The sequence below is a fragment of the Ostrinia furnacalis genome, unplaced genomic scaffold, assembly GCF_004193835.3.
Source record: "Ostrinia furnacalis isolate ACB-3 unplaced genomic scaffold, ASM419383v2 OfSCF1268, whole genome shotgun sequence".
Classification (NCBI taxonomy): domain Eukaryota; kingdom Metazoa; phylum Arthropoda; class Insecta; order Lepidoptera; family Crambidae; genus Ostrinia; species Ostrinia furnacalis.
The window spans coordinates 659553-731641 of NW_021131507.1; the positions used below are offsets into that span (position 1 = coordinate 659553).

Sequence of the window (72089 nt, forward strand, 5' to 3'; positions counted from 1 at the left end):
CTTTTTATTCCATAACTAGGTTATTTTAAATGCATTTTCGCCTTGGAGACAGCGACAGGGACTCTTTTTCTATTGCTCAATAACGGCTGAAATCTGTAAAACCTTCAGTAAAAAAAAAATCAGTAGGTAGGTATTTTAGCAAAGACTATTTACTTTGTTTTGCAGACTGCTATGACAAAATAGGCGTCTACTTGATTTCGATATTCGACGTTTAAATTTTCAAACAGCCAGGCCGAAGCGTAATTCCGGCGACGGCGTAGAGTTGCGGCACGACAGTACTCGAAACGTTCAATTAGCGTTGCCCGTTTCTCGTGAGCTCATCTCGTTCCTTTTTCAAACGATTGGTCTATTTTGTTATTTGAAAATGGAACCAATTTGTCGCGACTGATTCGTGGCGGCGCGGCGGCTTTGATCGGTTTTTGTTCGACGCGATTGGCCGCGCGGTTGCTTGATAGTTGAATTACGCGCTTTTGTGAGGGCGAGGCGGTGCTCTTGCGCATTGGGGCAGAGAATACACTATTTTAAAAGTTCAGGCTAGGTGCGACCTGTGGCCACGTGTTATTAGGTTATAGTTAGCGTAACAACAACGTCATACGAATAAAATAAAATTACTTGTTTCAATATTTAAAATATTTTGTTAAAATTTTCAAAAATAAAACATGTAATTTCTAAAACTTTCTTTTTATAATATTAAAAATAGGTACATTAATTCAATGCATCACATAAGTATGACGCACTGATAGAGAACAGTAAAAATCATTAAGACAATTTTAGAGAATAGCAACACAAATCAATTAAAAATATTAAAATTTAAAGTTTTTTCTTCAACCATCGCTGTCACCTTTTGAAGAAACTTATTGTAGGTAGGTATGGTGATAACTTTACCTTGATTTATTTACATCGTTATCTTCTAGGATTATTATAAAACACGCTTCCGTAGAGTGATAAAATTAACGTTATATATTAAAAAAACACTGTTTGGCTAAAAAAATATTAATGAATCAACATTTTTTGAATTTAGAAACAGATGAGTATCTTATTCGTGTGTCTTTTGTTTGTCGCCGCTTTCCGCCGGTACCGCAAATCATCTAAATACGGGTTGAGCAGCAAAAAGGGCTGAGTTACAATCGAGACCGTTTTATATCAGTCCGTTTCGAATCGATCCATTTCAAATCGGCTTTTGCTGCGGCATGTGGCAGCACCGCGGTCTCGATCTCTTATTATTAATTACCTTCCTTTATACCTATACGTACAATCGATCGGCTTGATTAAAATATCTAAATAATAGAGCATCTTGAATGCCACGTAAGAAGTCGGCTCTGAGTCAGCATCAATTTTAAACGGATTACTAATGTTTGGCCAAAAAACGTTTCCCAAATTATCACATCGCAAACAACGTTTCGCAAATTTTCATTTGGCAAATTCTCATTTGGCAAAGCAACTTATTGCAAACTTTTAATTCGCAAATGTTTTTTTTGGCATATTATTGTTTAGCAAATTATTGTTTGGCAAAGTATGGTTTGCCAAATGTTTCATTAGGCAAAAATATTTCACGATAAACTATTTACAAAATGATTTGATTGGTGCATAGAATGGTATACAAATTAGCTTGTGGTTATTATTTTGTTTAGTGGGTAGTTAATATAAAATTTGTTCTACATTAATTTCCTTATTTCATTCTTTGTATCGAAATTTCCAAATGATTCATTAACAATAGAGGTGATTCTAGCACTCGGCGCGGCCGCTGCCGCGGCACGCTTCGCTCGCCTTCGCGCATTAAGGGTCACTGTTCTAACCTAACCTAACCTACTATTTTCTGCAATACCTACTTTTTGCAACCATACTATTTTCTGCAATGTTTTACATAAAATTATTGTGAAAACCATGATCATGTGCCTTATGCTTTGATTTGTGGGTAACGGTGGGTAAGTATGTGAAGTGTCAATTTGACCAAACAAATTATTTGGGATATAATATTTGGCAACATAAAACATTTGCTATATAAACATTTGCCAAGTAAAATTTGGCCAAATGATAATTTGACCAAATGAATTAGTTGCGAAAAGTACAGTTGCTAAAAGTTCATTTGGGAAATGAAACTTTGGCGATAAGTTGNTCACCGACTCGGAATCGGTTACCACTTTCGTGTAGGTACTGGCCTCTTTTACTTTCAAAGCTACAGTAACAGGAATATAATCAGTCATAATGTTTTCGATTAGCAACGTGATACTCGTACATCTAGTACTGTGTTGCATAATGCATTGGTGAGCATATTCATTCGCCTCCATACTTAGTCTTATGTATTGCACACATAAAATAATATGAACCTTGACTGATGAGCGAAAGTAGCCAAAGGGTAATAATGCTGATACCCAAAGATACAGATACACCTAAGGTAGATAATTAGGTATTATCTTAGAGTAGGGATACTCTATCTGTGGCTCAGCTTTTCGAACTTTTGTAAGTGCTTGATGAGCTCAAGTACCACCCAGGACAGATAATGGTATAGTACATAATTATAATGTAGTATGCTGCTTTAAAACTTTTATAATGGAAAACAACATAAGTACGATCAGGCCAAAGCCAAAGACACGAGGAAGGGGCAGAGTCTAGTTGCACTATAAAATTTACATGTGTACTTCATCAAACCAATTACCGGCAGCATATTAACGTGTATTTATAAACAGTATCAATAATGAGTGCGTAATAACCTTAATTGCCCGTGCCTGCGAGCGCACGCACGGTACGGTGCTCCGACGGTTATAAATTGCTCAATTTGGTCTGGAGCAAATGGCATATTAAATTATTGGTTATCATACGAATGCTGGGCTACCTCAGTACGCTTTCTTTGCATCTCTGCGGGGGTTGGCGCGGCACGCATTCGGCAGACTACTCGTACAGTTGTACAATCAGTCTACAGTTGTTGAGATTGATATTCAGACATAAGTTCAGTATTGAGACTGGAGAGAAGCTTCGAGAAGCTTTCCTTCAGATATTTTCAGCGACATGAAGCATTTTTGAAAACGCAGCCAAACAATGCTGAAAACAATTTACCTACGCTTTATAAGAATAAGTTATAACTCAGTTGTGTAAAGTATTGATTTACCTAATGAATTGACTAAGAAAAGCATAAAGATTAATATGCCAATTCAAATCTTCAAATTGTCAAGTTCTGTAACTTCTGTTTCTCGAGAAAGAATAAGTACATACTTAGGTAGGATGTATTAAAACTAATTCGTAGCAACCAGTCAAAAATAGTTTGCTCTATGACTAATATAATTTACAACAAAACAGATCATTGATCTGATATTTTTTCAATTCGTGCTACCTAACCAACTAAGTATCATTCTATTCAGCTAAACGCTTCAAACTAGACTTTCAATCGCTGAGATTAACTTGATATGGTTCATTACAGCCACAATGCGTCAGTGAAATGATTGGCCGATGACATTGGATTAATCAAGTAAATTGTGCTATTGAAGAGCCGCGGGTGAACTAGGGTCACTCGTGGCGAACCGAATTATCGTGCCGCATTTTCAATTTCACCTAACGATGAGTGGAATATTCAATTTTGAATTGAAATGTTTAGGCATGCTTGGTGGGCAATTTCAGACATGATAATTTTTTTATTGCATGTTAGTTACGAGTAGGCATAATTCTGTAACTAATTACTAAATGACATGGGAGCGTTTAGAAAATGTACCTACTTTACTAAACTATGAGCCTGAAATTTCCATGTTTCCATTCCTAAGGTGGGCCATGAAACTATGGTCTCAGTTGTTACAACCTACCTATGTAGAAAGAAAGAATTATAACTATAGTGTTTAGAGTGTTGTGTTCCTAAATATAAATTAAATTGAATTGCTGCAAATCCTGTATCATCACAGAGCGATGTAAAGTTTGACCGTCTAACCCTAACTTGAACTCGGCGAAAGGTAAAATGTGAAATTATAGATTGATCTTACTCATCAAAAGAACACCAATAATAACAACAACAAACATAATAAATTGTTTTGATGGGAACATTTTCAATTACCTAGGTATTTTGTGAAGTTCGAAAAATCAATCTGTGCCAGGTAAATAAACAGTTGTGCTTTTGGTACCAGTATTGAAATTTAGACCTGAAAATAGATTAGGCCTCCTGAAAATGTCTGAAGAGGTGAAATTATAATTCAAACTCCTTATTAGTATGTAGGCCCTTTCAGGACACTAGTTACGCGTCCAACAAAGTATAGCTTGGTCTAAAAGCACTTGGGACAAAAAGTTGGTAAGAAATAAAGTTTCTTTAGGTAGAGCGCAATCCACGCAGGCGAAGTCGCTGACAGAAGTTTCATAGCAACAGAACAAATATCAGCCAAATTAATTGTCAGTTCCACAAATGCTGTTGCCATCAAACAAATTGCAGGTGACTATTATACATTTTTAAAACGCTTTTTATGTAAATGATCCACGCAGCAGGTAGACTGTCACAAAGGGGCAAGTCCGAATCTAATTTGAGTTGAATCGAGTAAAAAATCGGAATCGGCGTTTCTGGTCCCGATGTCAATAGAAATAGGATTGAAGGGACTTGGGAATTGGTAACGAATGCGAAAATTATAGAGCTAAAAGATTTTAATTAGGATCGATTTTAATTAGAATAGATAATTATTAACAGAATAAGAATAGTTTTAGTCACACTTTTATAACTAGATACATACTTACTCAGTAGAGTTTGTTTCTACTAACTGCACTGGAAAAGTATCATCATCATCATCATTTCAGCCATAGGACGTCCACTGCTCAACATAGACCTCACCAATGCTTTCCATGTTGCCCGGTTGGTAGCGACCTGCGTCCAGCGCCTTCCTGCTACCTTTATGATGTCGTCGGTCCACCTTGGATGTCCCACGCTACGTTTTCCGATACGCGGCCTCCACTTCAGATCCTTGCTCGGCCGTCAGTTCTGCGTACTATGTTCCCTGCCCATTGCCACTAGTCAGCTTGCGAATCCGTCGGGCTATGTCAGCCACTTCAGCTTGCTAATCCTTCGGGCTATGTCAGCAACTTAATTTCGTTTACGGATCTCCTCATTTCTGATTAGATCTCGTAAAGAAACACCGAGAATAGCCCTCTCCATAGCATGCTGTGCAACTTTGAGCTTCTGTATAAGGCCTATAGTACTTATTATTATTCTGTGCCTATAGTGAGAGGCCACGTTTCCGAACCATAATATTTTTTCCGGAGTCTATTGGCGCGGGCTATGTCACTCGATAGTTTACTCCCCGTGGCACTGTTGCCACCCCAGTTACAGCACCAGCAGTAATGTTCAGTTATTTGAACTGGAACACAAAACAAGATGGCTCGCTTTCCACTTGACTGAACACAATTTTCCGCCTTTGGTTCAGTCTAAAAAAAGTGGAAAAAGATTATTGTTAAATTACTGTAATACTCAAAAATTGTCGAAGACGTTGTGATTTATGTTCAACTTTAAAGTGTTGTCGTTGTGGTCTCTCTTTCAGCAAAATTGGATGCTTTTTATAATCTTGCAGATTCAGAGATTTCAAAATCTTAAAAAAAGGATACGTATCGTGTTGAAATGAAATCTAAAAGTTTTAGAAAGTATTATCTAACTTTATTGTTAAATATTAAAAGTGAATGATAATTATAATTAAAGAGTTAGCCCAGTCACTTTTTAAAATCCAAATGTAGAGCTACGATGTTTAAATCCAAAATATTATAATAAGGATGTTTTCTGGGTAAAAAAGCAAGAGTTTGAATTAGTCTGTTGGTTAACTTATTAAAAAATACTCGACACGTATGTTTCACTTATTCAAACTAATGAAAATTTAAAGATATAAAGCGCGCCAAAGTTTTAAAGGGCCCGTTAAGTCAAGGCGTATTTAAAAGTGTAGCACTTTGAGACGTCACGTGGAATTTCATCGCATCATAACTTTGAACTTACATACTTATTTGATTGACAACCTTACGTGTTCAATATTTTTGATAACGTCATTGACGGACTAAAATATTTTTTAGCAAACTAGTCTATTTCATTTCATTCATTTACCTTTTTTTTCTTTTTACCAGAATGTTGTTAAAATTAAAACTGCCTTGTATTGCAACCATTTTAATTTAATATAGTTTGTAGAGGGGCGCCCGCCATCTGTTGATCCGCTTAGGTGCCCCGCGGAGGCATTGTCCGACTCATTTGTAGCTACCATTGCAAACAAATAATGGTATTATAGGAAATTAAATATACCTACAGTCTTTATTATGGGGACTTTGCGAAAATGTTGCTAAGTAATAATAAAAAAGCAAGTTTGAATACAAATCTAAAGTGTGACAAGAGCTTTTTTGAGGCATCTTCTTTATGTTATTTTGTTTATTTTACATAGGTATCTAAAATTTTTAGTGTAATTGACTATTGCTTAACATGAAATTAATGCCTACTTATTCGGATCTCATAGGATCACCTTTGAATATAAAAAATACATATGAGATCAGCGCAAAGACTGGAATACAGCGTAATGTTATTCAAACCAGTACTAAAATCCAATTAGCATTTTTCTTGTAAGAAACGAGCGTATAAAACGATAATTACTTACTTACAAACATTCAACGAACGAGCCTGCGTATCTCATTCAGTCCAGCACGAAAGCTCGCTTACCTAAACCAATAAACTGGAATGTTATTATGGTACATCGCAAAAACGTACATATTGCGTGAGAAAAGCATCTTAGTAAAATATATTAAATTAATCACGCGTTCGTGCGGCGAATGAGAATAAATGTTGAAAAAAGTAAAAAGTTGGAATCGTACTCAGTAGTGCGCGCACCGCCCCCGCTTACGGCCAATGGAACGCGTGCAGGGGGCGTGCACTCAGTACTGCACATGTGGAATGTTCCTTTTTCATAATTACGATCTAGGGCCGGATCATATTAATTATTTCAATTATTCTTGGCGTGGCCACGGTGCGTTTAGAATCTTAATTGGTCACGGGTTACTGAAAGGTATCAGGTATTTCTGGAACTTTACCAGCTCTAGTTGGAAGTTAGGATTGCGTGGCATGCGCTGGATTGTATTGGAGTTACGTGTCAACTCGTGGCTATTACCTAGTTTAAATAATGCCACAGGTTCTTGAGATCAGTGTGCTTACCATGAGTTTACGTTAGGTGTGCTCGCTAGCGACTGCGTAAAAAAATGACATATAAATGTATGACATATTGTGCAGCGCCCCTAGCGGCTACTTTCAAGAAATAAAATCTTCAAAAAATTTTTTGACGTATTCGCTAGCGAGCTCACCTAACGTAAACTCATGGTAAGCACACAAGAAAGAATAACTTCAGATATTGAAATTCAACAAATCACACTATAGCAACAATTATTACAAACAACAAAATTACAATACCAAGTTTATTCACCTAAATTGAAATAAAACGTACAATTTGAACCAGGTAATATGACGTATGATTTTGGCTATGCTCAGTCAAAATTAGTGTCAAAATCTTTTCAATAAAGTAATTAGTGGAATAATAATTGAAAATAAATATAAAATATGATACTTTATGTATCGTAACTATTATCGTGAATATGAATCGTGATTTTATTAATGTATTATTAACTAGCTTTCCGCCCGCGGCTTCGCCCGCGTGGAATTTTGTGTCACAGAAAAACATTATCGCGTGCGTCCCAGTTTCAAAAACCGGGATAAAAACTAATCCTATGTCCTTTCCCGGGACACAAACTATCTCTATGCCAACATCAAAATCAGTTCAGTGGTTTAGACGTGAAAGCAAGACAGACAGACGGACAGACAAAGTTACTTTCGCATTTATAATATTAAGTATATAGAAGTATAGATTAATGTGAACCTATAACACAATTTCATTCGATCTCTATCGGCTCTATTATTGCGGAAACTCCATAGAATTGAGTACCTGCGCCTACGCCAATGTTCAGTTAGTATAAAATATTGACAAGGCTTATACAAATTTAATTTAATACACATTTACTACTCATTCATGAAATTGTTATTAAAATAATATATATTTTATAATAACACGAAGCTTTTACTACAAAAATATGGTAATGCACTTTCAATACTGTTATAATATTCAAATAAGTGTTTTTAACATCACGATTGAGGTTTAATTTTATTAAATTCCTCCATATGTTTTACTCAAATCCACTCAAATTATTATGCAAATTATTCTGTTTTTCTTAGATAGGTTTTAATTTACGTTGCTTGTTTTGAATATTTCAGAGGATCACATACTTAAGTCACAAATTATAGTATTAAAATCTTTAACATTTGCTTTGTTTAAAGCTTATTTTTCAGGAAAACTTTTCCTAATTTTCAGGAATTTAGTCTATGAATGAAAAATCCCAACCAATAGTGACAACTAGAACGAAATCTGCTTCTTCATTCTTGCTGAATCGATAGGTACTAACTTTTTGTATGTATAGCTGTTTTTATTCTTTCGTGATTTGCCTCTTTTTATATGCCACAAGCCCATGTCATCCTATAAATAATTTAGTAACTCAGTTACATAATAAGTTGCATTAAAGAATTGGATAAAATGTACTTTCAAGAAAAAAAGACAAATTAGGCATGGTACTCTATTAACCCTTTTCTTGGCATTGTGCATTTAGAGATACGTTGACCAAAACAAAAATATGGGGGAAAAACCAAAAACTATTTTTAAATGTTTTTTTAATATAACGTTAGCCCAAATACTACAGATTGTGTTACACAATATAGAATCGCTACAGGCTGCACAGATTTAACAGTAATATTCAAAATGTCAGACCGTTGACAGGCGTCTACGCACTGGCTAATAATTTTTATTATTTTCGGTGTTTTTTTTAAAGAATATTGGTGATTATCTGTAGTAATATGTATAGTAAATAAAGGTTTCTTGATGATAGTGCTGTTTTTTCATCCCAAAACTTGTATAAGTAGATATTCTTGTACGATGCGGATTGTCCGAATGTATCTCTAAATGCACACTAGGGATGTTGCGAATATTCGCATCCGCATCCGCATATGCGGAACATTCGCATTGATTTTGACATTCGCATCCGCATCCGCATCCGCATAAATCGACGAGGATCTGATGCGGATGCGGATTTGTAGCAGGTCGCGACAAGAAAGAAAGAGGCAGTCCCGGCGAGTGGCGCGCGTCAACCGAATGTGTTGATTGACCAATAGGAAAGCAATGATTTTTGTTTTTGGACCTCAGTGAATCGGTGACGGTGGCGCGTCTTGCTATTGTTTTGTTGTAATTACTAGTGAGTAGTTATGACAAGTGACAAGAACTGAAGCGTACGTTTGATTTTATTGTGGTTTTTGTTAAGAACTGAACTAACTGTATTGTTTAACGTAATACGTAATACCTTCATTAGTATTACGAACCTTAAATAAAGTTTTATTTACTATTTGGATAAGTGAACTATGCCAACACCTACGCAAAGTGTTTGGACGTATTTCAAACCTGTGGACAACGACCGGGAGAAATCGCAATGTAAAATATGTAACAAAACATATTCGCGAAAGGGCCGAACAACATCGTCATTAATAAATCATTTGAAATCAATGCACGCTGAGGAGTTTGCTTTGTTTGAAAAAGCAAATAACGAAAAGCTACAGAAAATAAAAAATGATGCCGGTAAGTTATATTTTATGCAACATTTTTTTTGTTAAGTCGGGCGTTTAATTGTCTGNTTTCGAACTTGAACATAATATTTTTTTCTCAAAGTTCTACTTTTGCATTTTGAATGCTAATCACACTACATTGTTATGGTACTACTATAAAGCACTATTATAAAAAAAATACAGCAACAGCACTTCAGACTCTATTGAAAAATAGCTCTTAATACAACTACATAAGATGTTACAATACTTAACTTGATGTGAGTCCGAATCTACTCATACATATAAATTACATACACAACTGGCTTTAATCTTATTACATACAGTTTTTTATCATAACATAATTTTGTTTACCATTTAGGTACGCAAGGCTAATAAACAAAATATCGAAAAAGACAAATAATTAACATTAACAAATAAAATAGGTAAGTGGGTAGCTATTACAGTAAATTTTCTATATGGGCAATCGTACAATAGAGCCTCATAGAAAATAACAACCTTCGTAAGCTTTGAGACACGAGAACGCAGCGTGACGCGTATTAAATTAAAAGCGACGACATGTGTTTTCCTTCCCACAGGAAAATACATTAGCCCGACATTTCCCGGGCGCCTGCTGTCCCTCTCGTTTACAAGAAAGAATCGATTGGCCAGAAAAAGAGGTTCGATACGGCGCCCTCCAAGCTAACAGCGAGCTTTCAACGTAAATCTGATAAAGCGAACACATTACGGCACTAACACAAAGAAATTTTCTTCGAGCTTAGTATCAGGCTGTTTCGCTCGTGACCCGGCTGCGTGCGAGTTGGAAAGGGACGGTACGACTTTTAGAAGTTCGTTTTGAAGCCGGCACGATTGGGTGAAAAGATTACGGCGTCCCGCCCTTTTGGCGGCGTGCAGGGCTGCGTTCGCGCCTCCGTACAAAATATTGTTCTAAGAAACAGTATGTCGGTTGTAGCGAGGGGCGGCGACGCGGGAGCCCGCAGTCATGCTGAGAGCCTCAGCGGAGTCACCGCACACACGCCGCGACATCTTACGTTACGAAAAAAAATCGTTCCGTGACAATTTAGCCGAAAAACGCATGTCACACACGATAAATAAACGCATATACGCACGTGAAACAATCACGTTAACGTTATAACGACGCGCCAAACACTGTGATAGTATTGATCTAGTTAGTTGAGGATACTGAAAATTATTTTATACACAGTTTTCATAGTTATGTACGTTCAGTGTAGTGATCATATTTTCCTGTGCGTATAACAACATTAGTGATACTGCCGTTTGGGAAACTAAAGACTGGATTTCTGTTTATTGCAAAGTAAGTGTAATTTTTTATTATTAATTTACAGTGTATTTGTTTACATTTATAATAGGTTCAAGAATTGAAAATAAACATGAATGTAGAGTGACTATTTATTAAATAAACGTTTCAGTGCGTTTTAAAGCAGAGTTTTACTTGCTAAAAGCTTCATTGAACGTAGGAGCTTTTCCAGCACAGCCTAGTATAGGCACTTGCCTCCTTAATTTGTTAAATAGTCCTAAACTAAAAACTACCGAAAACATCGTTTAAACTATGAGACTGTATTGTATATGTATTTTCTTTTCATTATAAAACCAACATTTGACTTAAAGTGACTCATTAGCTACGGCTACGACACTTTTTCAGGCGTAGAGTTAAAATAAACAAAAGTTTTCTGACTTAATAAATGATTTAGTACTACCCTCATTGTGTAAATACTCTTCAAAATGGTTTTCTAAAAGTTTTTTAACTGTGCAAAATGTTTATATAATAATATCATAAGTAGTACCACAGAATACATAATAGTAGCAACAGAAATTGCACTCCTTTGTGTAGGATCAGATGCCGGCATTTTAACGGTAATAATAATAATGCAAAATATCCAACGCACATGGTGCATTCGAAATCGCACCTTACTACTACGCTCACAAGAGCGCTATTTTTTTGTGTTCAGAATTGATCTACCTCACAGCTCAAGCGTCAGGGTTGTATAAGCAAAGTAAAATAAATAAAAACTTAATTTTAAGAAGCATTTATTGTATTTACGATTGGTAAACTTTAATCTAGTGGTGTTTGTATAATCGTACCATCTCTAAAGTACCTGTTAATAAACTTCAGTGTTGCGATAATTCGAAATTGGACAAACAGTTTTAAAAGGTGTAGTGTCGGAAAATAGACACGGTAAAGTAAAAGTTAATGTTTTTATTAGGTAAAATATTTTTTTTGCTACAGTTTTTTGTCATAAGTAGTTCAAAATTATTTAAAAAGTGTAGTTTTTTTAATTATTTAAATCACTACAGTTAATTATTATTTCTAAATAATTATTACGATTTCCATTGAAGAAGAATAACAGTGCTGTTGGAACAATAAACCTTGATTGCAACGATGATCGACCGAGCGTGTATAGAAATACGCGTGTGCGCGTCACGGCGCGTGGCGGTCCTGACTGATTTGCAACTTGAAGTTGTCGCGCGCTGTAGGTAATTATCTCGGCCGGCATAGGCGAGTGACGGAGGCCTGGTAGTACAGTTAGTACAAACTCTACCTACCTAGCTAATTTACAGACATATCATAACTACATCAAGATAACGGTTATTGAGAATTTTATCGTAGAGTAGGTAAATGATAGAACTATAGAAATATAATTAATTGTTACCTAATTACTCGTAGGTAAGGATTTTTTAGATAGGGACTGTGCAAAATAGTAAAATCAGTTCATTTAAGTACTAAGTCTACTTTACTATAACTGTTTATTGTCGGTTATCATTATCATTTACTGTGAAGTCAATTGATACAAACATCAAAACATACTCGTATCTCTACTCAATAACCGATCTATAAGCATTATAAGATGCATTGTCTAACAAGTGATTTCTAAGTCTTTAAATATTTATAAGATTTCCATTAAGTACCTATCAGTCATTTATTTGAACCTTTATTTCAAAAGTTAATATCTCTGGGTTCATTGGTTACTTAAATATATTTAACCAAAAATTCTTATAGCTTAATATTGTCTCCATCTTAGACTTGTTTTTCTGAAAAAATAACGCAAAATTACATACTTACTGAAAAATGGTATTCATTCAATTACACGTATTTAAAACCAGCAGTTTCACACTGAACCGGCCGCATGCCTCTGTTAGAGCTTTTACAAGTGATCCGACTCATGAACTATAAGTTACTTAGTTGTTTGAAATAAAACATTGATATTGACAGGCATAACATTCTAGGGTGTTTTCTTTGTATAATAGGTATGTATTTACAAATAAAGAAGTATTTAAGTATGTTTATATCCGTTATCTAGTACCCATAGTACAAGCGTTGCTTAGTTTGGGACTAGAAGCGCAGTGTAAAAAATGTCCAAGTAGGTATATTTATTTATTATTTATTTCTTCTATGCACTGGACTGACAGACAGTAGGTATAAATAATTAAATAGTTTTCCTAGGTAAGGAAGTTAATCGGATTTAATTAATCGAATAATTTATTACATTCGTTGAAGTGTAGACGGTTTTGTAAAAAACTAAAGTCCGCAAGCGACGGGAAATGTGTTTGTAATTAAACAGTTAAGCAGGGCCGGATCTACCTATGGGCTGATTGGGCTGCAGCCCAGGGCCCCGGGGTTACAAGGGGCCCCCAGATCCCGCTAAAAAGTAGGCCATAATTGAAAAAAAAAATAGTTTTCTGTAGTCGGTTTACGGACGATATTTTTAGGTGACAACGTCATAAGAAGTTTCAGCCCAGGGCCCCACAAATTCACGATCCGGCCCTGCAGTTAAGTGATAAAAAAATAACAATGTTCTCAATTGTATTAAATTGTTAGCTTTTATAGAGATTTATAGAACCTACTTGATGAACCTATACCTATACATTGAACCAGTCTCTTTTTGTCTTGAATTATTTTTACCACTTCTAAAGTTAACTTAGGCCGTGTTTTTTGATTCGTAGTTTTAAAATAACCAATAGTCCAATTTGATAGATGTCAATTGGCAAGTGGTTACTAAATATGAGGAAAAAATGTTTTTCGAACAATGGTTAGCTTGACTTTTAGTACATTTTTTAACTATTTGTTTACATTTTGTTAATATTTAACCATTAGTAGCAAAATTTAACAATTAGTTATTTTAACCAAGAACACACATTTTTTTCTGATATTTAACCACTTGTCATTTGACAAGTGGTTAAATATCAGAAAAAAATGATTTTCGAACAATGGTTAGCTTGACTTTTAGTACATTTTTTAACTATTAGTTAACATTTTGTTAATATTTAACCATTAGTAACAAAATTTAACAATTTGTTATTTTAACTATGAATCAAAAAACTGGGCCTTAGTCTGTTTTGAATATTTGTTGTATAGGTACTTAAAATTAAAATACCCAATAACCTCTTGCCTAATTAATATATGACAGATTTTTGACGTTTGTCAAAGTTAAAATACGATGGTGCGACCAGCCTAAGTACACTTACGAGCAAAAGTATGGAATCACCATCTTGTGTTTTGTTCCCAACGATCTGAAGAACTCAATGACTATTTATGTATCTACTAGCTTTCCGCCCGCGGCTTCGCCCGCGTGGAATTTTGTCTGTCACAGAAAAACTTTATCGCGCGCGTCCCTGTTTCAAAAACCGGGATAAAAAACTATCCTATGTTCTTTCCCGGGACTCAAACTATCTCTATGCCAAATTTCATCAAAATCGGTTGCGAGGTTTAAGCGGGAAAGCGTAACAGACAGACAGACAGACAGACAGACAGACAGACAGACAGAGTTACTTTCGCATTTATAATATTAGTTGGGATGGTATCAAGTTAAAATTTGTAATGTAGCCTTTAAACTGGTACCATTTTTAATTTAATCTTCATAGTCGTTTAGCTACAAAGATTACTCAAAACGAATGGGGTGATTCCATACTTTTGCTCGCGAGTGTAGTTATCTAGAATTTTTTTACTTATCACAAACTTCACCCTTAGACGCAGACCATCGATTTTTCGTCGGCCGATAGTTGGACCCGATTTTAATTTGTATGAAGAATCGGCCAAATCAAATCGGTGTAATGTGCGCACTTCCATACATGCCCATACTGATCAACTGCCCGACTAAACTATCGGCCGACAAAAAATCGATGGTCTGCGCCTAGGCTTAGATATTATGTAGTTTCAAAGCTGCCAACTATAAAAATAACTTTTAAAATAGGTACCTACCTAAGTAGAAGAATAAGGTAATAGAAATCATCAACTTTTGTAGCGTCTGATACTTTCTTTAATTGCGTTTCCAAACTTTGTTAATGATCATCTTCGTACTGATTAATTAATGATATACCTAATTTAATAATTCATAGTAGGTATTATTAATTATACCGAAATAAACATACCTAACAAATGATATTCTTGTATTTCTGGCGCGAAAGCTATTCTGTCTAATTTGTGTCAGTTGACTTACATTAACCATAATTTGTTATTAATAATTAGCGTGGTAAATTGATACTTATCTCGGGAGATTTCGTCGTCATACTTTAGTCGGATTAATGAGAAGATGAAAATCTTAACGTTGCTTTTAATTAGATTAAAATTTAACAAAAGTAATTAAGTACGTTCACTGAACGGTTTTAAGGCATCGTGTGCAACCCGCGTAAAGATACGAAGATAATCTGCTCATCGCTAATAGTATTATGACTAATTCCGTAAAACTGAATTCTATAGCAGCTGTTTAACGACAAAGTTACATTTGCCGTTGGAAAAGAAGTTTAACGATACAAATGGTAACGATTCCCGTTGGGAATGTATCGGAAACAGCAACGTTTGGACAGAAATGACACATTTTAATTCTATTGCCCGATGCCTGCCTGTAGATATCTGTCAACCCGTTGCTTTGTGATGGAGCGGCCACGCTGCGGGGAGTCGCAAGATAATGTAAAGATTAGATGGAAATCTGAAAGGTACGACATTGTTTAACGGGCCAGGTAGGCCCGCAGAGCGCCCTCTATGCAGCGTTGAAGTGTTTTAAACAATACATAAACAACATTATTTTGTAGTAACGCGATTATTGCCAACAAAAAATAAACAGTTGCCTTGATTGACAGCTCGAGATGTTTGTTGGGGGCGGTGATGGGATTTTGGAGTTGTCAAAGGATTCGTGTTCATCTCGGCCGTCAGGCTAATTCCTTTTTTGCGATTGCAAAAACTTAAGCTGTACTTAATTGAAAATGTTTTAAAATAGAGTTACTCACACCTTATTTGGGTTTTAAATAAACATGAGTTAAGCAATCTTCGATATCGATCTTGTTTACTCATGATTACTTTTCTATTGTTAAAATTAAAACTTTAGGTGGAATTATTTTTTCTAAAATCGAGCTACGAGTATTTAATAGGATCGTTAAAATGCAATTATAAATAGAACAAACAAATTACCACAAAACGACTAAAATAAAATAAAATATATTATTTTATTTTAGTCCTTTTGTGATTACCTACTTACTTTACTTACCTGTAACGCCCCTGGGTCTGCGGGTGTCTATAGGCGACGGTAATCACTTACCATCAGGTGATCCGTCTGCTCGTTTGCCTCCTGTCACATAAAAAAAAAACTTTACCTACTGAATTTTATAAACCTACGTGCGTACCTATCTAACGCAACACCCTTTATTAATGTTATCATTGTTAAAAGTTTTTATTTAACAGTTCGTTTATTGAAAGTAAAGAGATGCATACTGGTAAATTAGTATGCCTTTAACAATGGTATTTTTGATACCTTTGCTGTATTGATCCACACCTTCTCGATTATAGCCCTTACAATCTTGATTATTTAGCGATTCATTTGTTGTATTTTTTCGTTAATACCGAATTTGGTATTTATATAATTTTGTGATTAGTGCCATCGTCCCTATCGTACTTTCTTTCTTAATCTATTAAAGTAAAAAAAAAATCCTTAGGCAGAGATATCAATCTCCTTTCCTTGGTAATTTTAAAATATGTACCTGTTAATATTCAATCTTGGATTGTGCCGGCCTGACACCATACGTTGAAAATGTAGAGTCGCACAATACAAGAAAGTAAAGAACTATAAAAAACCTTAACTAGGTAGAAAATGCACGTTTTTGCTGTTTTAGTATGTAATAATTATATCTAAAAAGGACGAGGTATAATAAAGTGCAGGTCGTTGCAGGCTCGCCGCAGCAAAACTGGTTTTTATCATTCATAAAACTATTTTAATAAACTATCGATGCTAAACCACGACCATAAAAGCGATTGGAGCCAACCTAACAAATAAAGTAAAATTAAATATACACGAACACAATCGAAATTTTTGTCTCAGGCATATAAAAATGTCCTATAAATTTACCCACAGTTTAATTTAATGTCCAAAAGTACCTGCCTCACATTTTTTATTATAAATAAACGCTCGTCGCCGGTTATGGGTGCACGAATGTGTGTTATTATTTTGAGAAATGGTTTTGAATTTGTCTCGGAAGGTTATGATCACCATAAGGTTAGGAACGTTTTATGCATCGGCGAGGGCGTTTAAATTCCGTATAATGACGATGCGGTGTCTAACGTTATCTCTTTATTTTTAACAGGGTGTCGCGAGCAGGAGAGGAGAGTTATGGTAACGAGGGCGCTATCGAGGACGTGACGAGTTCTGCGGGCGAAGAGAGAGTGAGATTCGCAGCGCCGGCGACAGCGGGGCGCTCCCGCCGCGTGGATGGTGGCGGGCGAGTGGGGCTATGCGCCGGCGTCGGCCGCCCCCGCCATGAACGCCTTCCTCGAGACCAACCACGCGCACCTCGCGTCCTACGGCCTGAAGATGTCGCCGCAGCCCGGGTGCGGCGTGGGCCAGCACCGCGCCGCCGCGCCGCACGCGCCGGCGCACCACCCGCCGCACTACCAGCCCTACCCGCTGCACTCCTACCAGCCCGGGTACCTGCGCGAGTACGGCGGCTGCGGCGAGCTGTTCCCGCAGCAGCCGCTGGAGCAGAGCTGGGACTGGCGCGGCGACGTGCACTACCAGGGGGGCGCGCCGCCGCTGGTGCCGCATGCGCACGCCCACGCGCCGCACGCGTTCCTCCGCTACGTGCGCGCGCCGCCGCGCCGCGACATGCGCTGCCAGTGGCTCGACCCCGAGCAGCCTCCTCCGCGCAAGCTGTGCAACAAACTGTTCTCGAGCATGCACGAGATCGTGACGCATCTCACCGTGGAACACGTCGGCGGACCCGAGTGCACGACCCATGCTTGCTTCTGGCAGGGCTGCTCGCGGAACGGAAGGCCGTTCAAGGCGAAATACAAACTAGTGAATCATATACGCGTGCATACAGGAGAAAAACCGTTTCCCTGCCCGTTCCCTGGATGCGGCAAGGTGTTTGCGAGATCAGAAAACCTCAAAATCCACAAGAGAACGCATACCGGTGAGTACTGAACATCTCATATCCTTACGCATGCCCATGTAGTATTTTTTTGCTGATAAAGAAACTAGTAGAATTGATTCGTCACGTTAAGGAGTCAAGGCCAAAACGCCGCCCGCATCCGGCGTAGTGAGATATCGAAATCGTTGGACCGAAAGAGCGTTGATCTGCCGAAACAATTCGATTCTCATTAATGCATAATGATCCGCCCCCCACGCTGACCGCAGCTGGTTCGCCGCTCACCTCTGCCATTCGAGCACGCCTCAATAATAACCAAACGGACACAATCAAACACAGACTGTCAAAGAGCATCCTTGTAACGCGATCCCCAACACAAACAAAGCTCCAGGCGTCTTGGCCGTGTCCTCCGTCGACTTGTGAAGTCCGTTTCTGGGTATGAACAAAAACCGTTCGACTCACAACTCCATTTTTCAATTCATTACAAAAGTAGAAAGATTCATCTGAACTGTGTAATGTTAGATGAAAAAAATATCATAAATTAAAACGTCCAGTTCCGTCGCCCGGTTCCTTGCTCGTCTCTCGCACGGGCCATTGTTGCGCTGTAAAGTATTGGTACTTAACTTTAAATGTCGATTTTAAAGGAACCATCCTGGAATTCGTATGACGCCGTAGGCAGATGTTTTTATTTTTTCGGTTGTCACTGTTTGGTGTTGCGTTCAGACTTTTGTCCTGTGCCCCCGTCCTATTATCTCATACGGGCTTTTGAATAGGCGACCTTTTTGTGGGGAGGTTGGGAGAATTGTTTTATGGGCGCTATAAATTAGCGTTCGGAGGCTGCGTGAAGGCGGTGGACAGAGCCTACTGTCATTATTGTGTTGATTAGCCGGGTCAGTCTGAGCTACTAAATTATTGTCATTTTTTAAGGGTCAGACACAATTATGGCTTAATTTTTATTTTATTAGCTATGTCTACGATTTCGTGCTACGCCCTAAAAAGTTTTCCAGCGAATACGATAGTAGAGTCTTTTATATTACATTATTTTCCAATCAACGAAGACCTTATTGTGGGATTTCTTGCAGTAAACAGGACGTGTAAGATATTACATTTTCCACTATCAATCGAAAAAGGAAAATGTATCGTTTAAAGTTAGGTGTAATGCCATCCATTCGAGAGTTTTGGGTGCATTTATAAGTAACGTTACAAAATTAACTTAATTTTATTAGGGTAGAGAACATTTTCTTAATAATTTAGTACCATTTTGATGTTTTATAATATGCGTTGTGTCATTTTTTACCAAAACCTATTGTCACTCATACTTTCAAATTGTGACCACCTTTACAGCCCCATAACAATGACCATAAAACCATGGTGACAACACTAAAGTTCTCGATAATGCAACTACAATTCCCGCTGACCGGTCTTTGTTTTAAATTGCTAGTCATAAACTCTACTTTCTTTTCATTTTCATAACTATCGCCCTTATTCACAAACATTACTATGAGGTCTCACAGTGCGCGTGGACGCACAGGGTCACACACGAACCAACACAGAGCTTTATTCAACGCTGTGAGTTCGAATTGCTGCTTCACTTAAGCAAGCATCGTTTGTGAATACGGGCGTGTATGCAATAAGATGGGTATGACACGATGGTATCACGTACGTGAGCGCTGGGCATGAAAACGATATTTTTATTGCAGCCTGTAAGGTGATACTTAAAATATCGGTAGCTATTGCTTTGGTATGAGTCAATTTCTGTATAAAATATCGATGCAGGTGGAATTGTTTGAAAGTTTGACAAAATGGCCTGGATATAAAAATATAAGTGGCACTTAAGCTTAGTGAAAAAGATAAGGATGATTACAAAAGTTATCACTAAAGAGTAAAGGTACTCCTCTCACCGGGAGTATTCGCGTGTAATGTAACATCACAGATTCGATCGATTCTGTAATGTAATGTCATTACCCGCGAATCATGCGCGAATGCTCTCGGTAAGAGAGCACTTTTAAACTAATTTAACTAGATACTTGCACGAAAACTGAAATTAATAAAAACTCAGGGAAAAATATGAAACTACATATTTCTGTACTTAGGCTCTACAAGTAGAACTAAAATTTTACCTAAAATACCATACTAACTTTTCCTGACATTAAACTAAATTGAGTAACTAATAAACACATATGAAACAAATAACTCTCAAATGAACTTAGCGATGTTATCGCGGCTAATAAAGTTTGTCAGAATCGGGGCTAATAAAGCGCTGATGTGAGAACTGAGGAGCGACGCGCGCGCAGCCTCGGGCGGGGCGGGTTTGGTGGCTCTACTTGACTACACAGCGTCAAGTAGAGCCGCCAGTGTGCTTTTTAAAACGCAAAAATTTCATTTTTACTAAAACAGTTAAAATTGACACTCTGTGAGCTTTCATGATAATTAGTAAGATACATAATATTTAAAAAAGAGAATATCCTGCATAAGTTAGCATTGTTGTGTTGTTGTAATTTAATATAATATTAGCTAAGCCTAACCTAATAGTCGTCCTCTGATGAAGATTCTGCTTTCAAAATAAAATATGTTAAAACTACTTCACTAGTAAAACTTGATTTGATTCAAGAAGAATTAAAAATGGAGAAAAATAATATACTTAACCCAACTATATTTTTTATAATCATCATTACCTATAACGAAAAACATTCCTTCAGAAAACTGAAATGAAAAATTGACATCTTATAATACCTACTTATTATTTTGAAAGAAAGAAGATATGTTTATTCAGTATCATCGACAATACACTTAACTTACAACAACAATACTTAAAAAACATTTAACGAGTAGGTAATTACAATGATACGGAAAAGGTATCCTTACTAACCATAGAGTTATATGTTACTAACCATTATCATAAACTTTTAAAAAGAATGAAACGAATGTGTTATAGGAAGGTAATATTGTCCGAAAGTGCTTTTGAAAGCCGACTTGCAAAAAAAATTGGCTTTATGAGTGTTTTTAGGTATTAAATAGACCGCGCAACCAAATTTCAGGATTGGTTTAGTATCTAAATTGAATTGTTTAAAATACAGTGTGAGTCACGTTAAAGTGTACATATGAAAATAGATGAAACTAGACCTATTTTTATCGACAAAAAAGAGGTCAAAAAAATTTTGAGATTTTTTTTAATTTTTTATAGATTTTTTTTTCTTTCAATTACTTATTATAAAGAAAACGTAATAACTTTTAAACTAAGCGGTATATCCTGATAAAATAAAAACTGTAATAATGCTAAATAACAGGCAATACTAAAAAAATACATACAATGCACAAAAAATGCCAACAAGTAATTAAAATGATACTTTTTGAAAAAAATCTGCTTAAAAATTCATGTTTTTTTGGTTATTTGATAAATTTCTCCAAAAAATGCCCCTATAACAGGTGGTTTTCATTGGTGTGTATTATTCTCTATCGTATTACCTTTGTAAAACCAAAAAATGCATGTCTCTATCCCTATCACAACATTTGCTATGATAGTTTGAACAAAGGCTTACCACAACATTATTCTCCTCTACAGGTAGGACAATTTTAATTTTAACTTAAATGCTTATTTTACTTCGAAATCTTTTGTTTTTATTTGAAATCTAACTTGTCTTTATCAAAATTACAAATCAAGAGCCATTTTCAGTTTCGTTGTTAACGAAGCGTTGAATGGCGCGCCCGGAGAGGCTTAGTTCAAACGATCATAGCAAATGTTGTGATAGGGATAGAGACATGAAATTTTTAGTTTTACAAAGGTGATACAATAGAGAATAATACAAAACAATAAAAACCACCTATTATAGGGGCATTTTTCGGAGAAATTTATCAAATAACCAAAAAAACACGAATTTTTAAGTAGATTTTTTTCAAAAAGTATCATTTTTTATTATTTGTTGGCATTTTTTGTGAATTGTATGTATTTTTTTAGTATCGCCTGCTATTTAGCATTATTACTGTTTTTATTTTATCAGGATATACTGCTTAGTTTAAAAGTTATTACGTTTCCTTTACAATAAGTAATTGGAAGTAAAAAAAATCTATAAAAAATAAAAAAAAAATCTCAAAATTTTTTTGACCACTTTTTTGTCGATAAAAATAGGTCTAGTTTCATCCATTTTCATATGTACACTTTAACGTGACTCACACTGTATAATAAACTTCCTACAAGAACAAAAATGTTATCCAGATTTGAGACCAAAATGAGTCCGTATCCATTGTATCGGTAACAACAACCGCCTACGGGCGGACGATTACTTTATTTCCACTCAAATCGTACGATAAATAACACTTTAAGTCACTTAACAATGGATATGAATTGTTATTCAGAGATTTTGGAGTATAGAAACTGCTTATGCTTAAGATCCCCGATGACTCGGCTTAATAAACTAACCCTATCGTCACAGAATGTGAGTAAACACCATAAAGAAGGCTTATAAGGTCTTGTTATACGGTTGATATAATTTTAACATTGATGAAAATTTATCAGGCAATAATGTAAAGAATTTCATGCAATCATTACTTATGAACGGAACGGTGACTTTGTTTTGAAAATGTTTGTTTATTACAAAATGTAGAGATCACGTCTATATCATGAAAGAATTTTAATAAATCAAATCCAAATATTAGATCAATTTCGATTAGAACATACCTACTTAAGCTCTACTTAAAATGTAAAATGACAAATGATCTAACCAGATACATGTGAATTTATAAAACTTATTATTTTACAAATGCTCTTGCTCAACAAGCTAACATTTGCCACAGTGAGATTGGAAGCAGTCGCTGAAAACAAATAAGAAAAACAATTGAAACCTAGCAATAACGTACTAAATATTATTAGTTTTTTTTTTATATTTTTGCAACGATGCTCTAACGCGAGCACTAAATACGATCGGGTAATCGATAACTTTTTTAAAACGTTATAGATTTATTAGATTCTTTATGAGTACTTCAACGGCAACGCGGTAGGGTGAGCACAATGCGTAATGATGATATGATTGGACCGGTGAAGACGTCCCCCAACTATCAAAAGCAGTGCCTAATACGCCGTATAAAATGACGCTTTCAAAATATTTTGCAAACAATACCGAACCCTCTCACCCCTGTGGATGCGAACCAATGTAATGCAGACGAAGTTTCTTATGTATGTTGTCATAAGAGTGAAAATTAAATGGCGAATGCAAAGTAGGTGGTCGGACAGACCCGTCGCCTGCAGTCCGCGGTTATGACTGAACAAGCAGAGCGGTTAATGTGGACCAGTCAATAATTTTCAACGTCAGCATGAGCTCGTTGGTATGAATAGGAAATGTACACACCTTCACGATTCGCTTCGCGTCTATTTTATGAAGTTCTGATGACTGCAAGTGACCACAACACAACTGAATGGTATAGTTAACTGGTAGAAGATGCTTATAGCAAATGTCAATATGATCATTAAAATAAGTTAAAAGTTGAAGTGATTTAAGTTTCAATGAAATTTTAAATATTTTTTTGCCAACTGCCGGAACAATACTGTTTTAACATTGTTGTTATGGGTACAGACTTAGGTAAGATGGTGGTAGCTAGCCAGGCGGACTAGAATAAGCCCTATGGCCCTATCACGAACCAAACCGAACAGAAAAACTACCCACTGGGAATCGAACCCGGGACCCCTGGGTCTGAAGCAGCTGGTCATACCACTAGAGCTAGACCATAGAGGCGATAAATGCAATCTTCTTAAACTAATGTGAATTTTAAAACCTTTTAATTGCATGAAAGCAAAGATGCTTCAAAGCTCTTGTATTAGATAACTTTTAACGGGATATCAGCCTAAACGTGTTTTTTCCCAAAACGAGTCCTAATTCCCTGATGAAGTCGTTCGGCCATTTTATCCGCGTATGATAATGTAACCCTACAATAGTCGGGTGCGTTTTAAAGGTGTTTATGTGAGCCGGGACCATCTGCCGGGATTGATAAATTGTATAAAAATATTGCTGGCACAATAAAACGCGCGTGTGTGAGTTCGAGGGGACTTTACGGGGAAACTCCTGGGTGTTGTGCTGTCATCGTTACATTGTCAGTCTGTTCGAATATTCCGTTTTCAGTATTATGCCGAACAACAGACGCTATTTAGGGAACTATTTTATTACAACAAAAACTATAGGCACGTACTAAATTAAACGTCTGCTGTTAAGAGGAATGCGTTCTTGGAAGTTCATATTTAATTTTGATCATCCTTCATTAAATAATTTCAATAATGAGTTTTTATTACCTTAGTATTCTACTGACATGTCATTGTTCAAACTTAATTAAACGCAATTACGACATGGTTTACGCGGGATATTCGTGTAAAAACAAACGATTATTGGTTGGGCGTGGCCGACCCATCAGCCGTCGGTAGCAACATTACAACCCTCTTCACACACCCAAATGTATCGACCAGATCATGCTCACATGCGTAGGGTGTGCACACGAGGAAAAGAAATCACTTGCACCCCAAACGCACACAGGCGCATAGCGTATAATCGCTTACAGAAACAATGAGAGCGTTAAGCGCTTTACTTTTTTGTCTCTTTTGTAGCGACACCCCTGACGGATCAGTGAGGTGACGAGTCCCTGCACATACATCCCATATATACGGATTTGTCGACGGCTATTTAAATAACAAAGTGAGCGACTTGAATAAATTACCCTTCGTTGAAACGGACGCCGATCGCTGAAAAAACTCACAGCTCCAAGGAGGCGAATATACGTTCTCGAACAGCGTGGACATTCCTAAGGGCAGGACGTGAAAATCGTTTTTATTTGCGCAAGAATTTTGCTAAACGTCAAAGAGATGGTGCGAACAGCGCTCAGGAGTGCGCACAAAAACAGCGCCGTGACACGTCTCTACGCATCGGATTTCATGTATTCAGAGCTCGTTTCTATCGGACACGATCGCATGCCTAAAAGATACGAATCTGGCATTAGTAATGGGAACAGCAATTAGCTAATTACAAAACGGTCCGACAAAAAAGCTGCAATTTAATAAAAAAAACTTACATTCTAGATGGCTTATGCATATGATAAATTAAGCTCACATCAACATCTCATTAATCCAAAATGCATCCCGTATCCCATTAAAAATTAACTAGTATGTATTTAATGCATCAGTTAGTGAGCTGGTTAAACAAGTTACTAGGTAATTTATTGGTAATCCATATTACTATCTTCCATAGTAGTTCTAAAGTCGCCACACGCATCGATACGCTTTAATGAATAAATTTATTTTGCTAATCATCCGCTTCTTCCATACTGTATCCTTCATTTAGTTTGCTGATAAAATTATTCATATTATAAGTTATTTTGTTCGATGACGAGATCATCAAAGGAACAATCAATCATTTTACGAACTTAAACACCGTATAACAAGGATGAGATCGGCTCTATTATTGACTTTATTATTAATATCCGCTCGAAACACCTTTACGTTTTCTTATTCGATTATTTATTAGTAGAAAAATTATATTCTTTTTGGTATTCGTTTTACAAGTTTTTTTATGTCCTAATACCTACCTACTAATAATTAAGGCTCAAAAGCTTCTAAATCTATTATTTAGTTACTCGTACCTTATGAACTCTTACCATCTACTCGCATTAAAACTTCTTTTAACAATATTTTATATTATCTTAGTCATAACAATCAATAAATTAAGTTCAGTTTAAATCTCATTGCAGAATTTAATAGCTTACAAGCGCGTTTTGTAACGTGAAAATCAAAGCATTTCACGTTACAAAACGCGCCAGTGTTCCTAAGGTGATATAAATTGCAGTGGTTGCATGCGACGCACAATGGCTGCGGGTGGATGCTCCTCGGCCTACGCCCTTCCTATCTTATTACCATCATTTCTTATGACACTTTACTATCTGCGCTTGTAGTTTATAATGACAGCACTTTTTGTCTGTCGCGATCGCAAGGTGTACCTACTAGACACGTAGTTGTAGGTAGCTCGTAGATACCCTGGCTAACAGTGACGTGGTAAAAACTGGACATAATGTGTGGACAGATCTTATTATTGTCAGATTAAAGGCATCTGACCTTCAATAAATGTTTAAAATACGATCCTAGCTGAAAAAGAATGGAAAAGTTCCTTGCTCTACATTTTCTTTTTACGAGTTTATAGCGAAACAGTATTGCCTATTTCGCTATAAACTCAGACTGTAAATTTTTGTTGATAAATAGGTAACATCTGTTACAGCTACCTAAGATACATTTAAAACAATATTTACATACTAAAAGTAATATAAAAAATAAATAGGCAACTAATTCACCCCATACTACACAAAAAAAAACATTTTTCAGTTAAAAAGTACGTACGTTTGCCTAGAAAACTAAACGTAGGTACAGCGTTTAGCGTCTCTTAAAAGATCTAATGTATAATATGTACCTCACAGTTCTAGTGCTTGCAATACGAGTAAATTAATAGTCTGATTTATATGGTATTTTGTACGGAATACGAAAGCACGAATTCGCTGTAAACACGTCACTCCATATTAGAGAACTAATAGATAATTCTGTAGTTTATTAACCGTATCAAACACAAATAGTGGGCTCATTAAATTAAATGAGCTATCAGGCGTTTTCAATGGCTAAGAAAAACTTTAGGTTAGGGCTTAACTGTGCGAAATTCTTTCGGTTTGTAGACTGCCCGGCGGTCTCGCTGCATGATTCATGTGTTTTTTGTCCACACCTTGTCCCTATCAATATGTATGGGCGTGTGTGATATCACCGCGGGCGCGCTTGACCCAACCTGTCTACGTCATTACGAAATGCCGTATTGGCAGGTTAATGGGGCGGATAATGCTGGATGGTACAAAAAGTGAGGAACAGTAGTCTGATAATTAAAATCAACCTAACATAGATAAGACAGTCCAAAAAACGTTTAAATAAATCCGGTCACCCAAGTTTATCGAACCCTTGTACTTACAATAATGTATTGTTATCATTAGGTCCAAAAAAATTAAAATACATAGTAACCCTATTTTAGAGAGTTAAGAGTTTATTCTTAAAATTACAGGGAGTTTGACCTCCACAAAAGACACTCACATCGCATGTCATAGATAGAATAACTTAAATAGGAATGCAAGTTGATACCTGCCTCGGTTAATTTGTCTTAAATAAAATTCCACTTCTACTTTTGTGACTTCAAATTTCATTCGATACACATATCGATGTCAGTTCACAGTAGAATTTGGAAACTATTGACGCTGAAAAAATTTACACGGACAGGCTATTGTGCGAAGGGCACAAAAATGCAAGCCATTTACACGCTCAGCCAAAAACAGCTTGGAAGCCGTGCAAGCCGGCTGGATAACAATCGAAATGTTTACACGACAAAAGAACGATATTTTAATTCGTTTAACATTGTTTCTTAAGCATTTCACAGATCAACTTTTTGACTCTCTATTTTAGGGTGTCCATCAAATATGCCCAACACATTAACACCAATTTATAAGGCGTTTGCCACAACCAAACTAGATTTTGCAGTTGAATCTTAACTATTAAATTAACCTACATATTCCGCAAATAGACAAAATGTTACATCTCATTTAGTTCTCAAAACCCATTCTGTATACAAAACCAGAGATAACTTTATCCATTATAATAACACTTAATAATTAATTAAATGCCCATACTAGATCGGTATTAAATGATAATTATGGGGCATTTAAAATGCCAAACGTTTAAAGAATGCGTGGCCTGTACGTTATGCGCCCACGTCTCGTGGGGCATAAGATTGAAGACTAAGAAAAAAACAAAACAAGCTATTAATATTCGTTAGAAATATTGGTTTGTCCCAAAAATGTGCCCGGGGGCTGGCACGGGCGTAGGCGTCGAGTGGACAAGCCGGACCGATTCAAAACATTAGTTAAACAATTTATTGGTCAAGTTTTGCGTATCAATGCTGCGGAATTATGAGATTTTTGATTTGTTAGGTCGTTTCCTAATTTCAATCTCATTTAAAAACTGTCCTAATTAGTTGTCTTGCTTAATTTTTTGCAAATGCATTTTGATGAGCTTCATAATAATGAAAATTTTGAGACATTATCAAAGTCTGACAGAACGTAGTCAATATAATATTTTCCCTATTTAATTTTTAACTAATCCTAATTTTGAAAGGGTAAATTCTTTCGTGTACATCGGCCTATAAGTTGAACCCTGAGTAACTTGATACGGTTCTGTGTTAGTACAAATTAATAAAACGATTTCGGTGCTCTACCTCCGAGTATCTTCATTTTAGTTGATTCATGTTAGTTGATTTAATTAAACACTTATGCAGGTATTTAAATCATCCATACATGGATCTTTTGGGAATACGAGTAGTACTGACAAAAAATAACTTTAAACTGTTAATTATTTGCCTGTATATTATAGAGAATACATAACTGTAGAACATAAAACATATTTAATAGAGTCCACAACGCTCTATTTTCTTTAGGTAATTCTTATATTGTTTTGTTCCAAATCTGGCTATTCCCACCTTTCGTTCCCACCGCTGCAATTCCTGTGTAGCCTGATACTGATCTACAATCAAAATCTGGCTATGTGAAGGTCTTGAGATACCTATGTACCTATGTATTTTAATTCAATAATATGCCACGTCAAAATTGATCAAGCGTTACTAATTAAAAATTTGTTCCAATTAAGTACAGTATCCAAACTGAAGATTACTTTTAATTATAATCCCGTATCTTCGTAACTAATCTATTAAAAACTAGGCCTGTCAACTGGAGTAAAGTCTCTGAGCGTGTTCCCACAACTTGTTGATAAACAATAAAGTACAAGGCACCTGCTTGTACTGAAATAAGTACAAAAAGGTACCAAAACGAAGGCACGCTCGTCAATGTCGACGTCAGGTTTTGACAGACCTAACCGGCATCACGGCTGGACGAAAAAAATAACCGAAAATACCGTCTTGATTTCGGAAAATATAAAGAATTGTGCAGGTATCCATTTAAGTTTTAACTGTCGTCCTATAAATAACACTCTTGACACGACATTAAAATAAGACGCGACAAGACAATTTTGGTTTACTTAATCGATTAATTTCATTTTTTATACAATCCAATGTTTACAAATACTTTTTGTGTTCTTTTACACGATAAATTTTAAAAATATGTTAGGAAATAATTTATCAAAAAAAGCTAGATGGGCATGGCACAAAAATTAGATTTCATTTTCCAAAGTGGTTAAAGTTGTGCTGAAATGCGAAACAACGCTAACAATCAATATCGAATCGATACATCAAGAGCTCGAGACCATGAAAATGAATGTTTGTATTGAATTATTGTCAAGGATGATCATTGACAAAACAGCACACGAATCAAACCATATGTCCTATAGCAAACTCGAGACCAAAGGGCAAAGGCGGCGTCAGGAACGCACGTTGCTCGTGTTGCGAGATACACACACACTACACAGTGCCCGTTTATCGCTCCGAAGGATCTTCTGAACCGAACAATGTCTTTAAAAGTCGTTGTTATGATTTTTCGTTGTTTTATTTAGGTGTCTCATATCAAAATGACGACGTTCTAAACGTTTCCTCTGAATTTAATAAAAAATCCAAACGTTTTTCTCAAACAGCAAAAACAATATCTGACAAAGCCATAAACGTTAAAAAAGCAATTATGACGCAGAAAGTAGCGGAAAACTTCTTGTCTACTTTTCTATTTGTACCAAAATATATTACGGATCAGATTGTCTCATTCCCGCACTCCCAGCAGATACTTATCAGAGCAAGACGGATGATGTTTTCACGGCTTCAGCCAGAACAATAGAAGGCGAGCTTTAATTCACTCGTATACGGCGAGACGGGACAAATGCGCTATTATTTTCAACGTGAAAGAATTAAAATGTTCGCCAGGATGTTTTTAGCTGGCTTTATTCCATTTTTAACTTTAATTAACAACAAGAGCTGATGTAGATCTAATTACTGCTGTTTCACCTTTTCTGCAAATTGTACGCACTTCATTTTTTTCTTTGGTATTGCAAATCCAGTTACCTACAACATTTTGATATCCTTGTCATTTTTAATAGAGGGGGATATTTAAATGTTTATGATCATGTAAGTATTGACGGTAATGAAAGCAACCAACGGGCATCTGTTTCTGCTTGGCCGTATAAGCTGTGAATCAGTGTCGATGGACAGAGGCCCACGACAAAAAAGGCTACAGCGAACCCAGTGCATGTTCAGTTTTCCACCAAGCCATCGCCAACATGTTGAATGTTGTATCAGTTTTAATTTGTTTTCGTCCGGTACACACGGTCCTTCCTCTCATGCAGCACGTTTTCTTTTTAATTTATATTTATCAGCGAGATATGACTGTGCAGTTTGTGGCTTGTTTTGTTGCTACATTTACTATTATATTTTTATTGGGATGCTTTTGTATGAGTTGGCAGATATTTATCGGGTATCGGAACATTATTCGGTCCGCTCATTATCGTCCGCATAAAGCACCTTGTCACACGGTCGTTGGGCGCCGAATGCGCTCGCCCGACCCCGCATATTCTTTTTGTGCCCGGACAAGGGCCGTATTCTCTGAGAAGTGGAAAAAATGAAGATATTAATATATCTTTCTAATTCGAAATACGTTTCGGATAAAAGGAGGATCATAAATCATTATGCGCTGTACGAAATTCCTTTTGAATATGCGAGAGAAAATTTCCGAGAAGTGTCGTCAATCAGCTATTATTGTGACAGCTCTGAGAGGTTCTTTGAGTGTTTGTCTAGTTTGCTAATAGGAAGTAGTATTTCACTTTGACTTCAATATCTTGGTAGTGCCTAGCTAACTTGGTTAACAATGGTCATTCCATTGGTTATTAAATAGGTGGTGGTGGTCCTTGAACGTAGCGATTACCGCATTAGGTCGATCTCGATATGGTTGTAAGCATGTCAGCTGGACGGGTGTGTCAATAAAAGACCAGTCATCGGCCGTTCATTAGCTGCCTGTCTATTGGAGATTGAATTAACTTCGATATGCGTTTAATAATCGAAACAATGCAATGCCGCGAACACTTAAGATATTAAATTGATAGAGTCCGTTTATTCTGTTTTCATTAACATTTTTAATGTGGTTGTAATCATTTAAGTTCTCAGGATTGATAAATTCTTTATGCATTTGTAATTTTCTTCTGTTAGTCGCAGTCTTTATAGAAACTTTGCCCAATTTGGTATTAATTTGAATAGCGCTTACCATTCTCTTACATAACCAGACTTATTACGTGACACCATTGTGAACCAGTTGACATTTGCACTTAAAAATTGAATAGCAGACAAAGTCTGGTATGATACCGTCTCCTCAACAGGTGTGCGGATATCAAATTACGCCAATTACATTATTATTCAAGGTGATGACATGCCACGCAGTAGTCCGAGTAGTCCAATTCATGATAATCGTTCAAGAGTCGTAATAAATAGCGTTTTATATGTGGTTCCGGAACCTGATATCTGGTGACGGTCGATTGTTTTTTCTCCAAACACACCCGAAGCCATTTACCACAATTTGGGTGCAAAGGCCGCGCTCTCGGGTTTCACCAACTCGTGCTATTTCTAAAAAGCTGTTTTCTCAGCAGAGCGCACTTAAGTAGCGTTTTGAAACTTGATTCCTGAGTGTAATTCGGTCTAGGCGGTGTGCCAACCGGTTGGACGTTCAGCACAGAACATCTCAATGTTTATTATTACAAGTTGATTAATTTTCCCTTGATGATATAATTAACATTGAATTTGGCTACTGAATATTTTAATTTAGGTACTCCAAGTTTCAAAATAAATATTTAAATAAAATAGCTTTCTCATAATCAAATCAAACCGTAACGTAAATTGAAACCTACAACCGTGTGCCAGTGATCCGCTACTGAAGAAGCAGACTACCTTGATTGTATGTCACAAGCGATCTACACACAAATCCTCTCAAAGGTTTAAGCCGTCAAATACATTTTGGGCGAACAAGCTCAAGATAAAGTTTCACATCGATAATAACACAAAAAAGTGTCTCCCGTGGGTGATACAGCCGTTTAAGATAAACATCTGACCCTAGCCCGTGTCCCGGCGCGGCATCCGACGAATTCACGACGCGCATTCCCGACTGATGTTCTTTCTCTTTTTGTTTTGTACCAAATATATTTCCTCGAGTATTAAAATGTTTGCGTCTGGAGCCTTACCTGTAAACGCGCCTAATAAAATATTTGATAAGCCTATAAATTAAACCGGACTCCAAAGCTAATCCCTATTAATAGCCTCTTAAAGTCACAATAGTAAAATAATAAATGACGCATCTCCACATTTAATTAATAATTAGCATCGATCAGTGTCAGGACGTAATCTAGATCAGGATAAAATCTTGTTAACATTCTGATCTGATTTCGTTGTAAATTGTTAAGTAATCAACATTCTTGTTGTCTAATGAGTGTAATAATGATGTTGATGTCCAATTATGGAAGTCTAATTTTCTAGTAATGTAAATAAGACGTTTATCGCGGAGTGTACCGCCGGCGCGTGCGCAGATAACGTATCTGAAGTCTAATAGTGTTTGTCGCTGCTCTTTTTTGTGGGATCAAGATCAAACCTCCGATTAGTAATTAGACGGGCGACACATCCTTTTAGATCTTTTATATTGTATTTTAGCTCATTAGGATTTGGGTCCGAGCCTTTTTGTTATTGGAATGACATGATCTCTGGTTTTATTGTGTCCTCGACTTGATTGGTTGTGCTGTAAAATTAGGTCGGAAATTAAATTCTTTAGTTGTTACCAAGATAAAATTAAAATTTTATCAAGTCGGAAGTTTCCATCACAAAATGCATTCTTAGGCCTTAGAGGCCTTATTCTGCAAACGAAAGATATACCTAGTAGAATTCTTCTTTTTCTTCAAGTAGTTTTCATAAATGTAGAGTCATATTCAACAAAAAGCTATTGACATAGTTTCTATTCTAGCATGGCTAGTTGTGAACTAGCCATGTTAAATTAAACCTTTGGGTACTTTTGAACATTATTAATCCTTTAAGATCCGCGAATCTAGACACAATAGATAAATCAATTGTTATGACATTAATTAATGCCGTCTGGGACTCAAGCGGTTAAACCCTGACAGATTTCTAGCGCTTCGTCAGCTAAACTATAAGGATTCCTTGTGGTTTTGCTACCAATACCAAATGATGAATGAATTTTTACGATTTCTTTAAAGCATGACACAAATACGATGCATTCCAATATGGCCAATTGTGTGTTTCCAATCCGCCATGAAAAATATTTGCTAAATACGTTAATACGCACTGTGGATTGAGGTGAATAAGGCGCATGAAAGGAAGTAACAGCCCATCGAATATAGCTGATGAATGCGTGATTCATTCAGAACATCGACACTACAAACGCTGCGGTGAGGGATCGTGTAAAAAGCCCTATTCTTGCCACGTTAACAGACACTTGAGATTAGCATCTGTGCTTCGTACCGATCCTCAAGTTTCAAACACAATGCAGGGGATTACACCAGAGAGGTTTATTTGTAAACATGACAATAAAAAGCTCATTGTGAACGCGGTCACACCAGAACCTACTTGTAACATGTTATTGAATGTTACTCACACGATTCGGTGAACTCTCGAAGAATGTATCAATGGCGCGGGAAGCTGTCGATATGCGGAAAAAATGTATAGAAAAAATGGGGTCGATATCGAATATTACCTACTTGGCCTTGCTCTACATAGAATTATGTTTTTGCGAGAATGTCCACCTGCTTGTATGATTTATTTATCACAAACTGAAATAATTATAGTTAACTATATTCTACATATTCGGTTATTGGCAGATTTATACTAGAAGATTTTAACAACAATTAACTCTATAAGCCAACAATGTTAACAAAAATGCATTTAAAGAATTAGTAGTAATGGGGATGTTGCCTGGGTCAAAAAGCAAGAGTTTTAATTAGTCCGTCAGTTAACTTATCAAAAAATACTCTACACGTATTTTTCACTTTTTCAAACTAATGAAAATTTAAAGAGATAAAGCGCCCCAAAGTTCATAAGAAGAGGCCCGTGACGTCAACGCTTGCTTAAAAATGCCGCACGTTGTGACGTCGTGCGCAACTTCAACGCACCATAACTATGTAATTATTTGTTAGATTGACAAATAAAAATATACGTGTCCAATATTTTTTGATATTAAACATTACGGACTAAAAAAATTTTTTTAGGCAACTAGCCTATTGTACTACGTCGTATACGAATTACAAAATATCTTATCGGCTCTAAATTATCGTAAGGCAATGTGCCTTTCAACGTTCATAGTTTGCAGTTCACACTACTTATTTTACTTGACAGATTTAGCTTGATTGTCACCCCAATCCTGCGCCGGTCAATGTGAAGCCTTCTTTTTAGCGTAAACTACAAAATCTCTTCATCCAATACCTCCAAATATAATATGTCTTCATCCCAAACGCCTAAAGCTTAATCTCGTTTGCCACAACAACGGCTTTGTTACAGCTCTGTGACAAAGTCTTCTTATAAATATGATTTATAGCCGTGTTAAGTATCCCGTGCAATTGTTGTGAATATATTTATTTGTACTCGTAAACTATAAACAACGAGCAAATCTGGTTATTTATGGCGTGATTGGACATTCGCGTTTGGCGCTCGATCGTTTTATTCTTAGATTGAAAGGGGAAAGAAGCGAATCGGTCTACTGGGATGATATACATTTGGGATCCGATTGAAATGTGATGGCTGGGGAGATAAATAAATACGATATTCAGACGCTTTAAAAATATATTGAACCTTTACATTGGTCCCGGAAAATATTGTCACAAAAACCTTTTCAATTGTGATTTATCTCAATCGTTATTAATATCACAGAATAATAATAAGTATGTTAATATCTTAATTAATGAAATCGTTTCCTTCTTTACAGGTGAAAAGCCGTTCAAGTGTGAATACGCCGGCTGCGATCGAAGATTCGCGAACTCGTCGGATAGGAAGAAACACTCGCATGTGCACACCTCCGACAAACCTTACAACTGCCGCGTGCACGGCTGCGACAAGTCGTATACGCACCCGTCCTCGCTGCGCAAGCACATGAAGGTGCACGGCGCCGCGGGCGACGCCTCACCGCGATACGACAGTGACGGCGACGATTCCTCTTCTGCAGGCAGCGTCAGCGTCACCGCCGGCGCCGCCAGCCCACTCGCGCCCCTCCCTCCTCCACCCCCGGCCCCCGCACCCCCTCACCCACATCACCCGCACCACCACCCCACCATCACAGACAAACTAGAAAGCCTCAACGACAAATACCTCAACCCCCACGACCAAAAACCTTACGAAAGACCACCAGCCCCCCCTCATCAACACCATCAACCGCATCTCACCAATATCGGGGGCAACGGTGTCATGGACAATAAACTAGGTTTCGGTGGCCACTGGACGCAGTTCCAGCAACCGGCCCCGACCGTGCCCCACGGAGTGCCTGACTGGTGGTGTCCCACGCAGGAGTCCTACCACCACCATCATTTGATGCACCACTCTGGTGCAGCTGCTGCGTACTGACCGCATCGCGCTTAGGGAACTCTTCATTCGACGGCTAGACACCGAACGCTTCTATGTAGCTAAAATAGAAAAATCTAATAAATTACTTATTATTTTTCAATGTTTCTGTAAGAAATAAAATCTGGTTAAAATAGAAGATCTCACGTTGCCGACGTGGAATGAAAAGTTCGCTAAAGCGCATCCAGTGTTTAGTGCTACTGAAAGTGCATACGCTTATTTATGAATACTAAATAGTCCGTACAAATCCGACCATTCTAAAGTTCCAGACAACAACCGTCCTAAAGTTTTAATTAATGTGTCCCAGACTCTATCTCTAAATAAATTATTTGGAAGTTGTAACAATGTAGTCGTGACAATAGATGGTCGTACTGTTGTTTGCGCTAAGACAACGAGATTAGAGACAATGACCACTAGTTGAATGTTTTACAGCGTGTTGTATATTTCCGTAAACAAAGTCTCGCAAGATGCCCCTTAATTTGGTGAGTTTCTGGGTATTGTCCGTTAGGATCTTGGGAGCCTTTGTGATGGAACACGCTACAATGTACAGCGTAGATTTTTGTCAACAGTTTTGTTGACAGTGATTTATTGCAGCCTTTATTTAGAGTAAGCAGTGATGTACAAACAATATTATTATAAAAAAACTATCGAGAAAACAAAATAAGTGGAGGCAACAAAAGAATCATATTTAATTTATACATCAAAACACGTATAATAAACTCTACATTGTCTTCGCTTAATAACTAGCAAAATATTTGAAACGAAGCCTTGTCTTGTAACATAAATTTATTAATGATCAGCATGGCCAAAGCACCGAAGTCTAATAAAACTACGATTTATAGGTTGTAAAATTGTGTAAAGTAACTTTAAGATAGGTAACGTCTCGTGTAAAAATAATAAATTATAAATACCCAGTGATAATAGAATAAGGGATTGATTTTATTGTAAATTACTCGCGTAGTTGCTATATTATTGTGCTACTATTCCTGAACTATATGAATATGTATGTATTTCATAGTATACTATTTTTTCACGGACCGACATTTTAGATAAATAAATAAAGTTGAACCTATGTCTATAATATTATAAATAAATGACTGAAAGAGCGCGATGTATTTTAAGTTATTTTAAGAAGAAATTGTTGTCTTTTCTACAGCCCTGTAAATAGCGAGAAATAAAGAAAAAAACATATTTCAATTTCAAAAGCATGTTTTTCCTTTTCTCCGATCATTACCTACATTCCATATTTAGTAAGTTATAAAATATCAAATAAAATTAATTAATAGTAAATTTTTAGACAATGATTATGATACAGCATGGCATAGATAGAGTCAATGATCTCTCCGCTTTATTCCAATCATTAAAAAGAAGCTTTCATAAAGGCCGACATAATTCGGTGATTTGAATTCGCATAACAATGCATAATTTTTTCCTGACCTCGATCGTAAACAAGAGTCACTCGATCGAGCGCCGCAAGATTGATCGCTCGATGCACGAAATCTAAAATGGAAATCCAATTCTCGCGATCATTTCGATCGGATTCCGATCAAAAAACCTACTCCGTGACGATACCCACAATAAAACACCACAATAACAAAACGAGGAACAATCATATTCCAAAAGAGAATTGAATTTATCATTGAGAAGGAACGAGAGGCAGAAATGATAAATGATCTAAACGGCGTCCGAGGCGACGAGTGCGAGGGAGACGGCGATCGTATTCGATTCGACTTCACTGTCCGCGGGGATGATTTATCGTTTCTCAACAGGGATTGGCCGATGCAGTACTTAAAGATTTATAGATCCTTATGGTGCATGCGCGGTAGGAGCGTTTTCTTATTATAAATCTCACTCCTGCGCATGCACTCGCGATTGCCTCTTTAGCTGTCTGGGAGAGAAATTAAAAAATATGTTAACATATTGCTGGTAGAGGAGCGGGCGAGGGCCGACGTGGAACATTGGAGGTAATTGGTTGACTAAGTTAGTGAGCCGGCGCACGAAACCCGTGCTCTGTTATACAGCTCGGACTTACTGCCCGATTAATTGATTGTGACGCGGACATTATTGTCGTTTACTGAGAACGCTTCGCAATCGCCTCTACATTGTTTTGCTTCGGTTACTGCAATGAGCTTATGGCCTGTGCGTACTTACAGCTTAGTAATGCAGTAGGCGAGTGATTAAATGAACCAGTATTGCAGATATTTCGAATTTGAAAAGGTAATAAGTGTTTTGTTCTAATATGGAGATCTACTTTCCATGATGTCTATATATAGACATAAAGACAACTATCCCGTATGTATAGGTAATTAGGGAAAATGTGAAATGTTAATTTTAAGGACGAAAGATTCCTTTTAAATTATTTTAAGATTCGAGTTGTCCGTGTAATTTTGATGATATTTAGTACATAACTGACGTATGACATTAAGCTCGCCTTTTTGTACAGAACATTGTTGTGTGTGCAATAAAGTCTTTAAATAAATAAATAAATAACTCTACAGTCTACACAATACCGAAAATTCACAAAAAAATTGGCGACGTCCTCGAAAATATAAAAATGTTTTGCCTAACACAATATGTAATAAAATATTTGTCTTTGACATTTACTGTAATAACAAAACACAAACACTAATTATACTTTCAATTTTCGTCAAGCGACGCGACGCCGGCGCGACGCGACGGGCGGGCGGCATCGCCAAGATAAGATCTGCATGCGACTGACACCTGGCCCCGCCCAGAGCAACCCTAGCTAGGGGCTTTTTGTATTACATACATTACAGGCCCGTCCACGCAACTATTTATAGGAAGAACTTGCAACCGTTGCAAGTTAAATTTATCCCCGAAAATTCATGACAATAAAAAACTAGAAACCTAAACCGATGTAAAAACATTATTAGCAACATAATTTATCGTAAAAAAACAATGACGTAAGGTGTGAAATAAACCACATTCAAGAAAAAATCCACAACATCACGTTGTATCTGCTACGAACGAACTATCTTCTACGGTCTACGGTGGAGCAGCTACGTACACGTAGTGACGTAGCAGCTACTACGTCATTCATGCCACGTAGCACCACCACTCAATTAACAAAAGCATCTTTGGAATGTGATTGCGATACGATGCGATTCAAATTCGATTTTTTAGCAAAAGAGCCGTAGCCCTGGCCTCTGAAACTCGCAAAATATTTAGTAAGCATCAGATAGGAAGCAATCAACGTTACGCAAAAACCTTCACGATATCGAATAAGCGAAATTGCAAATATATTCTGGTGAGGTGCAAAAAAGTATGTATAATAAAATACAATAGAGTCGGGATTCTAATGCATTCAGTCCGGGCGGTCGTTTTTAGACACGCCAGTCTGTAAGGACTGAAATCTTTATTTATTAGAATCGGCAAATTATAAAACTCGAGTGTTTTATGTCCCTCGTATTGTTATTGACAGATCGCAAAAACCATCTGGGGACAACTAGACGCCAGTCTCAATATAAAATTCGTATGAAATGCTAAATAACTAATGAAAAAGTAAATTCACCTTATTTTTTTTAAATTAATATTGAAAAAATTACTTACACCCACCTCAGACAAAGTTTACCTATAGTAACATTTTAAAATTGTTGTAATTAACTATATTTATTCGATTAATAATAATATTGTGTCCGCCAAAACAATGGGAAAGAAAAAAGAATTGCTAACACTATACATTATTTCATATTTGACATCTTAGACCAATAATTTCAAAATACAACTTGCCAAAAACAACACATATTTCTAGTGCTAAAAAACTAAATTAGTTTTCAATTAGCTGTAAAATATGATTTTAGATAAATTAGTCAAATGATTTGGCAATAAAGTGACGTCATTTCTTGTTGGAGAGGAACGCTTTGTGACAGCTCCAAAAAGTATGTCAATTGACTATTAGTGTGTGTCATCTACCCTACTTATCGTTCTCACTTCCAAACTTCCGAATTTGAATTTCAAAATATGAACGTGGTGTGAATCCGAATCAAGGAGTGCGGAAGTGATATGGAACTGGCACAAAAGAATGCTGCGGTTGGATAATTTCAGTCCAAAGAAGGTGTGCGATAGTGTTATGTGCGTACAAAAATAAACTTTGTCACATTGCCATAAAGTCCTTAGGGCAAGTGCTATGGCAGACCATAGCGCGTGTTTTCGTAGTGACACTAGTCACGTAGCAAAGGCGTCAAAACCGAACACGAAAACGCATTTAGAAGCTCTACTTATTTGCATATCAGTCACATCGATTGAGACGTTGCCTTTTAAATGTCACATTTGTCTTTACAAGGTCTGTAAAAAGTGTAGGTAAGCCTAGGAGTAAATACAACACAAAAGTTAATGATATAGACAAGAAAAAAGGCATTCCTAATAGCCGTAAATGTAGCATTTGTGTAGAATTCATGGCGAAGCATGTCGTCATAAGCTAAGAAGCACCTAAGAAGATTAAATCTACATCCAAAAAAGTAACCAAAGTCCCATCAAGCAATAATCAAGGCCATTGTCAAGTAACCATTGCGTCCTCAGCATCGGTTTAGTTTTTCGCGCCCCTTTCTCGGGGGTACACTCTCAAATCCGCTCGTTTCTTTGTGTTAGCCGGGGGAATCCCCGCGGCGCGTTGATGATGAGTTACCGAGCGGAACTCGGAAGTACTCGCGCCCGGCCCGCCTCGCATCCGACGATCATTGGGCTACCCCAAAAGCAGTATTTCATAATTTATTGGCGACGAAGCTCGTTCTGCGAAAGAAAAACACATTGGAATTCATCTCAAATCGGGGGCACAACCAAGAGTCGACAAGTCGAGAAAACCCACAGAAAAGTTTAAAGGTAAGTGCACAGTTTATTTTAAAAGTTGAGTCTGAACTACAGCAGGAAAATTCGATTTTTCAGTTTCAGTCAAAGCTCTTTCGGTTTAGGTACTTTTCTTTCATACAAACATTGTCCTGAAACTGCAAATAAAATAATTCAGAACAATTTAATCGCTCGTTGCTCCCTGCATGTGTGCTAACATTATGAAAATCAATTACCTACCCATTACCTTATTTGAGCTACAATAATATAAGATCAATTTAAATGAAGAATACTTTTTCAAAATTACCGAATAAGTACCATTCCCGTATTGTCGTCTAGCTATCTAATAATGAAATGAGCTTATAGAGATTTTAGTAGAATGAACCTCATTGTTGTAAAAGATAGGGGATATTAAAATCAATAACCAACCCAACAACCTCGGCAGTTAAACAGATTCAAAAGTGTTCTAAGTGCATGTTATCCATCGGATATACGCCACGCGTCGCCGATCCACTTGGCGGCCGAAACAATATTCATAAATAAATCGCGTCATAACGCCACGACGCGACACGCGCCGGCGCGTGCCACGTGACACGCCACATCTAATTATTCGCAGATGCAGTACCCGCCAAAATTTTTTTTTTAATCACTCAAAGCTGTATAGGCGTAATTCCTTTGCTCGGTTTTTAATTCAGTTAAAACTAGAACTAGACTGAAGAAAGTACAGCCCTGTAGTACTACATTACATACAAGTGTTCATTGTAGTAATACAATGAAATTAAACCATGTTTCTAGAGTACAAGATGAGCTTTTGAGATATAACAATTAGGGCCGTAGCACTGGTAGCACGAGCTAAACACCGTGACTTGTGCCGTGACAAAGTGACAACAACAACAGTTGTGTGGTCCTCCTAGTTTTCTACAAATCCATCATACTTTTTGTAAAACTAAAATCAATCAAAAACCACGAACTTCTATTTTTTTTTAAATACCTATACGAGTAAGTAAGTAGTTTATTGTTGTCCTTTTTAACACACATTGGTTACCCATTTCATTTTTATTTAACAGACCCTGTATGTCTCTTACACCATGAACTGTACTAATATGGTAACTTTGCAGAAAACTAGCAACTTTGTGTTTTTCAACTGTCCAATTAACCAAGATCTCTAATTTATATGAAACAGCAGTTAAGAGATCAAGCTAAATTGCAATATCTAAGCATTGTATGGCTTGATAACTGTGTACAGTCAGCGTCAAACAGTTCGTGACACCGTTGACTGTACAATCTAGGTCAAACATAATAAAAGCGTACTTAGCAGTTTTCGTTAAAGGAAAATATTTTTATTAATTTTACGACAATGTGCTAAAGCAAGCAAAGCAAAGTTAAGCAATAAGCTCAAACTAAGCCATGTATCATCGGCATCTTAACTAACCTACAAACTATAACTTAACTACCTACTACGTGACCTAATTAGCTAGTTAAGCAGAAGCGAAACAAATTCCATGATACATTAAATCTGGGGGCACGGCAGTGCCCCCACCAAGTCGAGCAAAAAAGCGGCACGGCCGTACCATCCTTTTCTCGAAGCAATTCAGGCCATTTTCGACCGCCTGTAACTTCGTTGTGGATAAAACTAGAAGGCTGAATTTTCATTAGCTATGCAGGCATTGTAAAGACACGGTATATTTAAAATTTCATTCAATTTGTACCAGTAGTTTAAGAATTATAACGGGTCAAAGTTACTTAATTTTGTCACTCACTGACTCACTGACTCACTGACTCACCGATCATCAAAACTCTAAGGCACTTCTAGCAGACCTAGAAGCTTCAAATTTGGAATATAAGTAGTGTTTGGTGTATGAATCAAGGAAAAACTAAAATATTTGGGGGCACGGTAGTGCAACCGCCAAGTCGAGTAAAATTTTTCAATTTCGGTCCAGTTTTCTAGATACATAACTGCTGTCTACAAAATACAAAAAGAAATCAGATCCCATCAAAAACAATACTTGTCAAAAAAACCAAGTCTCGCAACTCAGTTGTTCTACGGTAAAAAGTTGTGAGATCCATGTAATACCAAGTCCAGGCCAGGAAATCTTTAACGTTTTACATAAATATATTTATTAAAATATAAATTAAATTATTTAGTGCGATGGCCAAGTTATTGACTTGGCCATCGCACTAAATAATTTAATTTACACGTGTTTTCATGCGATGGCCAAGTCAATATATTTATGTAAAACGTTAAAGATTTCCTGGCCTGGACTTGGTATTACATGGATCTCACAACTTTTTACCGTAGAACAACTGAGTTGCGAGACTTGGTTTTTTTGACAAGTATTGTTTTTGATGGGATAAGTAATTCCTAAATCTAAATCATTGGAATTTCTTAGAAATAGAACGTGATCTTTTTGTGTGTAAAAAAAACATAATTTACATTAAAATATAAAAACCTGTTAACTAATATCAACCATGTATTTATTTAAATCAATCACAATCAGAACCTAATTTAATTAAAATAACAATACGAATTACAAAAAATCCGACGAGGATGGGATTCGAACCCACGCGTGCAGAGCACATTGGATTAGCAGTCCAACGCCTTAACCACTCGGCCACCTCGTCATGTCTAGCGGCCTCGAAATTATAAACTACTTTCCTAGGGAGCATCTGCCGCTCTCTTTATGGCTGTTTTTTTAAACATGATTATTAAATTGCTTTCATTCGTTTCTGATGACGTCAGTAACGCTTTATCGGGCATAGACCTCCCATACCCATGCGCATACGATAAAAAATGTGTTTGTTTCGCTAATGTTTAGTGTTTTACATAAGATTTAAGTGTAATATTACAATAATATAGCCTTTCCCGCGGCTTTGCACACGTAGTATGTGCGTTTATATCAAACACATCAGCGATTTTTTAGGGAAACTGAAAACGAGATAAAAGTTACATAATACTCCGATCATAACATATTGTTTAGTTAGCAGATCTACATTAGCAGATTATATCTACCTTATAAGCTAAATAAATAACTTTTTTTTTAAATAATGAGAATTTCATTAAAATCGGTATATGCAAATAGCATAAAAATTGCTACCGCGGAAGTAAATAAATACGTTCAGCGCCATCTATTACATTTATTAATACACTAATGCAAACCGGATACGGGCTTCCAGTAACGATACAATGTATATAGACGGATGCTGATAATCCTCAGAAACATAATAAGTAGGATACATACAAGAAACAATAACTGTCTGTCAGTCCTTTATGTTTTCACACCTTAACTCTTGAAGATTTAATGAATTTTGAAAATGGAGTCAGAAAGTTACAACATAGGAACCTGCCTGTTGTCACCAAAACAAGAGTACGATTTTGTATGGAACAACCCATTATTGTTATAGATAAATACCTTATGAAAACTAATTTTCATGATAGTGTTGCTTGCTACATGCACTTTGTAGAATTTCAGTGCTATCTTAAAGACCAAAATCTACTCTGGTAAAGTCACGGACAGAAACTAGTGTTTCTATACGTACCTACTTAGGTACTTAATCATAAAGGTAAATTTGTTCCATCGGCCGCGTGAGTAGGTAATTGATCGACAACGACAACGCATTTATGTAAAGAAAACTCATTTTCATGCTTATAAATAATGTTGCTCAAGCGCGATAAGTATGTAGACTTTTAGTGCCATCTAAGACCGAAAACTACGCTAGCAAAATCACGTGCAGAAACTAGTGTTTCTATAATAAAAGTGAGTTTTCCCTCGCCTAGAAGTACCTAGATACTTTATGAAAACTCAATTTAAATAGGGTTGCTACGCGTACATGGTCGATATTATGTAGAATTTCAACGCCAAAGTCACAGGCAGATACCAGTGTTTCTGTGTTTCTATATTCATAAAAGTGAGTTTGTTCCCTCGCCATGAGTAATGATCGACAACGCATTTGTAATGGCCCGAACCTCATTTATCCTCCGGCCCGTTTTGTCCAACAGCCCAATACGTCACATTAATGTTGCTTTAAAAATTAAAAACACGGGATTATCCGATGAAATGGTTTTTGGACTGCATTTTTGTTTCATAAATCGTGTATTTTATCGTAAGTTTCATGTTTGTTTCATGAGTGTTGCAGTTAGGTATGAGTGGATAGTAATAGGATTTCAATAAAAAGACTAGATTAGATACGCTGGCAGAATTTTAGATTGTGAGACTTAAAGAATTTTCAGTAATGTAGAGATCACTAATTATCCAATTCTTGACGCCTATTCCTTCCTATAAGATCAGTTAGCTTTACCAACTTTAACAATATCTAATACGAAACAAGCCTATAGGTAAAGACAGACTACAAGTCACATCAGCGCCCAATAAACGATGTTCTCAGGCGCCAGTCCCGAGTTATACAGTCTCCTGAATATGACAAATAACATTAAAAATGAAACTACACGAATACTAACATAAAATAAAAATGTCAAAAATTTAAATTAAGGATTAAAATATTTAAATTTAGTGCGGGTGAGTCCCGGCACTCCGGCGCACGGTGCCCGGCGCAGGCTGCGTTGTGTGGAGTCGGACTCTACTTTTATGACAAGAATTGACAGCAGAAGAGAGGTTCGAAAAAGAAGTCTGTGGTAAATTCCAATTTTAAGAATATTAATTAACCCAAACTATCCGTCAGAAAATAAAAAAAATAATTGAAGAATTGTAGCTCATAATTATTTATTTCACGAAATAATAGGAACAATGTTTTAACGTGTTAATAAGTTGTTCTACACATTGAAATGATTTCTGAGATAGCAAACAAAGAGATACCAAAAAAAAGTTTGATAATAAGTTTGAGATTCTTGCAATCTGACAACCTTATAAAATTTAATCCCTACATTATTTTAATATTCCTCTCTTTAATGTCTGAAACATTGAAGCCCCTTCCATAGTTGCCGTCGCTCTCGAATACTATAAATTAATGGACTGGATTGTGCCAGAGAATTTTAAATATTTGAAAGCTCAGTTTAGGAAAAATCAAAATCCCCACCACAACATAATATATTACGTAAAATAAATAATACAATCATAAAGTAGTTACAAATGTAGTGTTTATAAAACGTAATCGTGGTTTTATGGTCCATATATTTCGGATGGAAGGCCGTCAGTTGGGATCCCGGGACTAAATAATAGTCCCGAACGGATCGAGAGAGCCTATTTGTATTAATTAGTAAAAATGAGATACGCCGATGTGTGTTTACAAAAAACGCGGCTGATCAACTCTGTTTGTTTACATAATTATAAGTTGTTCACAATGAAACCACCTATGGTGATTGTAAATGTGGAAGAGCTAACTACGTTGTTTATGTTCATTAAGGTTTTCTTTCTAATTTTGAGAAAGTGGACAGTAAGTAGTTTGTAAAATGTAGAGTTTATTTCTTAGGTAGTTTCCAAACAGACTTTTACGACTACTACAATGCAGGAAATAGAAGACTTCCATCACTACAATCACATTTTGTGTCTTCAGAAAGAACCTATAAAAGTGAAAGATGAAATTCTCTTCGGATCCGAATTTGTTAAGTTAGTTAGAACCACAGATAATATGAAATACTAGTTAAGAAATAATTTTCAGTACATTTTAATCATAATTTTTCAAGATCTACTAAAAGAAAAATGCAATTTATTGTAAACTGCCTCTTGCAAACATCACTGTCCCATAACAAAACTCGTTTAATTTTCCTACATTATCTCAATCTTATAATCCAACCAACAACAATAATAAAGATCAAATACCAAACGCAGATGCGAAAACGCTTTGTTTCTCATTTACGTTCTTTGTAGATGCCTAACGCGGTCATTACCGGCAGAAACATCTAAATTAGAGTCAGGTACAACGAGACGTGGCCTGCAGCTGACAGCTCATAATTCCCGCCCCTCCCCCGGGATGCTTGTGACAAGCAACCTTTGTGCACTAATAGTAGGCAGTGTGTCGACACAACCTGTCTCAAACACTGCCCCCACAAAAATGAGAAGGGAAACGCAATTTCTTTTTGACAGCGACATTAAAGACTTGACAGATTGGGTATTTCGACTCCTTGTGTATTCTGTGGTAGATGCAACGATATTCATTATGTTATAATCTGCACCCGGATTATTAAACTTGTTACTCATACTGTATTTATATTGTGATAGCGCCTACCATGTTTATGAAGGCAACAAAATTCATCAAAACATTTCCTTTCCTAAAGACTGACACACGAGACTAAGTGACCGTCAAATGTGATGACACGAATGAATGGAATGGAAAGAAATATTCCATTACTTTACCTACTACGAATTGGAAGTCCACCTGCATTTGAGCACTTAGATAGTAAAGAAACCAAGAAGCTTAAGCCCAGAATGTCTTGCGTGAGTACCTATGTATGTAACTACTATTTTGTGTTGTGATCTTAATTAATAAATAAATACCAACCAACATACCACTGAATTATACCGTCTACTGGACATAAAAAATATATTACGTTTTACAAACGCACCCCTAAAGTTTTCATTTTATAATTCAAATGAAACAAACCTATGACGTCAGTATCCGCCCTCTTAAAAAGCGCGCCCTCCGGACTTCCGAACTGTCTACGATTCGGAAAATAATTTTCGCGACTGTACCTTGAGAACATTTGAGAGTAGGGTCACCATCCTTTAGGTTTGATCTTTGACTGGGTTCAAAGTCTCGTATTATTTAATGATTTGCATAGAGTTGGAGCGTTAAAGTGTGGAGGTTGAAGGTGATTTCTTATTATGTTCACGAATCATCTCTTCAGACTTCATCTTTGTTCCATAATAATAAGTAATTAAGTATGTATTAGTCACAGAGCATGGAATCCATGCTCTGTGGTATTAGTAAACCTACAACTAAATCGCTGAGATGGTAGGTAAACTGGATGCTACAGCGTTATGCGGAATGCTGTCCAAGAGGCATAAACTGACACAGTTTCCCATAGTGTTTGTTTGCACACAACTACATATAGAAAACTGCATCAGCTATTCGAGCTAAGTTAAACTAAATTGAATTAAATCTTGGTCTGCAGCCGGCATTAAGCTTAGAGAGTCGTCGTCACAATATTGTAACAACCTAATGATGTTGTATCTTCACAATTATTATTGTTCTGGTTGAATCTCGAATCGATGCCGACATGTCGCCTCCAATTGAACTTCATAGAGAAGCTTGAAGGATTTTCTTGGGACTTTCCTCAGATGGTGACCCATGGTGACCCTAGCTTGAAAGGAAAAGGGCTATCACGTGAGGACAGGAGGTGACTGGGGTGGTATCGATTGCCACGCCCACCCGCGGCGCGTTGCCTAGCAACCGCCGGTGACGCGCGCTGTCTAGGATCATGCTCCTGATATTTTTCAGGATCTGTGTCTTTACTCTGTGGTCGTCTGACGTGAAGTTTGAATGTTTTGGAATTTGATATAAAAAAAATTGTGTGTTCTAAATTCAAATAAGCGTGGTTAGCGTAGCGTATAAGAGTAGGCGCACACCGTTGATTTTTAGTTGGCCGATAGTTGTGCCCGATTTTAATTTGTATGAAGAATCGGCGTAGTGTGCGCACTCCCATACATGCCCATACTGATCAACTGCTCGACTAAACTATCGGCCGATGAAAAATCAACGGTGTGCGCCTACTCTAAGAGGGAAGTATAGCTATTTACTTACCGCGTTTGTTGACCACCTTCACGACCACCTTTAAAACATGCTGGTCAAGAAAATGATAATTATCTTGTTAACTGAAGATTTTAGTCTCCCTCAATAAAATATCTATTTAATCCGTTATAGTATTGACGAAACCTATTTAATAAAATATGCTCTTTTGTGAATTGTGATGGTGATAAAAGGTATACCGAACATCCGTTTAAGTTTTATCTAGACATTCTAAAAATAAAATTTTAAAGAATTTGCTGTGTAAGAATGAATTAAAGGTGAGCTACTATTTGAAATAATATTATATTATATTGAAATAATTAATATTATATATAACTCTGAGTTATATAAACTTTAGTCTGTGATTTTCCTAAAATTATTTCAAACTTTATAACCGCAAAAACACAAGCCGACCTCAACCATAAATCCCATAGAGTCCCAAAATTAAATCATGGCAAATAAAGTTCGCCCAAACAAGTTGGTAAAAGAAGCTTAGGGTGCGGAACTTAATTTAGACTGCTGTAATGAATTCTAAGGAAGATTTAATAAACGCGGCCCCTCATACATTACATACCCTATCATGCTTTAGTTTTATGCGACGTTGTTTTTGAACGGTTGCTTTGTAAAAAGTAATAAAGAGGGATATGTCAGTGTTGTAATAATGGGGAATGCGTTGTGTAAGCCGATCACTTTTTATTAGAGTAAATAATAAAATATTTCTTAATCAGACTTTATTGTTTATTTACAGGAATTCATCAAATTAGGTATGAATTGAGTACGTGAGCTTTTCTCGCCAAAATGAAAGGTTAAAGTTAAAGTATGTCATACTGAAAACCTGAAGTCTGAATATTTTCATGTAAATTCTATGAATGAATCATTAGCATTAATTGCTAGTAAAGTACTAAAGTAAATTAGTAATTCTACATATTTATACATTTCTCATGTTTACCTGCTCAAAACTGCACCTAATCCTTATTTTACGACAAAAACGTTTATGTTAAACGTGCCCACAAATAAATGAATTTTATTTCGTTCTCTGATTAATGAGGCACGGATCGGGAACGCGTTTAACATTAACTCTAACATGCCGAAGCCTGGATCTATGTGTTATTTATTGTGCCTTATCTCGAGGCAATCTCGGGGCGATCTCGTCTTTGTCCCCAACCGGCATTTTTTCAGCCAAAAACACGGCCTTCGTGATTGCCCGACGTTTAGCGGCGCTTTGTAGATCGGATCTTTATTGCTTGTCTATGCTCTGATAGCGAACTGCGTTGGCGATTGTTTTTTGTTTATGTATTAAACACACATTGACGTTTTATGTAGGACACTGTGTGCGAGCTTAGTATTTTATTACAAGCCATAAATATACTAACTGACTCTACATACTCGTAAGTATACTTACTACACAAACTTGTTCAATACTTACTTATTAATTCATAGTTAATAAATCTTACGATATGAATATTAAAGTAAGTAAATAGAGGCACAAAATATCTCATTAAGTAAGCATAATATACCTTACTTTAAATTTTGAAAATCTATGAAAATTTGGTACAGATTTATTGTTTGTGGTGTGGTGTACTTACAGCACACACAGAACAGACTTTCCCGACAATTTTCATTTGGTACCTAAAGGATGAATCTTAATGATCCTACGAGTATGTTTATTCAAAAGGTTAAACTTTAACTGCAAAATAAATAAACCCAGGATACTAAACAAATTAACAGAATAAAGTAAACAGTTAAAAAGATAAGCATCTCTAAAAGTAACCCAAAAGAAATATATTACACACCTATCATATTAAAATTATAACCTATAATTTAATTTTCAAAATGGCGTACAAAAACTAGCCATGGGTGTTGTCAGGTGAAAAAAACCGGTCGCACATTCGTTTGTTTCTTTTTTTCACGTGTTAACCCGCTTTTTAGTTTAGTGGGCCGGAATAGAAAGATGGGATGTGTTCTAAGAAGCCATGCCGTATCTCAAACCGAAGTGTTGTTGCACTTTAATATCACTTAATTATGATAAATATATTCAATTAATACCTGAACGTCGATCGAATGATATAAACTTGAGATAGGAATTTATTATTAAAATTGCTTCGAAGATTAAATGTTTATGTGGTGCGCAATAATTTATTCATTGGTAAATGCAAGTTTACATTTCACCGATCAAAACAGTTATGTAACTATCCGTGATTACGCATTTTAAAATGAGTACCTACTTATTGAAAAGCTCCTTCATATACCTATTCAGAATTTTGTTTGAATTAAATATTATTCTGTAAGGTATTTATTATCATCGCTTGGATAGTACCAATTAATTTTGAATGTCTTTCACGATACATTATTTCAATAAAACCATGACATCGATATTTATTAAGTTACAAATCAAACAATAAGCTTTTATTAAGCTCACTGAGACAGAAGTTTAATAAAACAACCGAAGGAATTACGGCTTGAAACTTGAAAGCAAGCTTTTGAAAGTTGCTTTCCTACATTAAAAAGTAAACGCACTACTTAATTACTAACTCGCGCTGGTCTTTCAGGAAAAGTTAAATAATTAGTCAACAAAGAAAATCAAAATAGCTCTACCAGCAAAACTTTTAATTCCGGCTTAGCCAGAATAGCTGGATTTATACTCGAGAAAATTATACTTATCACAAATCTCAAATCATGGCAACTGAAAATCGCTTTAATTTCGATTACCTAAGGAAATTCTTTCGCTCAACCAGACAAAATACGAGCTTAGGAGGTTTAGAGCCATGAATTGAAGGTTTCCAATAGATCTCATATGGTAAGATTTGAAATTTCAGGAGGACTCTTGAAATTTTAATTAGTAGCACTTTCATATCATCGTTAAGGAAGCTCTGCATGTCTCGTGATTTTTGCACTACTTACCACAGCCCTTCAATACAAGCTTTTGGCAAATTAACGTAACTTTAAGGTGCTGATGACCCATGGGTGGCCCATCGGTGCGTCACCAAACAAGTGTACCTATTGTCTTGTTTTGTACATCACAGGTTAACTTTTAACTTTTTATGTCAGAGGAAGGTAGGTATAGCCCGTTTCCCACGCACGGAGAGGCGCCTGCGCCGTGACGGATCGCCGCTACGACAGGACACGTCATCCGTCATAATCCGCCGCGATCGATTGTGCCGACTCGATTGTTTCTCGGTATCGAGCTGAGTAAACCGAGTTACCTGAAACAATATTCGGATTAAGTATACCTGTTTTAAAATAAGGAAAGAACAATTTATTCCGAATGTTGTAAAAATACTGAATAACGTGTTATTGTATTGATGTCGGTCCTGTATTCTAAATCTACCTACTTTTATAACTAAGTTTTTAAATAAACCTATTATTTAATTAAATAATCCAACCGATTTAATGAAATCAAACAAACTCTACAGTTATAAATTATTGTGTAAAATCTAAGTTCCTGCTGAAAACCTGAAACTGAAAAGGTGGCCTATAATTTTCTATCAGGCACGTATTCACATTTAAAAATGTAGAAATATTCTTTGAATATTGTGTTAAAAGTGAAGTACCTACCTATTACTTAATTACGTTTCAGACTTTGATTGTTAAGGAGATTTTACAATTGAAAAGTAACAGGGACTTCAAGTTTTATACAACTTTAAATGAAACCAGTGCAACTTATACGTCGATGATCGACGTTTCAAATTACTTTTTGATCGGCGTATGAGTATCACATTGTGCGGAGTTAATTCCGAAATGAATAGGTCCTAATGTATTTTATATTAAGTCCGAACACAATTGGACCGTTATCGTGGGCACAGGTGTTTGATGCTTTTTTGCAGATTCAAAAAGTAGAGGTTCGCCTCCAACAATAGTGCTCATAGACCCGAGAACTTCAGGACAGATGCAACAATGCACCAACGAATGATTAATCGAACGCGCCTACAAATGCTTAACATGTAAATAAAAAAGTATAAAGAGCGAAACAAAACATTTCGCCTTTTGTTTATTGCGTCGACGCCATCATGTCTGCACCAGACCGATTCGAATTTGGAAGGACTATCATTAATTATATTTTGTCTTACTCACGCATTCCATTTTCGAAGTCGATATGATCTATAGATCCGATCTACGAGTCTATCGATCATGCGCATTGGAATCTAAATTTATTCATTTAGTGGCATCTTTTTGCAGATGATGTTTGACGTACGGACCTAGTGATAAATTGCTTGTATTTAAATCATTTGAATTTTAGTTTCAATCAGCATTTATAATTAGGTATCGGATACATAGGTTAATTAATGCTTCTGAGAATGTAAATACAGTCGTGAAATTAGCTACCTCAGTAGTTATAATTGCCTACTTACGTTCAATATTAAGTAGGTGTCTGTAATAATTTATGTGTGGTTAGCAAATTGGAAACTCAATCAAATAGCTCATTGAGATTCTTCAGCTCTACCTCATTTTAATTTATTTATTCAGAAGATTTTAGTAATTTATGCACAGCAAAGGTCATAACGTGAAAGCTGCTTCAGCAACTAAAAAAACTGTGATGTTTATTCAAAACGCCATAAACACCTTAATTACTTATACCCACAAACAATTGAAAAGGTTCATAGAAAAGTCTTTATCAGCGCACAACTAATTAACTTTAAACAATATTTCATCTGTTGAGATTGCATGACGCAAGACAAAAAACGAAAGGTCGGAATGACCGCGCCAAAACCAAAACGCCCCGTCCAAAACAAATAAAACTTAAACAAAAAATGAAGCCGGTTAATAAGCTGGATGACATTTGGGAATTCGAAAAATTCATTCAAAGCATTATTAATAGCGCCCATGAAGTGGGTTCCATATTATTAAAATGAGAAGACAACCATTACTTATCTTTAGACAAAGTTCGTGCCATCCATTAATTCGACGCTCGTATAATCTCAAGCTCAAAGGGCTCTACATAATTGTTTCAGTTACACACGTCTTAGGTATTTAAGTGGCATTACGAACACCGTTTCTTCCGAAGTTGTCGTTGTATATCAAAATTATTATGAGAAAACGTAGATCATTCGTGAGCGCGCGCAAGTTGCATATATATTTTGTCATACTCGTTGTCTTGTCCCTCCTTAAAGATTGCTTCTCGCAACAAGCATCGGATGGCGTGATAGCAAATAATTTTATAAGGACCTTTAACAATATGTCAAGCCGTTTCGTGTAAGACTTTTTCTTATTTTCAATAAATAATACGTTCGCTCATAAGTTTACATTGTTCGATTTCGACCGAGGCAGCAGTGAGACGATATTTCTCGAAAATTTCTTTATTTTCAAAGAAGTTATAACGCGGGTTCTTTATGCATTTCGGAGGTACATTTGTTATTGTGGGAATGATAATGTGATTATTGTTTTGCAAGCTTTCGCGTGATGGATGTTTGTCAAAAAAAGTAATGAATTAGTGGTCGCGATTGATTGTTTGCACTTTTAAATTAGGCAGGATTTCACTTACATGTGTAACCGCAAGTTATTATGTATAACATTAACATAAAAGTATAAGACATCAATAAACATTTTAATATAGGTACTAATAAATAAAATTTTCCTGTTATTAGTAGGTATAACTACACGTAATTCGCGAACCCAACAAGAACTCTATTAATCCTGTACTTGAGAACATTTTAACCTTTCAAAAACACCAGACCACACCAGTTACCAACTAATAAGCAATACAATAAAACCATTCGCAAAAATAACACCTTACAAAATAACCGTCAGAACTGTCAACACAAATTCAATTACAATAGAAAATTAGCCTTTTATCTCATTAGCGGTAGGTAGAGAGATACCATCGGCTTATCCGCCGTAGCTGGACAATGCCTCACAAATTAATAATTCACGCTTATAATGCTATTAGATGTAATTTTAATTTGGTCTATTGGTATGTTCGATACGCTGTCGATGAAGGCTACGGCTCGACCGAGAGCGTGTTGACTGTTGAAGAAAGTGGAAAAGTTGTTGATGTAAAATAGGATTCTTTATTTAAATAAGAGTTATTAGTTACAGAATTTCAGGAAACTCGTAGATTTTGGAAAATAAATAATTATGCTTTAAATCTTAGAATCGTATTTTGAGATTCATATTCATATATTGCTCTTGTTGACCTCTATAGGTATGCAGATAAGGAAGGAAAATGTTGTGTTGTGTGAATGGGAAAATTGTGACATAAGTAGGTGGTGAACTGGCGGCCTCATCATTCACCAACCTTGAAAACATTTTTACCTTCATCTACTTCAATCCTAATATGGAAATACGGAATCCACAATTTTGACCTTTTTAATAGATTATGTTAACACATAGATAAATAACTCGATGTAAGCACTCTCTACCATTTTAAAAATTGACCCCTGCCTAAAAATACAGTTCGCTTTCCGTTTATGGGATTTCGTCAATAGCTTTTATTGTTGTAGTGCCGTGTTGATCTCTCGATGGGCGATCGGCCGATACAAACGCCGGATTGTTCAATTCCATTGTGCGATAGACTCGCTTAAACGTTTGACAGCCGGACGATGGCCGATTCTGAAACGTATCACTGTTCTTCGCTGTTGTCTATAAATAATAAATATAAAGCTTGTAAAATACAGTTAGCCTTGGCGCAGACTACCGACTTTTAGTTGGCCGATAGTTGGGCCAGATTCCATTTAGTATGAAGAATCGGTCGATAACAAATTGGTGTAATGTGCTCACTTTCATACATCTCCATACTGACTAATAGCCCACCCAACTATCGGCCAACTGAAAGTCGTTGGTCTGCGCCTAGGCTTATAGCTACTAAAAATTCAACCGAAGCAAGTCAATAAAGTTTTCAAAAACTTTTTTCATTCAACCAAGATCAAACAAGAAACGATATCTCTGCAATAAAATAGTTTAATAATTATTCGCCGTCCATAATAGTTTCATTTATACCATTACTAAATTGAGATAGAGCTTCACAGAATCGGATCCGATAGAGTTAAAATTTAATAAGGCCACAACCTTTGTCGTGCTACGGTTGTTGTTATGAAACTTTTGTTCTTGTTTGTGAAGAAGCCTTCTTTTATTACAGATTTGAAAATCTGAATAATTTTATTGCGAGCTTTAGCACAATATGTACCCTCTTTTCCAGAAAAGCTTCACAGAAAAGCTTTTGGCAGGTATTTACACCAACTACAATACCATCTCTATACCTAGCGGTAAAAAAGCAAGAGTTTAAATTAATCCGTCAGTTAACTTATTAAAAAGTATTCGACACGTATCTTTCACTTTTTCAAACTAATGAAAATTCAAAGATAGTCCAGTCAATGAATGCTTTAACGACGGTGTAGAGAGAAATCCGTGGAACACAATTTCTGACCTCGGGACTTTATTTAGACTAGTTAGGAGGTGAACATAGCAAAAGTCCCCGCCCTTAGCCTTTGAGCCGCCGGGGAGAGGGGGGTTTAAAGGAAGTACTTTTCGGTTTTTCGCTTAATCCTCGGAAACTATGCGTTCTAGTGACATGACTACTATGAACCAAAAAAAGCTTATTCAATTTGCTACAGGTGAGACCGTCAAATTTTTCTATGTCTTTTATAGTTTTCACGGCATCTGCTCTAGAAGGTCTGTAATATTGGAAATTTTATTTTTGTCTTACATGTTCCCATCAAGAGAAAATCGACTAAATCAACATTAAGCAAACATTTTAGACATGCAGGAGCATGTTAAGCCTAGTTCCAGGAAGGGGACTGCACCGTGCGTATATTTAGACGACCAAATTGGAGCCACTTTTGACTCCTCATCACTCAAAAACTACTGTGCATTAACACTTCAAAGGACANGATAAATATCAGCTTCAAATTTCATAAATATACCTCAAATGGTTATTTAGGTATTGAAGTTCAAAGATCGACATTTCGAGCACTAAAATCTATCTATCACCTGTGAAATGTTAAAATTTACTGTTTTTTATTTGCTCCTTTGTATTTACACGTCTACCTATCTGGATGCCAAATTTGAACCTTCAAGGTCATCTGGAAGTTGTTAGAATTTGGTCTATAAGGTCAGATATGTAGATTTTGGGACGTCAATACCTAAAGAACCGTTGAAGGTATATTTATGAAATTTGAAGCTGATGTTTATCTTGCAAGTCTCAACACATGAGCCAAATTTGAAGTGTTAATGCACAGTAGTTTTTGAGTGATGAGGAGTCAAAAGTGGCTCCAATTTATTCGCCTAAATATACGCACAGTGCAGTCCCCTCCCTGGAACTAGGCTTAACATGCTTCCGCATGTCTGAAATATTTGCTCAATGTTGATTCAGTCGATTTTCTCCTGATGGGAACATGTAAGACAAAAATAAAATTTCTAATATTACGGACCTTCTAGAGCAGATGCGGCAAAAACTATACAAGTTATAGAAAAACTTGAATAAGCTTTTTTTGGTTCATAGTAGTCATGTCACTAGGACGCATAGTTTCCGAGGATTAAGCGAAAAACCAAAAAGTGGTACCTTTAAACCCCCCTCACCTATGTTCACCTTTTGCTATGTTCACCTCCTAACTAGTCTAAATAAAGTCCCGAAGTCAGAAATTGTGTTCCATGGATTTCCATCTATAATGCTTTATTGACTGGACTAAGAGATAAAGCGCGCCAAAGTTCATGAGAAGAGGCCCATGACATGACATTTATAATTATTTGTTTGATTGACAATTAAACATAAGTATACGTGTCCAATATTTTTTGATATTAAAATTTACGGATTAAAAAATTTTTTTTAGGAAACTAGCCTATTTGCGTGCCAGATTAGATTTAATGCCATCAGCGGTTGCGGGTTCGAATCCGGCAATAGGCAAAAGATAATCATGAGTACCTACTACCTACTCGTGATTATCTTTTGCATATAGCCGGATATTTATACAATTTCTGAGTATAAGCACCTGTTTATACTCAGACATTGTATAAATATACGTAAGTACCCGATGTATAGCAATTTTAGCTCTGTATAATTTAAAGCCTGGTTTAATTCAACCATTATTTTACATTTGTTTTAATAGGTAGGTACTGAATCATTTTATTTAATCTAATTATTAAAACAAATCACAATATGCTTGTGGCAAATTCAATTTGATCGAATCTCTCCCTAAAAGGACTGTCCCCCTACGACAGTGTTGGTAACGTTAACATTGTTACAACTTGAATTACATTGGTAGGGGTTACTAAGTGAAGAAAGTGGTTTGTGGCGGCGGTTTTCAATAAGTTTATGGGTTACTTGTCTACTTTTCTGAGATTTTTTTTGTATTTGAACATACAATAGTTGCCATAAAAAAGAAATTACAGTTTGGTTACAATTAGTTTAATTACAGTTTAATTAATCTTGCAATTTAGGATTGAATTCGATTCCGAACGATTTTGAACCCAAGTGTTTTTTTTTTCAGGATCAGGCCTTTTGCCTCAACTTTTGCGTTGCCAAGGCAGCAGAGATGCCAAGAGTGAAACTAATAAGAAGAAGAAGAGTCTTACGCGCTCAACGCGTCCCATCTGAGAATCGAATCTAGGACCTCAAGGACATGATAGTCCAACCCTCTCTACCATCTATCGCCTATTAATTCACAAACTATATTCAGGTAAGTACTTACTCATTGATACAGGTACTTACCTACCTGGTATGGAAACATAAGTGCCTGAATTTTCACACACAATTTTTTCTAGGATCATTTTTCCGAGACATGTCTAATGTGCCCATAAATCTCTCACTGTAGGTAGTGGAATGCCCCGGCCAGGTTTTGGCGTCTTCCAGAAGTGATGGGGCTAAGTGGATAATGAGCGGGTACGATCGCAGGCGGGGCTGCCCCGCCCAGCGTTCCCTTTTATTTGATAACGGACGATGACCGGTGACGATGACGTATGATGGAAAAGACCAATGTGTGGATTATAAAAAAATTGATTTTTTTTTTAGAAAAAATTGATAAGTTGACTAACTAACTATGTAGATAACATACACTAACCAAACTAGGACATAAAATTGGTACAGTCAATGTCCTGAAGTGATTTTTTCTGGTTTCTATGTTGGTCCCGTACAAAAATTTTTGTACTTTAGAGCTAGAATCACCCATTTCGGAACTAACGGTTTTATATTGGTCTCATACAAAAAGTTCTTGTTAAGTCAATAGGACCCACTACTTTAGGACCAGAATCACCGGAGCTTTTTTCAGTGGGATCCGAACCCAACCCCTGAAAGAAGACCCCGAATTGAGCCGATTCCAGCATCTTGGATTTTCTGTGATGCTTATTTTGTGCGGTAATTAAAGAACATTAGTAAGTAGTTTAGGCCAGTAGAATTAAACACAAAAATTGATTAAATCGGAAATAATTCCTACAAGATTTTTTTGCTTTAATGGCTTCATTGGTTGCCCATTAAGACTCTCCTAAGTTTTCGACTTCGACGGAGTTGTGCTTAAGTGGTGGGGGCCCCCGAAAGGGGCGTTTTTTCGGTTTTCCGGTTATACCGCGTAAAGGACTTACCCTATCGAAAAGTGGTCTTCATGACGGTTAAAGGGCACTTAATCCTGCATTGAATAAGACCAAATTCATATGTTTTGGACAAACCGTTCTCGCGCTAAAGTTCGGCAAAGTAGAAAATATACGTATAATTAATGACCCTCTCCACGTCCAATGGCTTGTTACCCACATGCTTCCAAGCCTTGTAAAGGGTCGCCTTAACCAGTGTAACCCTAACAAGGCTCACGAGTTTGATTCGCTTATCCTTGTTCGTCCCAGCCGTTCCTTAAAACTGCGGTTGCTGCACCTCTTCCTGGCACTCTCCTGAACGACTCTGTGTTACCTAATGTGGCTGCCCCTCTTCCTTGTACCCTCCTGTACGATTTCATTGCTTAGCCATATGCCTGGTCCAAGGTTCGACGCCACAAAATCAACTTCGTACGAGTGAAAATAGTTTAAATACTATTTTCCGTGCTTGCAACATTTTTCTTTACTGCTTCGCCTCTATTAGTCGTAGAGTGATTGTATATATCCTATAGCCTTCCTCAATGTATGAGCTATTCAACACAAAAATAATGATTTCAATCAAACTAGTAATTCTTAAGATTAGCGCGTTCAAACAAACAAACAAAAAACTCTTCAGCGTTTTAATATGAACTTGTTGTTGTTGATTTTTGGCGTCGAACCTTAGACCAGGCATACGGCTAGGCAACGTAGTCATGCAGGAGGATACAAGGAAGAGGGGCAGCCACAGTAGGTAACACAGAGTCGTTCAGGTGAGTGCCAGGAAGAGGTGCAGCAACCGCAGTTAAGGAACGGCTGGGACGAACAAGGATAAGCGAATCAAACTCGTGAGCCTTGTTAGGGTTACACTGGTTAAGGCGACCCTTTACAAGGCTTGGAAGCATGTGGGTAACAAGCCATTGGACGTGGAGAGGGTCATTAATTATACGTATATTTTCTACTTTGCCGAACTTTAGCGCGAGAACGGTTTGTCCAAAACATATGAATTTGGTCTTATTCAATGCAGGATTAAGTGCCCTTCAACCGTCATGAAGACCACTTTTTGATAGGGTAAGTCCTTTACGCGGTATAACCGGAAAACCGAAAAAATGCCCCTTTCGGGGGCCCCCACCACTTAAGCACAACTCCGTCGAAGTCGAAAACTTAGGAGAGTCTTAATGGGCAACCAATGAAGCCATTAAAACAATAAAATCTTTTGTAGGAATTATTTCCGATTTAAAAGCTAATTCTACTGGACTAGTTAGACTAATGTTTACTTTATTTCCGATCTAACTTAAATCTACCAAGTTACAGAACCAATAAAAACAAAGTCACGCTCGCCTCATCAGTGGGTAATCTGTTAAAAAATCTTTTTATCCGGCTGTAAATCTTTACACTTAATAAAGTCGACTTAGCTACCCTTGCTAACGTCTAATTCAGTATTCCGACTGGCGATAATGATTAACGAGTAGCTATATTAATTCGATCTGCCTGGATTAGTCGGCTACCGGCGAGGGCGCGAAAAAACAAACAAAGTTAGCAAGGGACACTCGCTGGGGGATGTCTTGTAAGGGGATAGGGCTGCCAACAAGAGAAAATTGCCTCTAAGGCCGAGTCTGAACTACGGCTAAACCGCCGAGGTTTTTAAACGCGTGATTTTATAACCAAGTAAAACTAATGCAAGCGTCCGCACTGCGGCTTTTTCCCGCGTATACGTTTCGGGCGGTCTCGCGGTTTGGCGGTTTACCGCTTGCGGGAAAAAACCGTAGTGTGAACTCAGCCTAAGTGAAATAAAAAATAGATGTTACTTATTTAGTTATTTATTCATTTATTTGGGCAGCAAATGACATTTACGTCGATTAGAGTTGTAACGTGTTTTCTTTTATTTCTGTTCGCTCAAAACTCCATATTGAAGCACGTAAAACAAAATATTTGTAGAGTAATTAAGTAAATTTCTTACTTTGAGCTTAGTACCTATCTATTTCAAAATAATTGAGAAATATTAAAAATTAAATAAAAACTAATAAAAGAAAAGTATAGTAAACATTAGAATTATCTGAAACAAATTATATTATAGGTTAGTCCTATATCGTACGATTGTATACGTACCTATATCGAAGGATACTTACAGGTAGATAATTTAGTGCGTTCTTGATTACCTACTGAATTATGATTTTATTGACCGATATAAATCTTTGATTACCTAGCATTGCGGTTTAATAGTACTTTTTATCTGTAATACAATTTTAAATAATTAAATTGCAAAAGATTAAATAGATTAAAACATTAATTTCAATGTCTGCGTGTGGTCGTGTCGTGAGCCAAACAACAACAACATAATAGGTATAGGATTTTTTTTATACTAGTTCAGAAGTTCTTAGTAACTAAATCTTATTTTATGTAGTTAGGTTTATATTCTGTTCTGATGTATGATAGTAAAATATTATATTAATAGAATAGAGCCTTGGCAAATAGAGTGCCAAAACGTGTTACAATGTAAAACAATGAGTTACAACAGTGTTACATAAATCGTGCCTGTACTGAAAGGTTCATCAAATTAATAAAAAAAATATTTATTTTAGTATGGAAAACAGGATAATACCTACTCTAAAGACACATTTTCTTAGCATAGAGTTCATTTTGCAAGTTGGTAACCCTGAATTGGAATCCCTGTGACAACACCGCCTCAGGGAGCTGTGCCCGAGGGACGCGTTTGTTTTTAATAAACCGCTTATTCTGCAATAATGGCGCCATAGGGCCTGTAAACGAGATGCGTTATTAAAATGCTGCGCTTAATGTGTGTGGGAGTTTTTTCTGCTTTCACACACAATTACATTACTGGATCTTAAACAAATATACGAGAGAAATACCTAAGGTATTACGAGTAGCTAATAATCCAAAAGATATAAAATAAACTATACGAGATAACCTAATACTGAACTGAAAGTTCTATCATAAAGTTTCATGCTCTACCTACTTTTGGATCCTTGGAAATTGTAATTTATTTTCTTGAAGAAACCGAAATTAAGTACCTACTCTAACATACAACTACGAAAATATACATGTCGTTATGTTTAGCCTACCTTCCATTCCTATGTACGTATTAGTGAATAACTATGGATTTACAATAAGTATGGCAAATTTATTGTTAACCTACGCTGTTTTCTGCCACGAATAAGTACACTACATGTCTGATTGACAATGACTAACGTTGGAGCGATTCTTGCATGTTGCCACATACTCGTAGTATGACGTATGATAATGGGGCAATTAAAGGCATTATACCTAGTGATCGCGAAATCTTATCAGTGGCTTGGGGAGAGCTGGTATGATCGGGCACAAATCTATTAAATCAGAAAATCATTTTTTTTTGTTTCAGTTTGTAATTAATGAAATGAAGAATGCCACAGCAGTAGAAAAGTGCACGAATGTCCGAAATGTATTCCTTGCTTGATTTAAGGTCATCACTTTTTTACCTAATTATTATTCACCAGTTTGATCCAGCCTACGGAAAGTTCCTTCAGGTAAAGGTATCGTAGTAGGTAACTGATATAAATAAAATAAATATCTAACATGTTCTTTGTTGTGTAAATGATTCATAAAAGTCAAAAGAGTGAATCTTTTAAAAACATGTTTTATTGTAATCGACAAAGAAACTGAATTACCTAAGTGTTTCATGCATGGTTCGTTCGCAGATAACAAGTGTAAACTGTTTTGTATTTACATGTACTTACATAGGAAACAACTGTTAATCCTACAATATATTTTTATGATTTGTGTTTTTAGCGCGACAGACATTATCGGGTTACAATAGCAGCGTGACGTTACCTTGGAATTTAATGTTATTTGAAAACAACTTGCAAAGTGGTATTAAATATGAGTAGCTTCAAGCTATGGATGCGGTGCTTCAGCATCTGTCTCCTGAGCGTATCAGCACGTGCCAGTTCCCAGTTGATGTCAGCAGATGCCTGTGGTCCTCTTGTCATCGCTCACCGCGGGGCCAGCGGCTATGTTCCGGAACACACGCTGGGAGCTTACGCCTTGGCCGTCACGATGGGAGCCGATTACATCGAACCCGACCTGGTCATGACAAAAGACGGTCACCTCATAGCAAGACATGACAATGAACTCGGCCTATCCACAGATGTCGCCTCCCACCCCGAGTTTGCATCGCGCTACCAAACAAAAACCGTCGATAGAGTCACTGTCAGCGGCTGGTTCACTGAAGACTTCACTCTCGCCGAAATCAAAACATTACGCGCCATAGAACGCATCCCGGCCAACAGACCTGGCAACGCTAGAATGGATGGAGCGTTCGATGTACCCACGTTCCAAGAAATTATAGAGTTAGCCAAAAGCATGGAAACCATTTACTGTCGGGAAATTGGCGTCTATCCAGAGCTTAAACATGGCACCTACTTTCAGCAATTGGGGTTGGCCATGGAAGAACCTGTAGTTGAAGCATTTCACAGCAACGGTTACCGTGGTCCTGATGCCCCTGCGTATATCCAGTCATTTGAAATTAGCAACTTGAAAGAACTCAAAACTCTTACTGATCTGCGGTTGCTCCAGCTGCTAGGGGCAAGTCAGCCTTATGATCAGTTTGTGTTGGGCACAAACGTCACATATCTTTCGATGGCAACACCAGAAGGACTAAGAGAAATTGCTAGTTACGCTTACGCAGTTGGTCCGGAGAAGGCGTATATTATCCCTCGCACTGTTAATGATACGTTAGGAGATCCTACTCCTTTCGTAGAGAACGCTCATGCTGCTGGATTGAAGGTTCACCCTTTCACGTTCCGATCAGAGAATTCTTTTCTCCCAGCTGAGTTTCGCAGCAATGACACATCGCCGGACGCTATTGGGGACACAGCAGGAGAAATGCTGGCATTCCTCAGAACTGGTATTGACGGTCTTTTCGTAGACCAACCTGACGTATTGGTTCGAATTAGAGAACCATGCGTTAGCGAAGTTTTGCAGTGTAGATCTTCAGCAACGTCAGTGGTGCCGGTTGCTTTGGTGACATTATTGGTACTTGTGTTCTTTGGAGTTTTAGAATCAAAAGAAAGCTTTATTTTCTAAGTGAACTATACAGTGATGATAACTCTACATTACCTACTGTGGAATATGTGTCGTGAACTACATGTAAAATACCTATTTTCCACACTCAAGCTTATCTATGTGTAAGTGACAATTTATATCCATTATTAAAGTATTTTGAAAGAAAAAATCTATTGATTCATTGCAACTTCAAATAGCTGCACTGCGTCAAATAACTTTTATAAATATTTATTAATGATTTACACGTATAGCCCTACAATTACGTTGATAACCTTCATTCATTCTAGTACACTGAGTAACAAAATAATTATCTTTATTTATAGACGAAAGTATATAAACCCGCATTAAATGTTTGATTTTAATGGATTTTTCTTCGTAACATCTAGGTCACGTATGGCCTTCTCCTGAAAATGTTTAGAGAGCTATAAATAGCGATTAGGTGAAGTAAGAATATGCTATTCACGTGTTCAATTGTATGCTACATGAAAGTATTTTTTTTGTCTTCAATAAAGTGTATTTTTACGAATAATAAGGATAATCCTACTACTGTAGAGACGTGTAATTTAGTGAAGATGAATGATTGTCATACTCTTTCGCGCAAAAAAGAATTTTCCTGAAAGTATTTTTATTTTAGCTTAAAATGAAGAACTTTTTCCATAGATTCTAAAGATGATTTCATAAGAATCTATGTCCCCTAGATGGGGCAGAGGGCGTCCACAACAGTCCTCCATCGCGTTCGGTCTTGAGCTTCGCGTTTTATCTCGATCCAGTACCACTTGCGGCGCTTGATCTACTGATCGACTAAAGATGATTAGATTTAATAAAAAATAATATTTGTTTGAAAATTAAAAAAAAAAATGTAAGGTATGACTAGCTAGATGATTAGATATCTCGCAGCAAGTAGGCGTGTCTGGTGATAAGAAACAGAAAAAATAACGCATAATCATGCGAGCATCACGCTATAACGGCTCTATTTCTTATTTACATTGAGTAGGTAAGGTCATTTATTTAAATACTTACACACAAACTCCGAGCATTTCAGATAATTTAACTGAACCGGAATCAACAATAAATATACGACTGTTCTGATTTTACATAGAGGTCGGCTATTCACTTTAAAATCGATACGTTACGAAAAGGTCATGTGGTGCATATTGACAAAATAGATAGGGCCTACAATGTAATAATATTCCTCTACGTTACACGTAAAAACTTGATACATACTTATACGTTAAGTAACTATCAAAAAATGTATAAGTACAACAATAGGTAGGTAATAATACAAGAAATAATACCGTATCTCAGCATTGCGTGCGTAAAGTTAGCAATTCGAGTTACTTAATAAAAACAATACGTAGCGAAGCGATCACAAAATTCTAGAAAATAGGTAGGTATAACACGACAGAATGTCAGATTATCTACAACTCTACATACAGGCATAAGTCTAGAAGACGTGAAGTAAGTAAGTAAATTTATTTTTAAGTTAAGATTTCCTACTTAAGATCGGTACTTACCCACAGTAAGATAAGTTTATTAATACGGGCCACACTCTATCTAAAGTCACAAGGCATCACTCTTATCTGAAAACAATCCAAAGTACAGTAAGTCACACAATCATTATTGAATCATCACAATTCACGATGTGTGGTCACTTAAGTAAACAAATTTTTAGAAATTGTCTTGTTGGCTTTTATTACGATTATTCTTATAAAAGTAGCGAACGACATTAATTATTTGCTTACCTACATGTTATTCTTAAATTAAAATTCACGTTCATTTGATTTTAAATAAAATTGGTTTATCAACATAAGAGTTAAAATATAACAATGTCTCAGCAGACGGAAAACTTCCGAATATTATTTTACTTACTACATAAGTGAACACAAGGAAAATATGTATGAATACAAACACTAACATCTGAACACACTGTATGAACGATAAATAAAGATTTACAATGTCTTTTCAGTTCATTGTTTTTCCTCTAAGAAGTCAGTTTGGTGTATTTGGTGTATAGCTGCTGTATTACGAATTTTTTAACTAAGTAAGTGCTAAACATAAGCCGTCCTATCTTTTCATTATAAAATTATGCCTTTTAACATTTGACCTGACCGGGATGTGAACTCGCGCTGCAGCTAGCCACTACGCCCGAAGATATCTTAGCTTTTACAATAAAAAATTACATTATTTAGTTAGGTTCCCTATTTATAACTTTCAATTAATATTTAAGTTTATTTGTATGACATTTGCATGTTACATTTGACCCCCACGAATTTTTCTTGAAAGATTTTAAACGAAGTGAAAGAAATGTGACCCTCACAATAATTTATGCCATTACAATAATTGTTGATACCTAACTAATTAAAGGCAATATGTATGTGTCTAAACTTGACTAGTAATTATTCAACATTGTGACAATTTTCCGATGGAATTTTCACGAACGATCTATTTACATTAATTAATGCCATAGTTATCTTCTGGTTAAGTCTCTACAATGTTACAATAAGAATCAAGGTGGCACCACAAGGTAACATACCGACATTTTTTTCCTTTACCACACAGTTATGTTCACACTAAGTCGAAGTGCGGTAGTACGCACCAGTCTTAATACACGAGATACATAGATTACTCGTACTTATAAAAATAAAATAACAATTTTGTTGCTAACAGTACTGACATACGTACTTACAACTTTGCTAATCGAGATTGTCTCACGTTTGTCACACTCTTGTTGTTATTTATCTACATAAGTGATGTTTTTCTAGTCAGTCGCTGTGTTGATTGTGCAATAAACGTAAGTGAATTTATTTTTATGTTTGGGATTTTTTATTAAAAAATATCTTCAGGTTTAGAAGAATCTTATTTTTTGTGATTTTAATTAATTCTTTAAAATGTTGTTAATTTTCTACTCTATTAATGTAGGTCAATAAGTAACTGACCTCCTTGATAAAGACTTGTCATAGTTCACCGTTTAAAATTAAAGGTCAATTAAATGCCTACGTAGGTACTTGTAGTTATTTAACAATAATTATTGCTGTTTTTAAGTAAAGTAAACAAAACATTTTCCTCATTTTGTAAATTAAACCCGTTTCAGCTAATATGGGGCTGCATCTGACGGGATGGATGCTGCTAGCAGGGCTGGCTCTCACCGCTGCAGCACCAGCAAAATATCCATGGAAACGCGAGGTCACTGAGTGCAACCCCTTGGTCATCGGACACCGTGGAGCCAGTGGCTATGTGCCTGAACACACCCTTGGCTCATACGCCCTGGCCATCACCATGGGCGCCGACTACATCGAGCCAGACCTAGTCATGACGAAAGACGGGCAACTTATAGCGCGACATGACAACGAATTAGGCCTCACGACAGACGTCTCAGAGCACCCAGAGTTCGCGTCGCGCCGCAAAAACCAGACCGTTGACGGAAACGAAATCACTGGCTGGTTCACAGAAGATTTCACGTTAGAAGAAATAAAAACCCTTCGAGCTATAGAACGCATACCCGACATAAGACCTGGCAATGCCAGACTCAACGGAGCTTTCGCCATCCCTACATTCCAGGAGATCATCGATTTAGCAAAAAGCATGCAGTTGAGCATGCAGCGCGTAATAGGAATTTATCCAGAGATCAAGCACAGCACGCATTTCAAGAACCTTGGCTTGCCTATGGAGCAACTTGTGGTGAATACTCTTCATAATAATGGATATCGTGGTCGACAAGCCCCAATTTATATCCAGTCTTTTGAAATGAGTAACTTGAAAGAACTGAAAAAGATGACAAAATTGAGACTGTTGCAACTCTACGAAAGCGATAAATCACTGAAGCCATTCGATCAAGTCGGACTCCCTAATGGACTCACTTATGGCGATATGTCTACTCCAGAAGGATTGAAAAAGGTAGCGAACTACGCTTATGCAGTAGGTCCTGATAAAAGTTACATTATACCTCGTGATTCGGACAATAGGCTCGGGCAGCCTACTAGTTTCGTACAAGACGCGCACGCAGCTGGCTTGAAAGTCCACCCTTACACGTTCCGTGCTGAAAACACGTTCCTACCCTCTGAATTCAGGAACGGGGACTCTTCGACTGCCACTGGGGATTTAAGAAGTGAAATAAGGGTATACCTAGAGGCTGGAATCGACGGTCTGTTTTCCGATCAGCCTGACATACCTGTACGATTAAGAGACCCTTGTAAACTATAGTAAAATTTTACAATTCCTAGTACTTAACTAGACTGCTTGCATTATGGGTTATCTTAGTACAGTATTAATTGGACTCCAGCACCTCAAGCTAAACTGTGTCTTGTAATATTTAGTCTTGTAAGTAAAACCCTAATAGCTATTTTTCCAACGCCTTAAATGAAATATTACAGCTATTTTCAAGTTTTTGAAGTCTTTAATGTATAAAAATAATTTTTAGTTTACGTGAACAAGAACAAAGTACAACAAACTTATATTAATTTTACTTACAATACATAATTTAGCCTGTTTGATAAATCATAACTTTAATAAAATTGTACTAGGTACGTACAAGTTTTTATTAAGTAGGTTCTTAAGTATTGTAAATACATAAAATGTAACAAAAATCTGTAATAAATAACTTATTATAATTTTGCTTTAATTTAATACTTAGTACTTTTGCCCGGGGTTTAATGCCCTATCGCATAGAGTTATTAACTCTATGCCCTATCGTTTTTATACTTAACAGTTGGTACCTCTGGCGATTGACAGGACCTTACTCTACAGTGGCGCCATCTTGATGAGTGCAAATGCGATAGTCCTCCTACCACTTTAGCGCTCACCAGTTGGTGTCACTGTCATCGCTACTAGCAAGTGACAGGACCTTGCTTGCTAGTAGCGATGACAGTGAAGCTAAAAATACTTTGACAATAGGCATAGCATTAAAAGTCTCAAATAACATTGGTCCAATGCTTGAAAGAAATGCCAAAAAACTTCTGCGTACTATGACAGTGACAGCAAATGTCAACAATGACATTTATCATTTGACAATTCACAAACACGGATTCACGGAATATTTTCGGCTTTGTCGGTGTTGAAAATCTTTGGGTGAAAATATCATTTTAGTTTTCTAAAAAAATGTGAGTGTAGTCTTTAGACTCCCAGAGATGATAAGACAATATTTAAAATTCAGAAAGACAATAACAGTGGTGTGTGTTCTGTCTCTGTGTAAGTAATAAATAACTCTTTATTTACTTAGTTTATTTCCACATCATTAAAGTGTAAACCACTGTACATACCTAGAAAGCAATATAAACCAACAATTTATTTTAAATAAATACACGCTTGTTCTTAGAAATAAGGTTAAATGTTTACAAAGTAACATAAGATATCACCACTTTGTTCAGGTAAACACTTAAACTTTATGTTGTATTTGTTTCAGTACTTCTGCTAATTTTGATATTAAAAAGAGATAGTTCAGGTATCCATGATAAAATTACCGGTTACCAAAGAATAGCGAAAACCCAGGACCTCAAAGACATTTCTTACAAAGAATTTGAACCAGAGCCAAAGAAAGACCATGTTCCGGTGCTAAAAATGGAGCCAGAAAGCAAGAAAGATGACAGTATGAAGAGAGAGCTACAGGAAGCGAAGGCTCGGATAGAACAGCTAGAAAAGAAACTGGCATTCTTAGAAGGAAGGATCCCTCAGAAATACCCTGAAGTCAAATATCTGGGATATAAAGAAAGGAAAAGAATACTGGTTAGTATGTTTATAATAGAACATAAGTTGCATTTTGTGGTAATTCTGGAATATAAGCCATTTAATGTCCAATAAATGTATGTTCTTATGCATGGTTTTATATTGAAAATTTAAAAGCTATTGTATAACTAAAGCAAATCTCAGGTTACAGGTGGAGCAGGCTTTGTGGGCTCCCACCTCGTGGACGTTCTCATGACACAAGGCCATGAAGTAATCGTTGTGGACAACTTCTTTACGGGTCGCAAACGTAACGTCGAACATTGGTTTGGCCATCGCAACTTTGAGATGATTCATCATGATATTGTCAATCCTTTATATGTTGAGGTAATTATCATCCTTATGTAGTCTAATCAAAACTACACTCTTGATAAATATTATTTTATTTTTTATAAATAATCATGACTTATGACATTGTTGTTGTAAAAATTTCAGGCGGACGAAATATATCACTTGGCTAGTCCTGCAAGTCCTCCACACTACATGCAGAATCCAGTGAAAACAATCAAAACAAACACTTTGGGCACCATTAACATGTTGGGTTAGTACATAAAACCAACTGCTCAGCTAATTGGCACATTCTGATAAGAAACTGTTGCTTACCGTTCAACAACACTTCGATAAAGTTTACAAATTTACAGGGTTCGAGGATATATATCAAGGGATATATATCAAGATATATATCGGATATATATCCGATATATATCAAGCCGGTTTTTATGATATATATCAACTTTTAAAATTTGTTACTGTATTTGTACTTTTTGACATAAGATTTTTATTTTTTTAGGTGATTTGGCCGTATTTCAAAGATATTTTATGTTTTTGCTTTATTTGTCTGATTTAAAGTTTTAAAAACATTAAAAACATGTTTATGTAACACATATGCAATAGTATTCATGAATAATGCAATAAAATAATACTATGGCTTTCATACAAAATTGATATATATCAAAGTTGATATATATCAGATATATATCATAAATATCCGATATTTTGATATTTATAGTAGAGATGAAACGGATATCCGGCAACTATCCGGTAGGCCGGATATCCGGCCCTAATTTACTATCCGGCCGGATACCGGATAGTAACTCACTATCCGGCCGGATACCGGATATTAAAAAAAACTACAATTTCCTATTAATAAAATGAAATACATTAATCTTCGAGGTAAATNACTAGTCTATTCTACTAATAGACCCACTGATCGCGTTCGAACTTCGAAGCACCTGTGCGGCACTATACTCGTCACGACATCATCAACAGCCCTTTACAGTCCACTGCTGGACTATGAGCCTCCTCCACTATAGTGGAGGGTTTTGCCATAATCTCCACGCTTGGCAAGCGGGTTGGAGATCGCAGTTTAAAAGATTGATGTTTTTCAGAGAGCGCTGCTGCCCATTCTCTGTTTGATGTGTAGTCCCTAAGTCGCCTCTTACGACACCCGCGGGAAGAGTAGGGGTTGGTGACAAATGTATTCTACTCTGCCGTCACCACACGGCTTACTCTTACTACTCTTACACCACACGGCTTATACTCGTCACGACATGCAACGAGACAATGGCCAACTATCCGGCCGCCGGATATCCGGCTATCCGGCCTAGCAGCTGGCCGGATATCCGGTATCCGGTATCCGGCCAAACAACTATCCGTTTCATCTCTAATTTATAGTAAATATCGGATATTTTCGAACCCTGCAAATTTAAGTATATAACTCTTTAATTTGAACCTTATTGTTTGTAACTGTATAAACAAACTGTCATGACCTTTTAACTTGAAAGTTATCAGTGCAAATAACCCAATGTACTTAATAAGTTGATAATATTTACGATTTTCAGGGCTGGCGAGACGTGTTGGTGCAAGAATTCTAATCGCTAGTACATCTGAAGTCTACGGAGATCCTATGGTGCATCCACAGCCTGAGACCTATTGGGGGCATGTGAATCCTATAGGTCAGCACAATGTTTATTCATATCAATATTATTATAATGCCTATTAATTAGCAATCTAGTTCCATTACATCAGCAAAATTATATTATATCCGTTAATCAAGACAATACTATAGATTCCAACATACATTAAAAATTTGAAAACATTATCCACCAGTTGATTATTTGTTCTGCTTGTAGAACATTGATTTTTTCTGCTGTAAATATACCTACATTTAGTACATTTATTTCTTTTGTCTTTTCCAGGGCCTCGTGCCTGTTACGACGAGGGTAAACGAGTGGCAGAAACGTTAGCGTACTCATATGCAAAGCAGGAGAATGTATCGGTTAGAGTAGCGAGAATATTCAACACATACGGCCCGCGAATGCACGCGTCTGATGGCCGAGTAGTGTCCAATTTTATTATGCAAGCGTTGCAGAATTTAACTATTACCGTAAGTATACATAATATCTGCATGTATAAATGGCATCCTATGTAGTTGTAATAAGACCTAATTTTAAACAAAATTATGTATAAAAAGCATGCTATTGATTGTACAAAATCTGCTATGCTGCTTCTTCCATAAACCAAAACTAAGATTATACATTCTGTTAGGTTAGGTTGTTGTAATACTAGTAGTAGTAGTAGTAGTAGTCAGTGTAAGTATAATTCAGCTACAAGTTAATTAATGATTTTTAATAAAAAATTGTCTCTATTTCACTATCTTATAAGGATATTGACTATTTTTTCAGGTATACGGTAATGGAAAGCAGACGCGTTCTTTCTGTTACGTGTCAGATCTCGTGGACGGACTCCTATCGTTGATGGCGTCCAGT

General features: G+C 36.6%; 4 protein-coding genes and 1 non-coding gene across 6 annotated transcripts in view; 4 read left to right on the top strand and 1 right to left on the bottom strand.

The window, feature by feature from the left end:
• Positions 1–10578: 10578 nt before the first annotated feature.
• Positions 10579–36684, top strand: opa (Zic family member odd paired). Its single transcript, XM_028303705.1, has 3 exons — positions 10579–10946; positions 17222–18046; positions 34949–36684. The coding sequence occupies exons 2-3, from the start codon at positions 17347–17349 to the stop codon at positions 35578–35580; spliced, it is 1332 nt and encodes a 443-aa protein (XP_028159506.1). The 5' UTR covers positions 10579–10946; positions 17222–17346; the 3' UTR covers positions 35581–36684.
• Positions 36685–42920: 6236 nt separating this feature from the next.
• TRNAS-GCU (transfer RNA serine (anticodon GCU)) lies at positions 42921–43002 on the bottom strand. The gene has a single exon. It is a non-coding gene; the product is annotated as a tRNA-Ser (tRNA).
• An 18963-nt stretch (positions 43003–61965) lies between these two features.
• Positions 61966–63884, top strand: LOC114352163 (glycerophosphodiester phosphodiesterase GDPD6-like). Its single transcript, XM_028303656.1, has 2 exons — positions 61966–62069; positions 62332–63884. Exon 2 carries the CDS (start codon positions 62422–62424, stop codon positions 63625–63627), a length of 1206 nt encoding a protein of 401 aa, XP_028159457.1. The 5' UTR covers positions 61966–62069; positions 62332–62421; the 3' UTR covers positions 63628–63884.
• A 1678-nt stretch (positions 63885–65562) lies between these two features.
• LOC114352164 (glycerophosphodiester phosphodiesterase GDPD6-like) lies at positions 65563–68201 on the top strand. 2 transcript variants are annotated; one of them, XM_028303658.1, is made up of 2 exons: positions 65563–65647; positions 66698–68103. In XM_028303658.1, the coding sequence occupies exon 2, from the start codon at positions 66703–66705 to the stop codon at positions 67804–67806; it is 1104 nt and encodes a 367-aa protein (XP_028159459.1). In that variant the 5' UTR covers positions 65563–65647; positions 66698–66702; the 3' UTR covers positions 67807–68103. The 2 variants fall into 2 exon arrangements, with proteins under 2 accessions (XP_028159459.1, XP_028159458.1); XM_028303657.1 differs by lacking the exon at positions 65563–65647 and adding an exon at positions 66137–66397 and having other exon boundaries at positions 66698–68201.
• Positions 68202–68595: 394 nt separating this feature from the next.
• Uxs (UDP-xylose synthase) overlaps positions 68596–72089 on the top strand; it is a 5772-nt gene continuing 2278 nt past the window's right edge. Inside the window, exons 1-7 of the mRNA XM_028303655.1 lie at positions 68596–68790; positions 69005–69324; positions 69469–69648; positions 69757–69862; positions 71163–71276; positions 71520–71707; positions 72006–72089. The exon at positions 72006–72089 is cut by the window's right edge and continues 49 nt beyond it. Coding sequence (XP_028159456.1) covers positions 68730–68790; positions 69005–69324; positions 69469–69648; positions 69757–69862; positions 71163–71276; positions 71520–71707; positions 72006–72089 — 1053 coding nt within the window. The 5' untranslated portion in view covers positions 68596–68729. The remainder of the gene's footprint in view (positions 68791–69004; positions 69325–69468; positions 69649–69756; positions 69863–71162; positions 71277–71519; positions 71708–72005) is intronic.

What these genes read in the sequence shown, in the direction of transcription:
- opa (XM_028303705.1), top strand. Translation starts at nt 17,347, where the DNA reads ATGGTGGCGGGCGAGTGGGGCTATGCGCCGGCGTCGGCCGCCCCCGCC. An exon ending in CCACAAGAGAACGCATACCG is followed by an intron (nt 18,047 to 34,948) that starts GTGAGTACTGAA and finishes CCTTCTTTACAG; the next exon opens with GTGAAAAGCCGTTCAAGTGT.
- LOC114352164 (XM_028303658.1), top strand. Translation starts at nt 66,703, where the DNA reads ATGGGGCTGCATCTGACGGGATGGATGCTGCTAGCAGGGCTGGCTCTC.
- LOC114352163 (XM_028303656.1), top strand. Translation starts at nt 62,422, where the DNA reads ATGAGTAGCTTCAAGCTATGGATGCGGTGCTTCAGCATCTGTCTCCTG.